Genomic DNA, 72,089 nt, shown 5'->3' with positions numbered 1-72,089 from the left:
AACATTTGAAATCGAGCATTATTTTCACAAAGATAATTTTGAAGTACAACAGATACAGAAATATATCGCTGACAATTTTATATCTTTTACCAAAGTCATTTTTCACCAGTTTTAGATTTTTGTTTTTGTTTTCTTTGTTTTTTTGTTTTTGTTTTTTTTTTGTTTTTTTTTATATTGTAGTTGATTTTTGCACGGAGATTGTCGATATCTCAGTCCGTATTTTTATTTTTAGCAGAATCGACAAGTTCTTAGATATACTCACATTATCAAATGTTGTCATGACGAACAGGTGTCTTGATCTCACCTTAATTAATGAAACGCAGATGTCAATAGATTGGACAAGATATTTTGTTGGTTCAAACTACCTGTACCAGGGTTGGTGTCACCTCAAACTCAGGTAAATAACAAATCTATTAAGACGGAAGTTATTTGATTAAAGTCATGCCCTTAAAACCTAACATGGTCTCCCGTATCATTTTAACAAATTAATAAGTGTCAAGTTGTATAGGTATGTGTTACCTATCTACTTAACGCTGAGTTACCTGTACAGGTAGGTGTGTCCACATACATAAAGTACAGTTCTGGTTACCAATTTTCAATTTAATTTTATTCTGTAAACTTTTGCAATTTTTTGGATACATAAGATTTTTACAAATGACATAGCATACAATCTAAGGTCATGCTTATTTCATAATCATCAACTTGTTGAAGACATATAATTTTACAAATGATATTACAAAATATGCATTCAAGAATAGTCGTGCATCTATCATCATCAACAACAAATACAGCGTTATTAACGTAACAAGAAATCACTACAATATATATTCGTCATAATCTTATAATTAACACACGGACTGGTTAATATAGATAGGAGCTATGATAATCATTATATCAATTATTGAAGGAATTCGCCAATAAAATGGTTTTATATATTTCATTCGGTAATTTCTACATATTAAAATAAAATGATATTTATCTTCTGTGTCTAAATTACAACTCGGACAAAGTCTTTGCTCTCTCGGTATTTTATCATATTTGCCAGTTTCAATGGCGAAACTATGCGCGGAAAGGTGAAGTTTAGATAAACTCAGTATTTTATAGGAGGACACATCGTCAAATAATATTGTAGAACAAAACGATTTGCAATGTGCTGATACAAGGTACATTCAGACGAGGACTCCAGTAAACCTCTCAGATGTTACTGACTAAAAACTCTTTGTTTTATCAAATACAAAATGCTTTTATAACTATAAGCGTCGTGATTTGTCCACACATCCCCCGAAAAAAGGAATACGCAGTGTTCAAAATACAGTTTTTCGAATACATCAGTTTTAACCAGTTTTTCACCATTCTATACTTTCTTATGCATTCTAAGGGATATCGACATAATTCCAAATAAACCATTGCATTACATGTCGAACTCCTAACTCTTAAAATCTTCTTACAAAACAATAGACGAACCTTTTCTATACCAATGCCCTTTGAGAAACCCCAAACTTCACACGCATAATGCAATATACAGCAAATATATGTATCAAATAAATAAAACAAGGTTTTGCAATTTAGACTTAAGTTAGAACAATTTGATAAAAGTACACACATAGCTTTACGTCCCTGGTCAGTGTGGTTGTATCTGATGGAATTTATTGTTGTATTTTAAGTTTCACTCCCAGAGTGGAAATACGTCACCAACTTCCACTTGTTCGCCGTTATAAGTCTGTGATTACTATCATGTATACGACCTCCATTTCTTAAGACAACAGTTTTTTGTTTTCTCTGTATTAACTGTCAGTTTCCATGCTGTAGAATAATTATGAAGACTATCTAGACTCTGCAAACCTTCAAGTTTTCGGAAAACATTACTAAATAATTTTAGCATACATTAAAAGAAATAAACTTAATTCACCAAACTCGTGATCAGTTGCTTTATTTTCAATAAATGAGATTTATGAATCATTAAGAAAAAGTAAAAACAATATAGGTGATAGTATTTCCCCTTGTATTAATCCTTAACAGTTCCCGAAATAGTTAGAACATTTACCTATAATTGAGACACAAGATTTAACTGATGTATATAGTGACTTAATGACAGATAACATTTTCCCTCGAACACCAAACTTTGTCAGCTTGCGCCATAAGCTTGTCGGTTCTATCGACAAAATCAAACGCGTTACGAAAGTCTGCGAGACGACAATGTAAACGCCTGTTTGAAGTCAATGTTTTAGTTATTACAGAGTGTAATACAAAAATAGCATCAATTGTGCTAACTTCAGTTAACGAAAGTTAAATTGTACATCATTTAGAATGTTACACTTCATGCATACATCTAAAATGAGTTTATTTGATAAGGATGTGAAAAGTTTACAAAGACAGCTAATTAAGCTGATACCTCTAAAATAATTAAGGTCATTACGATCGCCTTTCTTTTGCACAGGAATAATTATGGCTGATGACCAATTAGAAAGAAAGTAACAAGATTCAAGGATATTAATAAATAGTGTGGAAAGGGTTAGAAGAAGCAATTTTTTTGCAGGTTTTGAAACATTCATTTAATTGGCCACCAGGTCCAGGTGTTTAACCACAATTCGATTTCCGTATAGCACTACTTATTTCCTGTAATGTAAGCATCTACTCTTCAAATACAGTATTATTGTCACTAAAACAAACGTCCTCATGAAAATCTGGATCAGTATCTTTGTGAACATAAGACAAACTTATAAATGGTTTTCAATATTTCCTGACCCATTCCCAAACGCACCTATCGAATCCAGTCTGGTGGGCGTGTCAAAATTCACTTACTAGAGCGAATATGTGATTTTTAATTCGTAACAGTATGTACAGAAGTATCATCCACCCAGCATTATTATATTGGAATATGAATATCTAATATCGAAAGCAAGTTTCATATTTTACAAAAATATCATGTCTAGCGAGAGAGGAGGAGCACTCTGCATTTACAGTAACTTTAACATGACATCCAGACACAATCATTACAATTAACGTTTTGTGATAATGACAATAGATAATAGATACCATATAATCAACCCTGTACACAGGTCTCTCATTATCTACAGATCCTACATCACATAGTTTGACGGCATTGTTCTAAGATATAATTATTCTTTCCACTCAAGATGGCAGTGATGTCTTATACCCACACAATCAAATCAGTATGTCCCGACCCGTACCCCAGTCCACACATTCATCCTCCCTCCCCATCCTACACAGTCGGCAAAATATCCCTCCCCACCCTGCTCAGTCTTGACTCTGATCATCCCTCCCCTCTCTACTTAGTCCTGACTCTTATCACCCATCCCCACCCTACTTAGTCCTGACTCTTATCACCCATCCCCACCCTACTTAGTCCTGACTTTGATCATCCCTCCCCACCCTACTTAGTCCTGACTCTTATCACCCATCCCCACCCTACTCCTGACCTTATCCCCTACTTAGTCCTGACTCTGATCATCCCTCCCCACCCTGCTCAGTCCTGACTTTGATCATCCCTCCCCACCCTGCTCAGTCCTGACTCTGATCACCCCTCCCCTCTCTACTTAGTCCTGACTCTGATCACCCATCCCCACCCTACTTAGTCCTGACTCTTATCACCCATCCCCACCCTACTTAGTCCTGACTTTGATCATCCCTCCCCACCCTACTTAGTCCTGACTTTGATCATCCCTCCCCACCCTACTTAGTCCTGACTTTGATCATCCCTCCCCACCCTGCTCAGTCCTGACTTTGATCATCCCTCCCCACCCTACTCAGTACTAACTCTCTTTACTCCGTCCCGCCGTTACTACCCACCCCTTACCCTATTCACTTCACCATCTTGACGTCTCTCCCGATATCCCAGCCCTATGTCCCCACTTCCTATCCCTACAATCCCCCAACCATAATCAGCCCCTACCCTCTACCTGATAAACCTTTGTGTCCTTCCCTCCTAAACGCTGTCCCTACCCTTTACCTGATAAACCTTTGTGTCCTTCCCTCCTAAACGCTGTCCCTACCCTCTACCTGATAAACCTTTCTGCCCTTCCCTGCACTGTCCCTACCCTTTACCTGATAAACCTTTCTGCCCTTCCCTGCACTGTCCCTACCCTTTACCTGATAAACCTTTCTGCCCTTCCCTGCACTGTCCCTACCCTTTACCTGATAAACCTTTCTGCCCTTCCCTGCACTGTCCCTACCCTAACCATCCAGGTGTCAGATAACGGTAGCGACTTGTTTACACGTCAGACCAGGTAAATACAAACATTTGTTATCTGTCTAAACAAGTACACCAATCTCAGGTGTGACATTTGGATCACCATTCACACCTGGCAAATGTGTAAATTGGATAAACAGAGGACTAAGGAAATAACCTAATGTTTCTATCGGTTTTACCAAATACTGACTCTACATTGTACAGTCTCGTTTTAACTTTTCATGGACAGCACATCTAAAGTTTGCGAAACAGAAGATTTGTTTGGATACCACTCAGCATCTGCTAAGTAGAAAAGGCAAAACAAACATAAACAAAAACCAAAATAGATAAATAAATGAAAACAAAAACAAAGCAAGGAAAATGATAATGATGATACAGTAAGAACAAAAACAAAATTAAAAAGGAAAACAAAAGTCTTATTTATCAATTAGTTTAATGAAATAATACTGTTTGTAAACGTATAACGTCCCAATACCAAGGGAAATGATTTAACAGGCGTGTCCGAGAATCCCCTGACCTTATCACCGGACAAGCCATGTCTACAGATCACGTGGCTTGGGTAGCTGGTTAACCACAGTCCTTGACCAGGAGTATAAGACGATAAGAATTAATCGTTATTTTCTGTATCATGTAAGGTGTATTGTGGTTTAAATTGTTAATTTTGTTTATAATTTGATAACTCCATCAGTTAACTTAAAATGTACGTAACCAAGTGTAGCGCGGTTGCTTACATTTCTGACAATACGTAAATGATGAATAGCTTTGTTACGGTGATGATCAATAACTATTCTACGGAGGTAAATAATCGATAATTATTTATTGGAGTAACGCCCCTTTATTATCACCTTTCGACAGAGGTGGAACGGACAACAGAGGGCATTCGTTAAACAACACCAAAGGTTATGTAATAAGGTTATAATAAAAGCTGTGAAATGTTTTTATTTTACCTGTGAATGTTAGTAGAAAGAAAATTACATTTACTATATGTAAGGGCCAAAAGTCAGAAAACAGGGAACCGTCCCACGCCCGAGTCCCAGGGTGTGCACAACAACGTCGACACCTTTTGGAACGTATGCTAGGCTAATTAGAAATATAGGAATGATTCGACGCCTACTATTCAACAATGCTCTTTGAAGTTATCAATTTGCTAGTTATTCAAAAACCAGAAAAAAAAGTATAATAATAGTTACAGCTTTAATTAATAAAAGATTTTTTCTGATGGTCAATCAACACTAAACAGTGTTTTTTTTTCATCTAAATAATAATTCAATTAACAAAAAGAGAACATGTGCGCCAAGACGTTAAAGGTGGGACACAAACGAAGGGAGGTAACTCGCATATCCTCGTCATCTAATTGTAATTAATTGGGCCATTTTAGAGCTGATACTGAAATTCTAACAGAAATCCAACTGTTGCTATTGGCAGAATATGATTCAGTTATTCATCTTATCTACATTTTAAAGTTAAACTTCAAATGAGATAAATTGTGTTATAGTCATTTGGAAGTTTTTTACAGGGTAAGATTTCTAAATTGAAGTAGTATAGTCAACTTAAGACTGAAAAGTGAATAAAAGTCCAAATTGAAATTCCAGGAATTTGATAACACGAGTACAGCTTGTTAAAGGTATGGCGTCTATAACACGAGTACAGCCTGTTAAAGGTATGGCGTCTATAACACGAGTACAGCCTGTTAAAGGTATGGCGTCTATAACACGAGTACAGTCTGTTAAACGTATGGCGTCTATAACACGAGTACAGCCTGTTAAAGGTATGGCGCCTATAACATGAGTACAGTCTGTTAAACGTATGGCGTCTATAACACGAGTACAGTGTGTTAAAGGTATGGCGTCTATAACACGAGTACACTCTGTTAAACGTATGGCGTCTATAACACGAGTACAGTGTGTTAAACGTATGGCGTCTATAACACGAGTACAGTCTGTTAAACGTATGGCGTCTATAACACGAGTACAGCCTGTTAAAGGTATGGCGTCTATAACACGAGTACAGTCTGTTAAACGTATGGCGTCTATAACACGAGTACAGTCTGTTAAAGTATGGCGTCTATAACACGAGTACAGCCTGTTAAACGTATGGTGTCTATAACACGAGTACAGTCTGTTAAAGTATGGCGTCTATAACACGAGTACAGCCTGTTAAACGTATGGCGTCTATAACACGAGTACAGTGTGTTAAACGTATGGCGTCTATGACATTTCCTTATTAACCAAGAAACTGCTTTCAATGATATTGATCATTTGATTTTAAACAGTCATGAACAAAAATAATATGTGTTACCTGTAGCAGCATCCATCATTTACACCATTCATTAACCAGAAAATAGAATTTATGAATAAATTAAACGGAGAGGAGAGCGGCCGAACATCAGCTTATCGTCATAAAATGATCCTGAATGTTAAAGTTGAAGTTTAAACTTCACTGGGATATTTAGTGTTCATTGAAGGAAAGAATAAAACTACACATCTAATTGCGACAGATTTATCATTATGCAAAGGTATTATTTTCTTAAATGTAATTAACCTTTTGGCTTTGAAAAAGTTTGATAAAGTGTGATAAAATTTTCATAAACGGCTCCTTATGAAATCATCTAACCCAATAAAGTAACGCTAACAGTCAATTTTTTCCCCCTTAAAAATACTGATATAGAAGGTGCAGTGTTCTTGCAGAGATTTTCACGGAAAACGATAAGAGAACAAGTTGTGTTTATAGTATACTATACTTCCAGTTGCAAAAAAGTTGAAGTGGGACATTAGAACTGTACTCCGTAAAGGATGTGCTTGTTCCATGCACACTTTGTGCAAAACTTTCGTTTTCATTGTTGTAATGATTTTTTTTACTTTTAAATATAGGTCAAAGGTCAGGGTCATGGTAACATTGTCAAAAATGTTGGTACAACCGGATATGCCTTGTCACAAGGAAACCACAGGAAAACACTATCTCTTTCGATGCAGTAGTTATGGGAAAGGTTAGTTGACAACAGCAAACAAACAGACTGCACAAAAACAGTATACCCCCGATCATTTGATCTGGGGACATGAAAAATTTAAAGTTCTGTGTGAAGTTGTGTAAACGATCAAAATCATCACATCGTTACGTCGAAGTTGAACTGAACAACTTCCAGACTTCGAGCCACACAAGTTAACATTAGAACTTGCATGAATTTAAAGGAGTGTTTCATTGTTTGTGAGATGCGTAAACATTACGACGGAATGGAGGAGTTCGAAAAATCCCTTTACTATATAGTCATACTACATCGTTCTTCGACAACTATCTTCGTCTCCATGATCGTCCCTAACTGCCACTTTACATTGCATCAGGAATGCATTAAGATTATTCTAATAAAGCATTGGTCTGAAAAATTCACTTCCACGGTATTCTATACGTTTACAGCCATGATGTACGCGAATCTCGTTATAATCTGAAAAGTGAGTCCAAACGGAGAGAATCGATGGTGGGGTTAGAATTATCTGGCTGTCCTATTGCAAGCGTTACTTGGGCCTTGTCATCTGCTTACTTCTCGATAGTGAAAAATGAAAATGTTTCCTTAAAGATAGATAGGACCTAAATTATTCCTGAAACGGTGGCTGTGCGGCGTGTCTTGACCAGGATTAAAACCGGAAGTCAGCCCCAACTTTTACAGAAGTTTTAGTACCGGGTTGATGAATGCTGTATATTAATTATCCTCCAGGAATAAACCTCAAAATGAAAATTTATATTCATCTTGCTCTTCTATGTCAGGCAAGAGACGGTTGTGTCGGTATTTTTCTTCCTCCAGCGGCGCGAGATGATCGACAAGGGAGATAATATCTCCAGGCCCGCTGATAACATGAATCCTTTCTGTTATCACGCAGGGAAGGATTTTATCATCTTTGATGTATCTATTTCTTTTCCTCCCCGGGAGGGAGAACAGAATGGGGATCGTCTGTCGAGTTGAATGGGGGTGAGGACGGCAGGAACCCCAGTTTAACCGACACAGGTGCCATTTAAGCCGCGCGGAGCCCGCTTGTGGAGGCACGCCGACCAGTAGGAGATTAACACCATACACAGCAGACGGACATTAATATGACTGAAAAATGAATTATGAAAAAGTTTAATTGAAATCTGTCAGGAGGTAAATATGGAGTATTTTAATGAAAGGTCTTGATGGAAACAAGTGAAATTATGTTTGTGTGTGTTGTGCCGTCTATAAGTCATCTGGCAGTATGTGCAGATAATTTGTAAGGCCGAATAATTCTGCCTCTAAAACGTTATGTTTTATTTCTAGGTCGGCAGGAGAAACGTGAAAAATATTTAGCATAAAAATGGTGAAATGGAATGCGAAAGTGGAATTCATGTGGAACATTTGAGTACAGTGTAAATTTGACACATTTTACGACACATTAACACACTCTGAGCTGGTTTTATTCAGGAATTCCTGTGAGATGTGTAAATTGTGTGCTGTGTCGTTCTTGGTGTAGCTATTTTAAAGTGAAATAGTTTATTACATAATCTGGTCGTTGCCTGGTGCTCTTGTTATATATATGTATATGTTACTTGCGTAATGTACCGTGGAATCCATGTCTTTACTATTAGGAAGTCCTCATATGAACAGTGACGTTACGCCAATAACTGAAAATGGCGGTACAAAATGGCTGCCTCCGTTTGACTTTTTTCATTTTTACTTTCAAACCTGTTACAATATAACCTTTTTTCAAATTTCATATGAAAATAATTACTTTAATTCATTTTCATTTTATTTTACATTTATGATAAAACTTGTCTCTAAGTATTAATTTTTACCCATTAAGGATCGCAAGAGTAAACACTTCTAACCTCTAACCTCTAACCTCTAACCTGACTCGTACCATAAAACGTCATACGTTATATATATATAATGTGTTTAACGAAGGTTGCATATGAAATATTAGCATTACCTCTCCCCCCACACACCCCTCCCCACCCCCACCCTCCCATCATATATTGTAATGTATAGATTGTACTATACTATTGTCATCATTGCCTGGAAATGTTTTTTTTCACACATAATGATCGGAAAAAATCCATTTCCCTTACAGAATTAACACGGAACTGCTAAATGGCCCTACAATAAGATAGGTTAATCACAAAAACCTGAGTCAAAATAAGCTGTCAGTTTAGTTTAATATTTCCAGGTAAATTATATAGAATTAGACGTCCACCTGCAGCAGCCAATATTTAATCTTCCAAATTCAAAGCTGTTTACAGATAGGGCAAACAATAGCGCCCCCTATTGAGGGCGTTGATGGCTTAATTTCGGCGCTCATTGTCGTTTCCGTCATTACGCCGGCGAGATCATTTCTGGTATTGTTTGGTCAGAAGTAACATGATTTCACCCAAAGATACGGATACTACTGTGGACAACCACCCATGTGGGAAGGACACCTAAACACGCTATTGAGTGATAAAGAAACTAGAGAGTTAAAAGCCAATATTTAATTAGAGCGCCGTGTGCTAACAACTTTACATTTCATTACCTTTCGTTTGCATCACGCGAACTCTCTATCAAATTATATCAACACCCAGAAAAAATCACAACACTTTCTATGATGTAGTTTCATAGATGGATAGCGTGGCACACGGAAATCCCGATATGTTTCAATTGAACTGAAATCCTTTTTCTTTTAAGAAGGTATTTATGTCAAGCGCGAGTCGAACATTTTGTTGGTAGTACTTACCATGATATTGACAAAAAGTGAAAACATCTCACACTGATAAAAAACATTGATAAACCCTTCTTTTCTATCGATCATTTTTTCTGTATTATCTACAGAAGAACTTTCATGCTGCTCCTCTTGCAATGGCAATGTTCACTCTATCATTATGTCTCACAAGGTAAAAGTGAGGCATCTAAAGAGCCTTCAATGTGTCTCCTCCGTCACCGCTTACTGTCTCTTAAAGTATCTCACAAAACTTACGGCTGCTGACAATGTGTCTACTCTAGAGACTCCGATGTTTAGTCTAGACAACGTGTCTCACAAGGTCTACGTCTGCTGACAATGTGTCTATTCTAGAATCTCCGATCTTTAGTCTAGACAACGTTGCTCACAAGGTCTACGTCTGCTGACAATGTGTCTACTCTAGAATCTCCTATCTTTAGTCTAGATAACGTGTCTCACAAGGTCTATGTCTGCTGACAATGCGTCTACTCTAGAGTCTCCAATGCTTAGTCTAGACAACGTGTCTCACAAGGTCTATGTCTGCTGACAATGCGTCTACTCTAGAGTCTCCAATGCTTAGTCTAGACAACGTGTCTCACAAGGTCTATGTCTGCTGAAAATGTGTCTACTCTAGAATCTCCGATACTTCGTCTTGACAAGGTGTCTCACAAGGTCTACGTCTGCTGTCGATGTGTCTACACTAGAGTCTCCAATGTTTAGTCTAGACAACGTTGCTCACAAGGTCTATGTCTGCTGACAATGTGTCTACTCTAGAGTCTCCAATGTTTAGTCTAGACAACGTTGCTCACAAAGTCTACGTCTGCCGACAATGTGTCTACTCTAGAGTCTCCGATACTTCGTCTAGACCACTGGATTTTTCAGGCGTGCCTCAAGGCATGGTAGTACTGATATCAAATCTAGAGAGTCTACAGTCAATCTCCTGGACTAACATACGTCGGCCATCTGTGTTACACCAGGCATTTGTCTGGGATTACCGGATTTAGTCATTGAAGTGCCTCTAAAAGGGCTTGTAACAACTAATGTATATAATTAAGTCTCCCCGATGTGTTTCGTTAACCTCCAGTATTCATGTGTGACTTAACAATAGGACACGAAACTAGTCAGGCTGACTTGTCTTCTAGACAATCGATGTTTTAAGGATTCTCAAAGGACACAGCAACTAATGTCCACACTGTTTGATGTGTCTCCGGGTCTCCTGGACCACCGCTGTTCTTATATGCCTCACAGGACACGAGACAACTAAGGCATACGTGTCTCCTAGAAAACTGATGTTATCATGGCTCACAAAATATAGAACCCTGAATGTCCACTCTAGAAAGTCTCCGGTTGTCGCCTTTATCACCGGGGTTGTTATGTGCCTCTTGGAGCTTTTAATGTCCACTCCAGAAAGTCTCCGGTTGTCGCCTAGATCACCGGGGTTGTTATGTGCCTCTTGGAGCTTTTAATGTCCACTCCAGAAAGTCTCCGGTTGTCGCCTAGATCACCGGGGTTGATATGTGCCTCTTGGAGCTTTCAATGTCCACTCTAGAAAGTCTCCGGTTGTCGCCTAGATCACCGGGGTTGATATGTGCCTCTTGGATCTTTCAATGTCCACTCTAGAAAGTCTCCGGTTGTCGCCTAGATCACCGGGGTTGTTATGTGCCTCTTTGAGCTTTCAATGTCCACTCTAGAAAGTCTCCGGTTGTCGCCTAGATCACCGGGGTTGTTATGTGCTTCTTTGAGCTTTCAATGTCCACTCTAGAAAGTCTCCGGTTGTCGCCTAGATCACCGGGGTTGTTATGTGCCTCTTGGATCTTTCAATGTCCACTCTAGAAAGTCTCCGGTTGTCGCCTAGATCACCGGGGCTGTTATGTGCCTCTTTACGGAAATTAGCACTCGAAAGTGTGGAGAGAAGCCAATGGGGGAAATATCTTAGAAGATTACCCCAGGTTCGGAAAGTCTTTAAAACATTACCATAGCAGATACGAGAGAGACGTAAATTGATATATCTATTGATTAAATAATGTTTCTTTTCTGGTTTTTCATAATTCGGCATAACTATACACGAGATGTTGTGATTCTCGGCCCCTGTTTATCGCTATACTGTACTGAGTAAAACGAAGGAAAGTAACTCTGGTAGATCAGAACGGATTTTATATGTGTATCATTAAAAACAATTCGATAAATTTGCTCCCATAGTCGATCGAGAACAGTTGGTATTTCATGTTTAAAAATAAAACATGGCCTTGAGTTCCCTGATGCATAATTTTGAGGAAAAACATTGTTCGACCATTTCTGTGAATCTAACTCAAACTGGAAGCAGAAAAGTATTTCAAATTTAGATTATGCGCATGTCCTTAACATACAACATAAAGGTATGTATTGTTTTTTTTCAATAGCCGAAATCCTTTGACCACATTAGACTGGACACGATGAAAATGATTCGGTCCCAATGATATCTACTCATAGCAGTCCAAAGGGGTTTTTTTGTGTGTGTGTGCTTCTTTGTGTTCCTCGTAATGTGTTCAATTGCATCATTGAATTACTTACTATATCTCTTAGTAACAGGACACGTGGCAATTTAGGAAACGGTGTTCTGTACTAGCCTGAAAGATCATACAAAAATTACGGTGACACACATCGCAAATGTCACCTACCACACACGAATCCGAACAGTGGACAAATTAAACTTCCAAAAATGACACACAGATTTCTTCCTCGTTAGCTTGTACAAGACAAAACGTGTGCCATTTGACACTATCACCCAAACCCAATACCGATAGATAGCAGGGTGACATATCTAATACAAATGTGACCCTATTCCCATGATAGGGATATTAATTTAGAATTCCCAGGTGTTAAATTTGAAACCTATGTAAAGGTGTGCAAATTCGCCACGGGGGACATTTACCTGAGAAACGCTAACTATATTAAGATATCAAAATCTCTCAAATGCGACTTAATAGCCGATAACACCAAACCCGGATTCCCGATCAAGCATTAAACATTATCCGGACCCTGGATCACGGCGTTGATTTTGGAATTTAGTTTTGACTTGATATAATTTTTCAATTTTTGTTTATCGATGAGTCAAAATTAAAGTAAACAAAATGGCTTCTTTTAATCCGTTTACCGTGCCTATCGGGAGGGGTGAAGTATTTAAAGATTAGACAGACGAGATACTGGACGGAGTAGGATCAGGGGCGACAACCGAAAGCTTATAACTTTTACATAAAACAAAGAGATGGTACTAATACAATAGTATTTGCATCTGTGTATTGGGGTCAGGGAGACTTAAGAAAATTAAATTATATCTAAGAGTTGTATTATCTAGAGACCAAGAAGAATAACATACGTTCGTAGTTTATCATGCACAGAACTTGGTGTTCTGATCGAGACAAACAAATCTTGAGAATGACAAAAAAAAAAAAAAAAAAAAATGCGTCAAATTGGAAGACATGAAGTAATATTTCATAAATGACTATATTTCTTGAAATAAATGTGGTTTTTATTTGTATGGTGGTACTTTTTCGGTAAATCGTCGCTACAGATCTAAGAACTAAAGACATTTTCGTGTTTATTATACATGTATATTCTAACATGCATTTACCCACAATGATTAACTACTATTTACCGGGCAGTCATAGTCATTACGGGAAAACCCGTTAAAGTTCCTATTGTGGATGTTCTAGTTGTACGAATGACGAATAAAGGGAAGCAACTCTCACAAATATTACACTAACCATGATGACCGTGCTTCAGAAGAATTGGTCAATATCGACTAGGGTTTTTAATTTTAAGTCATTTGTGGACAGATGAATTAATAATTTATCAGCATGACTTAATTCGGGAAATAGCAGTGAAGGAAATGGAGGGGAAGGTCAGGAGATAAGCCCGGGGGGATTTTCATAATGGTATATTTTTGTGTTTAACTTATGGTTACACACTCAAAACATTATTGTCGGTAAAGTTTACAGACCGGTATCATCCGGTGTTGTGGAAACAATTCTCCTTTGTCGATGATGATTAAGGTGTTTCATGTGAATCTGGATGTAGACTGTTTCACCCGATCCTATTGAATGTAGACTGTTTCACCCAATCCTATTGAATGTAAACTGTTTCACCCAATCCTACTGAATGTAGACTGTTTCACCCAATCCTACTGAATGTAGACTGTTTCACCCAATCCTACTGAATGTAGACTGTTTCACCCAATCCTATTGAATGTAAACTGTTTCACCCAATCCTACTGAATGTAGACTGTTTCACCCAATCCTACTGAATGTAGACTGTTTCACCCAATCCTATTCAATGTAGACTGTTTCACCCAGTCCTACTTAATGTAGACTGTTTCACCCAATCCTATTGAATGTAAACTGTTTCACCCAATCCTACTGAATGTAGACTGTTTCACCCAATCCTATTCAATGTAGACTGTTTCACCCAATCCTATTGAATGTAGACTGTTTCACCCAATCCTACTGAATGTAGACTGTTTCACCCAATCCTATTGAATGTAAACTGTTTCACCCAATCCTATTGAATATAGACTGTTTCAAATAAAATTCTATTCAATGTAGACTGTCTCACCCAGTCCTATTGAATGTAGACTGTTTCACCCAATCCTACCGAATATAGACCATTTCACCCAAGCTATTGACTTTATTAAGTTGTTGTGACCCTACACGCTTAGAACCCACTATATCTACATAACGTGATAGTGTATTCTGATCTAGTGATTTCATGTATAGATTTTACAGTGATTGATATAACCAGATGTGCTAGTGGTCATGATAGCTTTACGACTAGTATTAATTCTTTATTTAACACCTTGAACGTAAGATTACGCAGTACAATATAAATCTAATCTGATTTACTCACATCATTAGATTAATCTTTTAAAATAATAACGATTCAGTAATCTCAACAGCTTTTTACAAAATATTTAACTTTGCTGATTATTGTATTTCCATCAAAGTTGATTTGTTGAATCAATTATCATTGTTCTATAGAGCGATCGAATCACAGCTGTGTTGATATCACTTTTGTTGACTCTGAGAAGTATTTTAATTCTATAAACATAAGTTATTCAGAATTTGTTATTCTAAAATCTCGGCAGTGCCTAAGGCCAGGGCGGATTCCATAGACTGAAAAATATAGCAGAAACCCTCTCAGTTTGATATACTTTAAATATGTCATAGCTGTCCAGGATTTACCCTGATGTATGGAAACTAGCTCATGTGACGCCATTGTTAGAGTAGTAAAGAATAACCGGCTGGTCGCAGAAAAAACATCTGGCATTACTGAAGTCCAAGGCATCCAATCTAACCCATCGCCATCACTGTCTGTAACAATATTGTGAACTTTTGTCACAATACATCATATCATAAGATACGGCTATTGTTGACATTGTTGTGACGTTCTCCATAATCATTCATCTCCATTGTATAAGAGTACTGTTTTTCTTGTTTTTGGACTTTTGAGGTCATTTTTTTTTGTTATTTTTTAGTTGATCAATCTATCGGTAAATAAACAAAATCCGGGTCCATTATATTAGACCAGTAGCATGCCAGGATACAATACTAGAAAGTCCATCCAAATGAATACCTAGGATTAACGGTCATTTTCACAGGAGAAATCTGTAAATATTTTTCTTTGTGTGATAACCCGGAAGCCGAAGTTTTATAAATTCACCTACAATATACATACTGCCGTAAAGAAGTTGTGTCACATTCGAAATGAGCATGTATATTATCGTAACTCTTCCAATGACTTCTGTTAACAGAGAGGGTGGTGATAAATATAGGTCCTTTCGGCCTCTTGGTTTGGTTAATCAAACTAGAAGTCCCATTGAAATAGATTACACATCAAACCAAAGTGTTGACTTACTCAAGCAATTTACTGGTTGTATTTGTTGTTGTGGTTTAATGCCTATTGACTTGTGTTTTTTTTTTAGATCTTTGAGACTGCAGTCGGCAGACATTGCTGGTGACTTTTAATACCCGTTCTTTGCTGTAAATATGTATAGAAATTAAATTTCATTACTTGCTAAGTTTTTAGATACACCGCAGGAATCTGCTGATTTCCTGGGTTATCGTAAGTATTGAAAGTGGCAAGGTCATATTGTCACACACAATAAATCACATTGTATTTGTCTACGTTGACCTGTTCCTAACCTAAGTTTTATAACATAACAAGTCTTATTTAATCTTTCCCAAGGCCGAATTTTTTTTTTGGTAAAATGTTGTTAAATGTTGTAACTGTCGCATCTACCTGACGCTGGCCACTAAGAGTATAACAGTGATGGTCAGCGAGGAGATTTTCATATCTATGTTTGTTCTCTTTTGGTCTGTTGATCATATTCTCATTTGAAACTGGTGAATACATACATCCTGTCACAAAAAATCCGTTTCTACCATAGTTTTTTTCTTTTAGTTTTGTTTCCCCCGATCACAGTCGTGTGTCACAGAACCCCGCTACAAGGAAATGTTTAGTATTTCTAGACTCGGCGGAATTCAAAATATGCTAATATATAAATACTTAATTGTGTTCAACTTGTAATACTAATTATCTTACTACTCCATACACCTCAGCGGAAAAAACGTCAAAATATGCTAATATATAAATACTTAATTGTGTTCAACTTGTAATACTAATTATCTTACTACTCCATACACCTCAGCGGAAAAAACGTCCATGTTTTTATCATTGCTTCATTATAGAAAGGCGATTAAGTTTTTGACCTTTCCTGTCCTCTTTTCTGTCCTCATGTTGTTGCTGTTTTTTTTTTTTTTTTTTTTCCGTAATTTTAGCCTAAAGTTGAATGTTTGCCCCGGACATATGTGAATAACAATTTTCAAGCATAATTCAAAATTAGATATTCTTGTCAAATTCTGTTTTAAAACGACATCCACTATAAATAATACTTCAGTTATTCTACCAATGTCGTTAATTTCAGTGTTTCGTAGATTGGTCTATAATAAAATTTTGATAAAATCTTTCAAATTCATTTAAACCAGCAGTATGTTAAAAAAATCAGGAAACTCCAGGAATACTCTGAGCAAGTATTCCGGAAGAGAAAGCGTCGACACCCGCCATGTAAATCTTGGTCAATACAGTGAGCTCACCAACGGAACCATATGAACGCGCTTAAATAAGTCACAACTTCCTGTCGCACGCAAAATAAACCAAGATATCGTAGAATACTCCATGGATTGAGTGAGGGACCATAAAGTTCACCAATATTGTGAACGTAGCCTTGGGAGGCTGTTAAGTTTACTATAGTTCAATCACGACATCAGTTCTCAGCTTCCTTATAACTTGTCCTGAGTAGTAATCAAACCTCCACACCTTCGTAGTGGCTGGTAACTAGAGCAAATGTCAAGAGCCATAGACCAAGGACACAACCACATCATCTTATACCGGTCTGTTCTATGCTTCCTGAGAATCACAAACCGCCACATGTTTGTTGAAACAAATACTTCGGATCCAAGACCAACTGATGCCCCTCAGTGATGTCATGTCAACTATAGCACGTGATCGATCTACTTGTAAGTAGCTGATGGTACGGTCAGTAAATCATGTGACAGTATATATCAGCCTTTCATTTAAGAATCACTCAAAATCCTTCAAAGTAAATATTGCATTTGGACGAAAATATTACGGCCCGACGTATTCCACACAAAAGAACAATACCTGTTGACGATAGGGACGTAGGTATGTGCTTCAAATGTTTTAACTTACCAAGTTTAGTCGTGATGAAGACAGCCAGAAGTAACAAATCAAAGTGATACAGATTGTCCTTGGCTGGGTTGTTCATGTTTATAATTATTGTGATTAGTCTTAAAGGCCCGTCAACACATAAAATGTCACTAGGGCCATCACGGGGTAAAACACACAGCGATCCAAACAGGAAATGATACTAAACAAACTAAAAGGTAAAAGATAAATGCTAAAAAATCTAAAAGGTTAAATTATCACAAAAGATTAAAATTGTAGGTCATAATCTATAATACAGACCAACATCTTTCAGATGATGTAGAATTTTATTAATCTCGACAAAAAGAGTCTTTAGACTTGTGATGTTACGATAAACAACTTCTCGAATAGACAGAATGTGTAAGGTATGTATGGCCCATCCGAATACGGTGGTCGTGAAACATACAACATTCCAAGATCAAGATTGCGGGGACCCATTGCCTATATTAAGAGTCTCTTTTGTGCCAAACGACACGACAAAGAATTAATTAGCGCCACGCGAAAAAGCTTTTTCGCATTTCTCCCCACACTTTTTTTCGCTTTTTCGTGCTGTATGAAATACGCGGAAAAGCGAAAATGGCACTAATCAGCCACCATAGATTTCACTTTTGTCACATGTACTTAAGATTGTCCGTGTACTGGATTCGTTGGATGGGGTGCGGGATCTCCAATCATAGCCCTGTAAGCACAGTTCAGCTGTCCCTGTTGTGATAGAGATGCGGCGATTCCTGTGCTTGCTAGTACATGTACTTGTCCGTTTTTAAACAACTCCGAACGAATTACTGACACCAGATATCCTTTTTCTATACCAGATTGGTGTACCCATTTCGGTTGTTGAGCAAACCAAAGTCCTAGGTGTACTATTCGAAAGGAACTTGTCGTTCCTTTTACCTGTAAAATACATTAAAGCCAAATGCCTTAAGGCACTGAATATTCCCAAGATGGTGTCCCCACTGGTTGGGGAGCTGATCGAAAAAATACTAAGACTTTAAAGAGCTCTTATTTGACAAAGTTACACTACGGGCTCATTGTGTATGGATCTGCTAGACCTTCATATCTCATATTATTAGACACTGTTCATCACCAGGGTCTGACGCTCGCTCTCGGAGTTTTTAAGCCACACCTACAGCAAACCTCTATGTAGAGGCTAACGAACCATCACTATATAGCCGTCGAAATAACTTGGCTTTGTAGTACATCATTCAGCTAAAGTCAACTCCTTCAAATCCTCCTTTTTCGTTTATATTTGATCCAAAATATACAACCTTGTTTTCAAACAAACCACAGACCATTCCAACATTCGGTATTCGGATTTCCGCTCTTTAAAAAAAATATTAATATTAACCACATTCAGTCATTTGGAACAATAGAAATTCCACCCTGACGCTTGAATTCACCTGAGGTCGACTTCTCACATCATGAAATGGTTAAATCAGACAGACAGTTACGTCTTCCGTTCATTACTCTCGAAATTGCAGTTGAAAACATTTCTACATCTATATACTAATGATTCAAAAGATAATAATAAGGTTGCTGCGGCCATGGTTACACAAGATGAAACCTATGGATGCCGGTTACCGAACAACGCTGCAATATTCTCGGCGGAAGCGCGAGTTATCTACCTCGCCCTTGAATATATTCAAACAACTAAAGTGCTGAGAGCTGTTATCTATTCAGACTCTCTTTCTGTTCTACAAAGTCTTAGCAATAGAAATATCGAAAATAGTTTCGTTCGTAATACAGTAAGACACCAAACGTACCAGCATTAACCGGTAAGACACCACACGTACCAACATTAACCAGTAAGACACTTCACGTACCAGCATTAAGCAGAAAGACAATTCACGTACCAGCATTAACCAATAAGACAAAACGCGTACCAGCATTAGCCAGTAAGACACCACACGTACCAGCATTAACCAGTAAGACACCGCACGTACCAGCATTAACCAGTAAGACACTTTACGTACCAGCATTAACCAGTAAGACACCACACGTACCAGCATTAACCAGTAAGACACCACTTGTACCAGCATTAACCAGTAAGACACTTTACGTACCAGCATTAACCAGTAAGACACCACACGTACCAGCATTAACCAGTAAGACACCACTTGTACCAGCATTAACCAGTAAGACACTTTACGCACCAGCATTAACCAGTAAGACACTTCAAGTACCAGCATAAACCAGTAAGACACAACACGTACCAGCATTAGCCAGTAAGACACCACACGTACCAGCATTAACCAGTAAGACACCGCACGTACCAGCATTAACCAGTAAACATGTTTTGATACCAGCATTAACCAGTAAGACACCACACGTACCAGCATTAACCAGTAAGACACCACACGTACCAGCATTAACCAGTAAGACACCACACGTACCAGCATTAACCAGTAAGACACTTTACGTACCAGCATTAACCAGTAAGACACCACACGTACCAGCATTAGCCAGTAAGACACCACACGTACCAGCATTAACCAGTAAGACACTTTACGCACCAGCATTAACCAGTAAGACACCACTTGTACCAGCATTAACCAGTAAGACACTTTACGTACCAGCATTAACCAGTAAGACTCTTTACGTACCAGCATTAACCAGTAAGACGCCACACGTACCAGCATTAACCAGTAAGACACCACACGTACCAGCATTAACCAGTAAGACACCACACGTACCAGCATTAACCAGTAAGACACCACTTGTACCAGCATTAACCAGTAAGACACTTTACGCACCAGCATTAACCAGTAAGACACCACACGTACCAGCATTAACCAGTAAGACACCACTTGTACCAGCATTAACCAGTAAGACACCACACGTACCAGCATTAACCAGTAAGACACCACACGTACCAGCATTAACCAGTAAGACACCACTTGTACCAGCATTAACCAGTAAGACACTTTACGCACCAGCATTAACCAGTAAGACACTTCAAGTACCAGCATAAACCAGTAAGACACCACACGTACCAGCATTAACCAGTAAGACACCACACGTACCAGCATTATCCAGTTAGACACCATAGATAGTTGATGTTTTAACCGAATCAAATGTTTTGATAGCCTTATGTAAAATGACCGTGAAAAGAGTATATTATAAGTGACACGGTACAAATGACAACATATCCGGTACAATTTCTCCGAGTACATTTGACATGTTGGTGTGTAATCAAACTAGATGTGACATGAAGACCAGCGTGAATAATTCTAACCAAACAGGATGCGTGTCTTCTTTCATGGCAATCATGATCCAAGGGAGATAACCGTTTTAACCTTACCATATTGGTCTCGTATAATACATATATGTTATTGTTAATTTATTGAATAACATGATTGTTTAAACTAAGTTATTAATTTCAGTTAAAATTCATGTTTTTTCGGTTCGCATTAATCATTTTTGTTTTCCCGGATGGGAACATAAATGATATATATAGTTAGAAGGGAAACGTAAGCGTGGAAAAGCCAAGGATCTACAAAGCATGACACAAAACGACAGTAAAAGAGCTATAGTCTTAAACTATCTTTGGGTCCTTCCAGACCTCCGGTCGGACACATGGGCCTATGATTTCGCAGCAGTGTTGGTGAAGTTGGGCCTTTCTTGCTTTGTTTCGGGTAGGAAACATCACGAAAATACCAACATATCAACATCATAATCCAGCCTCAAATACCATAAAACTAGGGCAAGACATGGCCAAAAAAATACAAGGAAATTCAAGGAAATACCAACATATCAACATCATAATCAAGCCTCAATACCATAAAACTAGGGCAAGACATGGACAAAAAAATACAAGGAAATTCAGGAAAAAAGGTACAAGGATAATAAGACCAGGTGTTCCGGAAGAGTAGGCGTCTTCTGCTTTATCGACGACATGACCCACGTAAATCTGGGTCAATCCAAGTGAATAATGTCACGTTCACAAATGAGAAGAAAGTATACAAAAACGGAACCTACAGACAAACTAACGAGCATCAAACACGTCCAGCTTCATATCGCACAACGGAACCAACAGGCAAACTAACGAGCATCAAACACGTCAAGCTTCATATCACACAACGGACTCAACAGACAAACAAACGAGCATCAAACACGTCAAGCTTCATATCACACAACGGACCCAACAGACAAACAAACGAGCATCAAACACGTCAAGCTTCATATCACACAACGGACCCAACAGACAAACTAACGAGCATCAAACACGTCCAGCTTCATATCACACAGCGGAACCAACAGACAAACTAACGAGCATCAAACACGCCAAGTTTCATATCGTACAACGGAACCAACAGACAAACTAACGAGCATCAAACACGTCAAGCTTCATATCACACAACGGAACCAACAGACAAACTAACGAGCATCAAACACGTCCAGCTTCATATCGCACAACGGAACCAACAGGCAAACTAACGAGCATCAAACACGTCAAGCTTCATATCACACAACGGAACCAACAGACAAACTAACGAGCATCAAACACGTCAAGCTTCATATCACACAACGGAACCAACAGACAAACTAACGAGCATCAAACACGTCCAGCTTCATATCACACAACGGAACCAACAGACAAACTAAGGAGCATCAAACAAGACTAGCTTTTTTTCACACAACGGAACCAACAGACAAACTAACGAGCATCAAACAAGTCAAGCTTCATATCACACAACGGAACCAACAGACAAACTAACGAGCATCAAACACGTCAAGCTTCATATCGTACAACGGAACCAACAGACAAACTAACGAGCATCAAACATGTCAAGCTTCATATCACACAACGGAACCAACAGACAAACTAACGAGCATCAAACACGTGAAGCTTCATATTGCACATAGAAATAAGATATGTTTAATGAGAACACTATGGCGACCATAAAACTTCCAGGTTAGACGTTATTTAGTATATGTCAAAGCTTTATCACCAGTACCAGTACAAATTATCAGGTTTCTACGTAGTTAGGGTATCACCTTATCCGACAGGAAACAATATTGACACTACCACGTGGAGACCCGGAAATGGAGTAAGAACATCTCTCACACAACATACTTGTCCTTTTATTTATTTTTTTTTCTAAGCTGACATTTTTATTCATTATCACGGAAGTTCATACTGGCTCATTTTAAAGTTTTAGATTTAAATAATGTGGTTTCTTCGGACGGTTATCGAGACTTTTTGAGTTAATGGTGACAAAAGCAGGTGTTTTGTATTTTGTTGTTGATTTTTTGCTTTTTATCTTGTTTTTTTGTTTTGTTTTTGTTTGTTTGTATGTTGATATATATATATATGTTCCTGTTTTACAGACAATATGTTATAAAGGAATTTTGTATTTCGGTTCCCATACGTAAATCAGCAATAACATATATAATGACTTATGAAAGCTTATGGGCCTAGATCACAAAAAAAATGACTAAAATTAGGATATTAATTTTTGATAATTTACCTCAGTAATGAAGGATTTAGGTTCTGTCATCTACCTATAATATAACGCAGTGAAATAGTAGTTAATCCTTCCTGTTTAACGTTCAGCATTGGAACAACCCATGGCATACTATCTCTAAGAGGAGGAATAAAGATTATCTGTCTGTCTGTCTGTCTGTCTGTCTGTCTGTCTGTCTGTCTGTCTGTCTTCCAAAAAGCACACTCAAGCAACACATGCACTCACCTCGCACAATATCGTGAGGCGGTCCTTACATCGTGTCTGTTGATAGGACGTTAAACAATATACACTACACTAAACTAAACTATACTACACTATACTACACTACACAACACTATACTACACTACACTACACTACACTACACTACACTACACTACACTACACTACACCACACTACACTACACTACAATACACTACACTACACCCTCACTACACTACACTACAATACACTACACTACACTACACTACACTACACTACACTACACTACACCCTCACTACACTACACTACAATACACTACACTACATAACACTACACTACACTACACTACACTACACTACAATACACTACACTACACCACACCACACTACACTACACTACACTACACTACACTACACTACACTACAATACACTACACTACACCACACCACAATACACTACACTACACTACAATACACTACACTACACCACACCACAATACACTACACTATACTAAACTACACTACACTACACAACACTATACTACATTACACTACACTACACTACACTACACTATACACTACACTACACTACACTACACTATACTACACTACACAAACTACACTACAAAACACTATACTACATTACACTACACTACAATACACTACACTATATTATACACTACACTACACCACACTACACTACACTACACTACAGTACAGTACAGTACAGTACAGTACACTACACTACACTATACTACACTACACTTCACTACAGTACAGTACACTACACTACACTACACTACACTACACTACACTACACTACACTACACTTCACTACACTACGCTACACTACACTACACTACATAATACACTACACTTCACTACACTACACTACACCACACAATACAATACACCACTATACTACACAATACTACCTTACACTACACTAAACCACATTACACTACACAACACTACCTTACACTACACTACACAAAACACTACACTACATTACACTACACTATACTACACTATACTATACACTAAAATACACTACACTACACTACACAACACTTCCTTACACTACACTACACCACACTACACCACACTACACCACACTACACTACACTATACACTACACTACACTACATCACACTACACTACTAAAATCTACTCAATGTGGATTGATAACCTTGTTACATGTACGTCATATACTTATGACGTCACCCATTGTGATACTGCACGAGCAATATACGATATGGATGATATGGGTGTATCACATGACAGAATAGGTCCGATTTATGAATAAATATTTTCAGAGTGTTACACACACATTAGTAAAGGTAAGCAAAAGTTGCAACTTCTGTTTACTGTCAAGCTCTATAATTTGTGAAACAGTTTAAAGTCATTGATTACAATAGACACTCTGTAGTATGTTTCTAGTATTGAAAATGCTTTATTCAGCTGGTTTTTTTTCTACTTCTAGAACTCTTCTTTAATGTCAGAGCCCCAAGCGCTTTACCAATCACTATAATACACAAATGGGGCAAATTTTCACCATAATTCCAACAAATTAGCAGGATTATTTTAGTTATACATTAATCATTATTAAAATACCAGCAATTTTTTCAGCTTTGAATATGTCGCTCGAGGCTGAACAGGTATTAATTAAGTAAATAGACGCTCTCGCGCCAGATCTATCACCTTTGTAATTTATTATAATTTAAACATGCTAATCAACACGTGCAGTTTAAGATACTATTTTTTTTTTTACTGTTGTATTTATCTGTTTCTTCTACAAACGGTTATAAATGTCAGGGACGTGTTTCTTGTTGTTTTTAGATAAACACATAACTGGTATTTTACATAAAGATCAAAACACGTCACAACACTTTACACAATCGTGATGTTAAAGGGCGCTGTATTACTGTTCGGCGACCTTATTTTTTGGCCAGCAGAGAAGACTCCATTTATTTTCTTATTGTCAGAATTCTGCTGATATTCTGTTTAATTTGTTTTGACATCCACCATTACAAAATACTGATGTGTTACGACGGGGACTTTGGTAACGATGCAAAATCGTGTTTGGTCCTATCTGTTATAAAGTATGACATTGAAAGATCACCATTCTGATATTTGGGATTTATTCTGTGATTTGTACATCGATAATAAACCGTTGTCTTTGTTATCGATAGTTGATCAGTAATAGGGCCATAAAAGACTGAAAAATAGAGTTGACAGACCGCTCGGAGTTGGGAGGCTAAAGGCCCGTCATTCTGGCGATAGAGTTCACAGACCGCCCGGAGTTGGGAGGTTAAAGGTCCGTCAGTCAGGCGATAGAGTTCACAGACCGTCCGGAGTTGGGAGGTTAAAGGTCCGTCAGTCAGGCGATAGAGTTCACAGACCGTCCGGAGTTGGGAGACTAAATGCCCGCCAGTCAGGCGATAGAGTTCACAGACCGTCCAGAGTTGGGAGGCTAAAGGTCCCTCAATCAGGCGATAGAGTTCACAAACCGTCCGGAGTTGGGAGGCTGAATGCCCGCAAGTCAGGCGATAGAGTTGACAGACCGTCCGGAGTTGGGAGGCTAAAGGCCCGTCATTCTGGCGATAGAGTTCACAGACCGTCCGGAGTTGGGAGACTAAAGGCCCGTCATTCTTGCGATAGAGTTCACAGACCGTCCGGAGTTGGGAGGCTAAAGGTCCGTCAGTCAGGCGATAGAGTTCACAGACCGCCCGGAGTTGGGAGGCTAAAGGTCCCTCAATCAGGCGATAGAGTTCACAAACCGTCCGGAGTTGGGAGGCTAAAGGCCCGTCATTCTGGCGATAGAGTTCGGCTAAAAAGAGATGTCTCTTAAACTTGTGTTTTAGGTAAAAAAAACTTATTCTTTTTCTTCTATTTTACCACGGACTTACAAATATCTATTCTGATATTCTAAAAAGAGATGTCTCTTAAACTTGTGTTTTAGGTAAAAAAAACTTATTCTTTTTCTTCTATTTTACCACGGACTTACAAATATCTATTCTGAATTCTAAGTCCGTGATCTAACGTTTGTTAAGGTTCATGCCCCCAACTCCTAAGTCCGTGATCTAACGTTTGTTAAGGTTCATGCCCCCAACTCCTAAGTCCGTGATCTAACGTTTGTTAAGGTTCATGCCCCCAACTCCTAAGTCCGTGATCTAACGTTTGTTAAGGTTCATGCCCCATCTCGAAACATTATTTTGTGGTCTTAGGAATGTAAGTTTTAAACTGCTTTGTAACAATGGGATGGATATATATATATATTATAACAGATAAAAAGCAATATCACAAAGTGGAAAAAGGCTTATAATCAACTACAAACGTCTTGGAATTTATACATATCAGTTTAATTTGAGCTGACATACGTATATTGCAACACATCAAAACAATATAACAATATAATTACCAGTCGCCCCCTCCCCAAACAAAACAAAAACAAAAACAAATATAAAATTTAAAAAAACACAGTAATGAAATTTTATGATCTTTAAGAATGCAGACATATGCACAAAGTTACAAGAAAGAGTTTTAATACTACATGTAAGTATTTTCCGTTTGTGCACCAAATGTGTCATTGGGGCTGACATCTTTATTTTGGCAATTTAGGCAGGCTGACGATAGCCCTTGGTTTTGTCGCAGAAATTGTAATTAAAGAGGTAGCCGGCACCCTTCAAGATATACAAAGTCTTATGTATCCTTCAACTATTTCGTGTCTTTTGTGTCCCGAATGTTTACAGGTTTTGTTGGCAAGAGATATACAAAGTCTTATGTCAACTATTCCGTGTCTTTTGTGTCCCGAGTGTTTACAGGTTTTGTTGGCAAGTTTATGATGTATCGACGTTCAACACTGTACATAATTACACCATGTCGAATAAATATCCATGCGTCTTCGGAAGAAATGATTTTCCAACATTCAAAAAACGAAGAAACATGAGTTGACTTCTTAATAGCATTAACAATTATACTAACAATTAGTAGATTTGTAACTTTTTTCACGAGGAATATTAACAATTGTTAGTGTGTAGTTACTTCCGGTGTGTAGGCGAGTGCTGGCGAGATGAAGATGCCCTTTCCTAGCCGATACTGTAATCCGGACCTTGTTTTACGCCAGTATATGCTTGAATCACAGTGTATGACCTGTTTCAACCTTTCAACAATGGGTATCATTGATCGATTCCCTTAGTTGTTTTTCAGCCTTCTAACGTTCGACATTGAGCGTCCAAAACGCAATAATAAATATTCATTAACTTTTTATATAAGGTTTGCGGGTATGCCAAACAGTAAGTTTTTGATATGACACATATTTTGACTAATTTCGTAAGAATGGTGTATAAAAAGTTAAGTTCGAACAATATCAACACCGGAACCATATGCGACCTCATAACCGACATTGAAGAGCAGTGGGATTCACAATATCATTATACTCTACCATTCAGAGGAAGGGGCTTAACTACAACTCTAAAGATCACAACATTGAATAAGTCTGGTGAGACGAAGCAATGCACATCAATTTGGTCTGGCAGATGGCCGTTCGAAAATGAAAAGGAAAGGTGACAACACCAGGATTAGGCCAGTGAATACATAGGTTTGTCTAAAGAAAACAATTCTCCCTCCAGTCTGTTGTTCGAAAAGAAACGACAGTTGATAAACTCACGCCAGTTCCTTCCACTACACCATAACCATCCTACCATATTGTAAGACAGGATCAACATGGTTTGAAATTCAAAATTACAAAGATTATCCAGAGCAAGTCCTCATACCAAATTATGACAAATTACAGAGACATGTTTCTGATATAACCCTGCAAGCACGAATTTGGGAAAATGCAATTACCCATGTGAAAAATGGTCAGTCTCTAATAACATTGGTGTCTAGTATCACTCCATATGGTCATACATCAATTATATCGGCTAAATGTGAAATATTTGGTCTGGTGTTGTCATTTAAGACGAACACCAAAAAGCTAAGAACAGAAACCAGCAATCAGTCTAACATAGAGGTTATGGATCAGCATATCTAAATGAAACTTTGGGTACCATGTGGTCTGAAGCGTGATGCGTTTGCCAAGATTGAAAATGAAATGAGTGACTGATGATAGAAGAAGAAAATTATCCAAAACAGTGCGTATTCTAGTCGTAAGTGCGGTGAGATGTACATTTAACAAGGGGTCAAAGGAATGTGCTGCTTCAGGAAATAAGGCAAAATCGTCTTCCATACTACCCCATGATATCAGCAACTATATTCATTATGTATATAGAAAGCATCAAAAATGCACTTATTTTTATAAAGTTATGGTGTTGAGACCTATGAAGTGTTAGATGACGATGATGATGAGACCTATAAAGTGTTAGATGACGATGATGATGAGATCTATGAAGTGTTAGATGACGACGATGATGAGATCTTTGTAGTGTTAGATGACGATGATGATGAGACCTATGAAGTGTTAGAGGACGACGATGATGAGATCTATGTAGTGTTAGATGACGACGATGATGAGATCTATGTAGTGTTAGATGACGATGATGATGAGACCTATGAAGTGTTAGATGACGATGAGACCTATGAAGTGTTAGATGACGATGATGATGAGACCTATGTAGTGTTAGATGACGACGATGATGAGACCTATGTAGTGTTAGATGACGATGATGATGAGATCTATGAAGTGTTAGATGACGATGATGATGAGACCTATGTAGTGTTAGATGACGATGATGATGAGATCTATGTAGTGTTAGATGACGATGATGATGAGACCTATGTAGTGTTAGATGACGATGATGATGAGACCTATGAAGTGTTAGATGACGATGATGATGAGATCTATGAAGTGATAGATGATGATGATGTTGAGGTCTTTGTAGTGTTAGATGACGACGACGATGATGAGACCTATGTAGTGTTAGATTACGATAATGATGAGATCTATGTAGTGTTATATGACGATGATGATGACGACGATGATGAGACCTATGAAGTGTTAGATGACGATGATGATGAGACCTACGAAGTAGTTTCAGGTTTAATCATAAAATTGTGTTTTCAGATGTGTATGTTATGTTTTATACCATCAATTTCACAATGAATTTTCTAAAGCAGACATTTCTCTACTGTTTAGATTAGCAAATGAAGTTTTTTTCTAGATTTTGGGGACACTGGGCTTCTATAATTTATGTTGATAATAGTAGTTCCTACCTTTGATGTGAAACTTTTTTATATGTGAATACGGTTTTTGTTACATTTATAAATAACATTGATACAAGTCAATCCTTTCTGTATAGCGTCACGTTCTGTACACAAAATATTTTCATTTCAATTGGTTCTTTTTAAAATTTTGGACCTAAAAAATTCTGTAGAACTTGAAATTAACAGACTTGATTAGTTAGCAGCATTTCTGTGAACACTGTTATAGAGTAGTAACATAATTATTGGAGTGAACTTTTGTTTCTGGTCAATTGTGGTGTGAAATTAAGGAAGTTGTGACTGTTCAAAAATTTGAGTTACGAAGAGGGCCATGAACATTATTGTGTGCTTCAAAACTCAATCTAATATCAAAATCTAATCAAATTAGGACCTGAGTGAAGGTGTGAGTGTGTGTGGCGGTGTGTGTGTTTATCTTAAAATCCTCGCTCCGTTTACTATAGTATCCACAAAACACATACCAAGGTTGATGCCGTCTCCGACATGTAATCTACCTGTCCGCCGCTGTTTAAAGCCCTCGAGTACTTTCATTTTCAAATACTCCAGATAACACCTTTGATCAAAATTAAACGTTTTCGACTAGATAAGGCCCGAGAAGCATCGAATGATTATTTTGAATAGTGGAGTCGGACTTTATTGTTGAATCCAATGGATTTGTATTTAAAACCAGTCGTGTTGCTATTTTAAGACGCGTGTGGAAGTCCATTCATTCATTACAAGTTCTAGGTCAAACTGGTCTACCTTGTTAAGGATTTGGTCTACTTCATACAAATACCCGTGTCTGTGTGTATACAGGGTGTGTTCACTTAACATGGCGGAGTAAGGAGCTCGGCACCCGAACACATACCTTCTAACCTGTGACGGTAGCTAGTTCTGTTCTGGAGTATTTCTGAATACCAACACGTTCCGGACTTGTGTGTGTGTAGTTTCCCTTGAATATTTACCTGTATCGTACCTGTATTTGTTGCCTTAACGAGCAGTTACAGGTTACATACCTGTGCTAACAAGCGGGCACAAGTGTATCAGCTAAAAATCGCGGAGCACCAAAATGTATTTTGTGATATGAAATATTGATCTTGTGCAATGGAGCTAAGCCGAGCGTGAAAATAAAGCTAATATCAACAGAATGGCAAGTAATTCGGCGAAAACGGTGAGTAGCCAGCAGTTTACAAACTCATGAAATATTTATACAATGTGAGGTGTAAATAATCAATTAAGTGTTGTTGAAAGTGAGGGCTGTCTACTTACAGTTAGATATAAGTGATTACGACTGGAATCTGTCTTCCGATCTATGCGTGAGACAACACCTACACCTATTCTATATGCCACCTTTAAACTGATATCACTTAATCATTGGGATTCCGTGTATCTACACATTAAAAAATTCCACATCAATATATAATTTATACCTACATATCTATATGATCCTCAGGCCCGGTGTGTTTCCAACGCTGAGCGGATCAAGCATCATTATCGCAGGGATTTATTCTTAATGTTGTTCTCGTATGCCCTTTATTTGTGACACACGACGTACAGTATGAAAACTTTACATTGATTTTACAATAAGACACGGTACTCGCAGCTGTTTCCATCAACAGTAAAAACCGATCTTGTAATTAATATTGCAAAGATAAAAATAGCCTTTATTTTTCCGTTCTTACTCCGGATAAAACAATTTCGCAAAACGGGCTGCGCACCATAGTTTCATATTCTGTGATGTAAATGTATATCAGTCTGGCGGTACACGTAATCAGTCCGTTCTGTGACAGTTGTCTGTTCTGTACATATTATGTCCTTCTCGTGTTGACTATCATTAAGATGTTATCGCTTCACTGAGCCAATCATTTCAAACAAAATATATTTACACGTGTAATTTACTTCTGCTGTCAGCACGGGATCACTTCAGCTCTCAGATTTTATCAAGATTCACTTTGGTACGTGTTTTTCTTTGACACGCTCTCTCCGATTGTAGTTTTTCACTTCAAAACTGCCCCCACCCACCCCCACCCCATCTTTGATTTTTGAAATGGACAATGGTTCAGATCTAGGACACATGTCGTCACAGAGAATTACGCTTATCAAAATATCTTAAACAGACAAATTTAATAAAAAGAAGTTGAAGGTAAGATGAAATGACTTGACATGTGAACACATAAGTAAGTTTGGATCATTTAAACTATTTCTCGTTGTCAAATTGTCATACTTAAAGTACATTAGGCAGTCTCAATGAAGGGGAAAACACGGTCACAATCGAAGGAGTGAAAAAGACTGTCTCTATGCATAAACATTGTTCTGGAGGCAAATGAATCATTTGATGGAGAAATGTGACTTTGGACATGCAAAAATTGTGAATATTCAACCAGTCTAAAAATATCGAAGTGTCGAGGGAAAAACCAATATAAAACAAAACAATCGTAAAGTGTTCCTGATAACCAGGTGCTGTGGTAGACTTGAACAGAATTCCCGAAATCAGGAATGAAATAAAATGGAAAATTTAAAAAAAAGACATCATGCGCCTCTCATTAATTGTGTTTTCTAATATGTTAGGACATTTATTACTTAAATTCACTGAACAAACATTTATTTCGTAACGAAGGCTGTGAGTATCACATACATCAAGTATAGAAGTTATCTTGATGCGATTTAAATTAATTTCCTTTCCGAATTGACAATATTATTTGTTATTTTGTACCGCACACAGTTGTCTGGTATATTACGTGTGCCGAGTACTATTGGGATGGGAGACAGACACCTAAATGATTTCTGATCCACTACAAAGGGATTGATACTAATTAAATCCACATATATTGTTATGCTTCCTTGAGTAACTTTTATGAGAAAGAAACTGACGCGGTATTACAATTGATAAGCCTCCCTCAGGTGAAAATCGAACAGGTAGGCTTATCAAAAATAGAAATGTACACAAAGAATTAAAAGTACCTTGTGTATAGGCGAAATACCGCATTCCATACATACAATATCATTATTCATATCAGGTTTGTCTACGTCATACCGTAAGGTAAGAACTTGTTTTACCTGTGTACACGTGCAATTCAAATACTGTTTAAAATCGACTCGTGCCTGCTATTCATTTTTATATTATGTATTCAGGAAGTGTTACTGAATTTTTCCAAGTATAGATAACTCGATTTGATACACATATTAATCTAAGGAAATTGATTAAGGATTTTAGTCCCTCGTCCTTGCACATTTTCACAGTCGAGTCGCCAACTCTTAAACTTTGGTCTTAGTTATGAAAACAAACTTATAGACTTAAGAATTAGTTTGTATGTCGTCTGTCACATTATTTCTTAGTATACCTGATCAACATTCTGCTGGTCTTCACCAATCATTCCAAACTCTCACACGTTCCAGTTACCGGACGAATCACTTTAAACCGGACCATTAGAAAGTGACCGTGAAAAATAGTTCAATAGAGAAACTTAAAGGAGATCGCTCTCTTCTGGTCAAGTGCGTAATTTAATAGGTTTAACATGACTTCATGATTTTTGAAAATAAAAAAAAAATTTGGACATTTTTAGCCAAATGTCTCCAGTTAAAGTTCTATTCTATCGAAGTGACATAAAATTCTTGGAACTCAAGGTTATTTTATGTAATCGACTAAAGTGTAGACTATATATAAGCAATGTTTAACGAGTTCTTTAAGACCTAGACCATGTTCGACAACACATTGACAGAGTGGTTTACAGTAAATTCTAGCGGACGACCAGGATGTATGCCATCTCTGCTAAAAACAGTTTGAACCCATGCTTATATTTATGTTTGCGTTATTTTTAGTCACATCCTGGATTGTGTATCAGACCAGGTAAACTGGTAGACAGGTAAAAAATCGAACTGATATCGATAACATTTAAAATTCTTGGCTAGGATAATCTCGTCCTTAATGTTATAAGTTCATATTATGACTGTCTTAATGTCACCTGTGGCATTTTATACGGTCACGTGACACGGGACTACGTAATATAACAATTGCCAGGGCCAGGCAGGAAGAGAACAAGGAAAGGACAGCATTTAACATTTGCCAATAAAACCAAGAGATACTGAATGTACACGAGCACAGTAGTGTTTTAACTCGTGTCAATTACCTTAGTATTTCAATATCACACAGATTAGATCAGCACGTTCAATTTTGAAGAAGTTTTGTTTTTAATCTTTCAACCTGTTTAAGAAGGTGTAACTTGAGAAGTTTGCAATACATGTATTTAAAGTAGATTTACATAATGTATTGCCAGCATTGAAGCAGAAATATTTGTAGTTCCGATTGCGATTTTTATAGTACTGTAAACCGGACAATTTATCATATTGTACCGCACTGTTCTATTTGTAATAAAAGGGAATTTCTATTTTCGTCAGGAATCTTTATTAACCAATCAAAAAATGTATTTCTTCAGTGCCCATCATTTGGAATCGTAAACATGGAGGCATACGGCCGGCAAAATGCTGATTTATGTAATGTATGTTAAATATGAGATAGATGGTTAAAAAATTGAAATGAATTTTGAATTGTGTGTCAGACATGGTGATACAGTCGAGGTATGGACGTGGTGAACGTTGTACAGTGTATGACTGTGCGGGTTAGAGGGTATAGCATGGTGTACGGGTTAGAGGATATGGCATGGTGTACGGGTTAGAGGGTATGGCATGGCGTACGGGTTAGAGGGTATGACATGGCGTACGGGTTAGAGGGTATGGCATGGCGTACGGGTTAGAGGATATGGCATGGCGTACGGGTTAGAGGGTATGACATGGCGTACGGGTTAGAGGGTATGGCATGGCGTACGGGTTAGAGGATATGGCATGGCGTACGGGTTAGAGGGTATGGCATGGCGTACGGGTTAGAGGGTATGGCATGGCGTACGGGTTAGAGGGTATGACATGGTGTACGGGTTAGAGGGTATGACATGGTGAATGTTGTACAGTGTATTAACAACACCGTGTTATACTCTCTAACCCTTACAGCTATATACTGAACATCGTGTACAGCGTCCATACTATATCACTTAAAGATAATATTCTTATGTGTTTGGAACTTTGTAAAATCCTTTGTACCCTTTGCATCCTTACCTCGTATGTCTACCTCTAGTCTGTTCCTCGTTTATAATATATGTTTTTCCTCGTAACCGGTATTGGTATATTGTACCCTGTAAACGGCTGATGCATTCTGTACATACAGATCTCCAAAGTCACTACATCCTCGATTAAAGTTACCTTCTTCGCCAGCGTATCAAATAGACTTCCTGCATGTTAGACTTGATTAACAAGTCCATGATGAAATAATATACCATTGTCATGCCAAACTGAACACCATTAAAACATCGCACATTTGATATCATAAACTACAAACACGACATATTACCACCTATAATGGTGCTGATTTCAGCACACAGTGAATCAGCAAAATTTGATGTTCCTGCACGATAACAATGTATATATATCATAAAACGTGTCTAATTCAATGACTATATATTGCACACTGTAAATGGGTCGTTAAGGCGTGCAGTTTTGGCAACATACACCCGCATCAAAAACACAAACTTTATAAGAAATAAATGAGGTAGATTTTTTTTAACGAGAATATGGCGTCCGCTGTGAAGTTTAAACCAGGACGTTCAAAATACAGTTGCTCTGCCCAGGTAAATCCCTTTTTATATTTGTTTAACATTTTCGACTTGATGTAAGAGAAAGCCCGACGATATAGCGTCAGAACACAGGATAATACAGTTTTTACATAACATGGATTTGATTTGCTCGGTGCTGAATTCCTACACCGTTTGCTGGTAACTATACGACGGGCTGGATCAGTAGTATGTTTACGTTATACGGAGATTTACTACTGTGTCAATAATGGGTACATGTGTTTTCGAAGTAGGCAATTTTTTCCAGACACAACTTCATTCCTTCTCGTGAAGAGCTGTCAAAACTTTTTCAGCATTTCTGATCTTTTAAATGAAACACATCACATTCACTTCCGGATATTTTCAAATATTACTCATTTACCAGAATCGGTTCCAAGCATATTCCTAATGTTTAACAAATTATCCATATACACAATGCTACATTTGATAGCTGAGTGGATTTACTTCGCGATTTCCGGATTATCGAGTTTCCATGGAATATTTAAACGGAAAACCAGGTTTCATGTTATACTTGGCTTACTTATCGGGTTCACTGTCTGTAATGTTGGTGGGTTATCTAGTTTCACTGTATGCTTGTACAGATTATCGTGTTTCATTAAATAAAATGTTGACCGGATTATCGGGTTTTATCGCAATGTTGATTGAATTATGGGGCTTCATTGTATTGGTTTTTCCTGATTATCGGGTTTCACTGTATTCTTTACCGGATTATGGTGTTTCCTCAAATTGTTGGCCCGAAAATGGAGTTTCGTTGTATACCTGTACGGATTATGGTGTTTCCTTGAATTGTTGGCCCGAAAATGGAGTTTCTTTGTACACTTGTACGGATTATGGCGTTTCCTTAAATTGTTGGCCGGATTATCGGGTTTCGCTGAATACTTGTATGGATTATGGCGTTTCCATGAATTGTTGGCCTGATAATGGAGTTTCGTTGTATACTTGTACGGATTATGGTGTTTCCTTGAATTGTTGGCCGGATTATCGGGTTTCGTTGTATACTTGTACGGATTATGGTATTTCCTTGAAATGTTGGCCGGATTATCGGGTTTCGTTATATACCTGTACGGATTATGGCGTTTCCTTGAATTGTTGGCCGAATTATCGGGTTTCGTTATATACCTGTACGGATTATGGCGTTTCCTTGAATTGTTGGGTTTCACTTAATATTTGGCCGCATCATAGTATTTCAAGTGTCTACGTTTTAAACCAGATTATTGAGACTGAATTTTGATATTAACCATATTTTATAAGCATTAATTGTACCAATTGTGATTTATTTCCTAAGTAGAAAAATTATACTTAGTGCATGGAATGTAAACATTTTTAATGTGATTAGGGCATATATCATCGGTAGACGATGTATATGATATATTGCTGTCAATCAATTACCATTCGTTGTCCTTTGTTCTCTGTGATGAATGTCATAACTAACATTAATGAATTTATTAAAAGTGACGTCACGATAAGCGGACTGTGACTTGATTATTAACGTACTGTTACACATTAACTACTTAAAGTGATTTTGTTCTATACTTTTTTATATCAACCAATACATGATGATTTAACTCAGGAACGACAACTCTGGATAGAAATGGCTGGGGTGATGATTTTAATCTGTTAATTGTATCGAGGAAAATATGTTTAAATATATGATAGAGTTTTTAAAGCCTGAATTGATAGATTAACACTGCTGTGTATCTGTAACCATGATAAATGCTAGCCGCAATATACCGCTTGGCTAGAGAGTAAGCCAGTGGTCCCGGGTTCGAATCCTAGCGGGGGCATCAAAATACAAAACCTCTGTCACATTGTTTTCGAGGTTCGTCATTTTATGATTATTAACTAGACTACAGTGTGAAGAAGAAGTGTAAGGGATTTGCTTAGGTTTTCATATTGTTAAATGCCTTATCAATAGCTATATACGTTTATTGACGGACTCCGCGCGTATGCGAGGTGAGTGTAAGTGTTTGAATGTGTCTGTTTTTGGGAGGGTGCAATTTGTAGCGCGAGATTGGTATGATGTTAGAGTATCCAACTTTGCAGTGAAAATTCGACGGATTTGGTTCGATACTTACTCGCGCTTCCCTGGAAGATCTCGGACTGTCATGCATTGTCGTGGTTGTATCCTAGCACAAGACACTTTACCCAAAACGTGATGGATATCAAGAGGCGGTCCTCCCGCACAGTGTTCAGTGAGGTGTAACCACGAAAGTTCTATAAGGCGACCTACTAAATTAATCTGGCTATTCACGGAATAGCCATATAAATAAAAACGTGTACCAATAAAAACGTATCGTCCAGATAAATAAGATATCCCCGTCATTGTATATTTGGTGCATATTAAACCACTTATTACAGAAAAGTATTCGTATCTCCATATAAACTCAAATATCCACCCTGCCAAGAAACCCAGTACAAGGAAATTTTAGGCAAATAGTGATAATTCGTGCGTTTCAAGCTAAGTAAAATTGTAAATTTGTTGACAAACCAGTTTTCCGTGATTCGGTGTCCATTCAATCGAAACAAACAGACGCTAGACAGGGTTTAGTTAATATTTTGCGAACCAAGATCCTAAGATACGCAGATGTATCTGGTGTTGGTCATCTATGCTCTAGGAAATAATAACAATTCCTCGAAACAATCTAACAAAAAGTATGTTGGTTTTGTGTTCTTTCTCGTAAGACGATATTCTGATATCAAAAAATATTTTTTACTGTAAACTTTGCTAAACATCCTGTTCACACCCAAAGTCAAGGCCGACTTCCTTATATGGTGTGCGAAGTCAGTTTCGTGTATTGTGTGCGTGTGTTTTTTTAGCTTTGATAATGGGACGTTCCCAGAATCGGAATATGGGCGTTTATGGCGAACCTGATTGAAGTTGGTGACCGAGTGTCTTCCTCTAGATATCGCCCCAATCGTGACATTACGTAAAAATCCAACAAAGGCAAATAGAGTTAGAATTCGTCGGTGTCATAAGTGCAGCTTTGTAAATTGATTAATGATTGAAAAGTAAACTTTTAAATGTTCCTCGGAAACTGAATATGAAATGTTACCAGGAACCACCGTGAATGTACTGTAGACTAGCATGTAATCATCGGAGACATTCAATACTCCGCAGAATCCACAGTTAGAACATTTTAATATAACGTTATCCACCATTCTGAAATGTTGACCAATTTCTCTCCGGCGAAAGGCTCAGAATATTTTCCAGAAGAAGAACAGTGGGCTAACGCAGGTTTTTAAAAGGGGTTTTGGGAACGATAGTCGGCCCTAACTCTGTTAAATCTATACATATTTAAACTAAATTACAAATAAAAAAGTGAGATTTACTCCCGAAATTTTCTCCCCAAATTCAGACAAAAATGACCCATTCCAAATTAGTAGGATAGGACGGAATGCTTAGAAATTATTGATAGAAATATTTTGAACTGACAACAGAACCATAAGATAGCTTTGTATATTTGGTGTACCTTTTGTGACTCGGAGTTGGCAGTTTAAGGTCAGGTTTTGTGAAAATAATGAACATTCTTATCGCTCGCATGACTCTGTGAAATACAATGGAAGTTAAACCACTTATCAGGTTTTGTTTACACACGTACGTGTATGTAGGTATATACTATACATTGTTCCGGGAAGCTAGTTGTCCTTTACAAAACTATACATACAATTGTAGGGAAAGATGGCTGACCTAATCTACACTTAACACGCAGGTTGTTAACACAATTTTTTAAGTGTTCATTGATTGTAAGCATTACATTTGTGAAGAAACATATTCGAAATTGACGTTATTTTCTGATAGCGGTTTATATCGTTTTCTTAAAAATTACAGATGTGGTTCGCAATATGGTTGTATACAAGTGTGACAGAAGTAGATTGAGACTCAGTAAGTTATATAAAAATATGACACAGATACATAATGTACATTCTACATTTATTGAATAAACGGAGGAAATGAGAACAAAACCGAAGGTTAGGATTTTGTAAAGAGAAAAATGAGGAAACATTGTGTTAAAAAGATATAGATTATACACAGAACGTAACATAAATAGCTGGTAAAGAAAGTACGATGTCAGTTTAAGAAAAAATAATAATAATTAAAGTAAGAAAAAATGGCTGGCACACTCCGATGTAAACGCTGTAAAAGTGCCATTTACATCGAAGAGACACATTGTACATTCCTAGACAAACAGCGTTTAAAGAAAGTTTCAACACGGTGTCGTGTTGTGTATACAACACAGCGCGAGAATCACAACTCGGCTGTCAGTCACTTCTATATAGATGTATCGACAGTAGGATACACTCGCGTCAGTGGGCTGTGTTTTTGTGAAACAGGATTTGATTTAACAAATAAAGCTCACTGTTACAGTGATAGGAATGTAGTTTGTATGGATAAATATTTTTGTAGATGATGACGGCTTGTTCAGCCAAAATAAGTTTAACCACCGTGACATGATTGGGTACAAAATTATGTGGATGATTCATCGGGCGTTCGGATTTCTCGAGATGCATTAATGTTAAGCCCATTAAATATGAAAAAACACGGATGGAGATATCAGGACTTTAATATTTTAAGTCTCGCGACTACGATATGCACGTACGATTTTGTTTGGAGGGCGTATTATGAATTTTCCAGAACTTTATGTGCTAAGACCAGTTTACTTACATAATTTTACATTTTTTCATCTAAATAATTTAAAGATGTTTAGATGTAAAGAATACATGGTAAAATCGCAATTGTGACCAGAATATTTACACTGTGTTTACGTGTAGTAATTTTCTCATTACATTAAAACATTAAAAGTCAGCATAGCTGGTATCCTTTGTTAGAAATTGTGAAATGTACTAGATATTTCACATGAAGTTTCGTTCACGATCTTTTTGCCTTGTAAGCAAAACGGCTAGGTACACAAAACAACCTTATATTAAGCATCAAATGTTGGGAAAATACCTAACATTTCAGTACACTTGTCTTTGTTGATGTCTTGCAACAGTTTGTAGTTTTAAAGCAGCATTTCTTCAAATTTAATACACCATATTGAACATTATACATAAGGATGGATAAAAGCTGACCTAGTACGAAATATATTAACTTATTCGTAAGGAAAATTAAGGGAAAACACCTTAGAACTTATGTTTAACCCTTTTCCCTCGTATTCTAACACACAGAACAGCTGTCATGGTGACCCAAAGCAACAGGCAATCGGTTCAACTTTGCTGTATGCGACACGTCTTCACTCAACAAAGTGAAATGACAGCAATAGGAGAGTTAATAGATAGAAGGATGAGGGGAGGGTCGAGGATGAGGGAGGGTGGAATTATAGCTAGATATCGTTGGTTTGTAGACGCATATTTTTAATATTATACATATGTAACCATGTAGTGTTTAGTAATTTCATGGCCATCATATTGTCTCCAGGCTATAGAGACAACCACCGAGACGAAGTTGTCCTTGCCCGTCTTCAGATGGGTCATACATACCTTACACATTCATATATGTTGAAAGGCGAAGATAATCCTTGGTGCATAGGATGTGATGAGCCATTCACCGTTAAACATTTTTTATTGGACTGCATTGACCTTCTGTCTACTCGAGAACGTTTTTATCGTAACATTACATGTCTAAAATCCCTTTTTGAAACTATTGAGATTTGTAAAATTCTACTTTATCCGAAAGATGTTGTTCTATATAATAGACTATGACGTACCATTTTAATCTTTTGTGTTAACATACCCATTTAAGATTTTTAACATTTGTCTTTTACCTTTTGGTTTGTTTAATGCTATTTCCTTTTGGATATCTGTGTGTTTTACCGTTTGATGGCCCAAATGACTTTTTAAGTGTTGACGGGCCGTTAAGAATGTAATAATAATTATAATAATAATATTGCGGAACGGGTACCGGAAGTTCTCAGACCTGTTGAAGGCTTGTAGTAACAGTGATCATCTATCTTGTTGACCACTCATAGGTCTTCCGAATTCAAATTGCCGACCTGTAAACCCAGTCACTACTGCAATATGTACAGCTTATAACTGACAACAATCCGTTACAATGACAAAGGGTGTACAGTTTACAACGTTCTAAATTATCAAAATTAGTTCTCTGTTTCTAGCTTAAACAATTATCAAATTTCTTCAGAAGTTGCCTGACATATAACCTGTAACACATATTCCGCTTTTCGTTAGAAGACATTTAAATCGGCTTAATATGAACGTACTTACGAGACTGTCTTTTTATGAAGACTAAAAATCAGAATTGCTGTTATGTATTTATTTTCGTTAGAGAAAATTATTTTAGCTAGTGGTCTAATTATCTGATCATTGTACGATTACAAAGAGAATGCTTTGTTGTAACCAAGGCAATGACCTAGCATTCGGACAGACGGTAAGTTTAGAGATATCAAATACAATCGAACTTCGTTGTTCCGAACTTGTGTAACTCGAATACCCCGTTTAATTCGAAGTATTTCGTTTGTCTCGTCCAGTTTTGTCCCTTAACAATCAATCAAACTTAAATCGAATACTGGGATAACTCGATTTTTTCCAGTGGCCTAGCCGAATTTGAAATAACAAGGTTCGACTAATTGTTTAGGGTAGAAAATGGCCACGGACACATAACAATTATTGTAAAATTTAAGAGAAAGAAAAGGCCAGAACGTTCTTAGAATTCATATGACGATTTGAAATAATAAGAAAAGCTAGATTTTTAGGAGCGACACGAATTTTTCGCGGGCAATCACAGAAAGACTTGGAACATTTTGTGATATACGCTCTGTAATGAGATATATTTGTGACTCACGGATTTGCCTGTAGATTGGAATTTTAATAGGAATAGGGGTAGGGCAGGAGAATAGGGGGTAGGGCAGGAGGATAGGGGGTAGGGCAGGAGGATAGGGGCAGGAGGATAGGGGGTCGGGCAGGAGAATATGGGGTAGGGCAGGAGAATAGGGGGTAGGGCAGGAGAATAGGGAGTAGGGCAGGAGGATAAGGGGTAGGGCAGGAGAATAGGGGTAGGGCAGGAGAATATGGGGTAGGGCAGGAGAATAGGGGGTATGACAGGAGGATAGAGGCTAGGGTCAATATTTATCAGATACAATGTATATCGTTATTTTACTTCTATTTTCACCCTCTTTGTAATGTCATTTTCACCCTTAAACATTTCCAGTGGTAGACAATGTAAATTCTCAGTGGATGTACTATGAATAAACATAAAAACACCCGTGTTCCTGTATGAATTAAACAGGAAAATGATGGTATCTCTTTATTAGAGAGTACACGAATGGAAGCTTAAACCGAGGCTGGAGGCATTCACCACACAAGTCAGTTTGATCCAAACTTTACCACATCATAACCTTGCCTGATAACGGCAAGACTAATCTCACACCTAATTTTACAAGTTTCCTCTGGGCACAGGATGGAGAGAGATAACTGAAGACGAATTGTACACATGACTTGTCAAATGTCTCCGGGTGACCTTTGGCCTTATCGGGTTCCACCTTCGGGTCATGTCGGGTTTTATCATACAATTATATCGTAAATTGAGAATTTAAACTGCTATGTTACACTGATTTCCCATCTCATGTCTTACCTGTATTAATAATAATTCAGAACAAATATAGTAGTCTCTGGTCACATCTAATGCAGGTTTAGTTTCTCAAGGTAAATAACACACATCAGAGAACCGCAGATATCCTATTAAGATACATGATATCAAGTAAACACTTCGCCTTGAGAAATTCAACAAACGTACTACTGATGTTAAATAAAGACCTATGTTATACCTTTGTCAGCAGCCTTGTAACTATGTCAACTTAATCCAAACATCCAGTAGAAGGAAATGGCACCAAATATGGACATGCCAATTAGATAGGTATGTTTGGATGATTTTTAGATGACTCGTTGTTGTACAAGGTTTCACATCGCCTAATTGTTTATTTGACTTCATGAAACTGAGTGATATATCTTTTGTGCTGCAATACTGCAGACTGATACGCTTTGTCCAATCATATAACGTTAACTTCTTGTCTGAATTCAGTTTCACCACATGTTAAATATAGGCGGGTTTTATCGCCAGTCTTTCGTTAGTATCCGGTGTTACCCATTAGAACAGCATTCGGAAGACCCGTCGCATGCCGTGCATATCGACGCAACCACGAGATAACTAACAGTACGTTTGTCAGCTACCAGTGAAGCACAAACATTCTCGGTAGTACCTCCTGGAGTAGGTCAACGCGCAAACCGACTGAGCTATCGTCGCCATTTTAAATTAATTAGATAATTCTAGAACTACTCCTAAATGAGGACTGATCGGAGTAAAATTCTTTTAACTCGTAAAAATGTCGATATTTTTTCTCATCATTCTGACAACTCTCATTGATTGGGTTGTCCAGAAAAAGCTACAAAAATACCAGCATGACTGTAATCCAAACTCAGATTCAATAAAACTAGGGAACAAACAAGAAATTTACACAGAGACCCCTTAAAATGTACAAGGAGAATAAGACCAGGTGTTCCGACAGGTTATGTGTCGGATGTTTAATTATAGATTCTGTTTCCTGACTGGAACATTTAGTGTTGTGGTAAAATTAGCAGGTAATGTGGACGTTTATCTCGATTATTAAAGACACTGTCGAACAAAGGAACCTATTAAAACACCTCACTTACCTCGAATTATACTCTTATTCATGATTCTAAATGTTCGGAAGCCATGTGAAGAAAAATATTCAGTTTTTACGGTTTAGCAAAACGAAGGAATAGGCTACCTCTGTCTTCGTTTCATTTGTTTCCCTCTCAATATCGTCCATGGGAAACATGACCTTAATCGTATCTCTTCTATCATTTTTTATATGTAGCCCGAATTAAGACTTAATTATTTAATATTTTGTTTTTATTTTGTAGACGAATGGAACGTCGGATGGTAAACAACGTCATGTCAGTAATATCCAGATCGGAGGCGGTGTCTCTCCCCCGAGGAAGCGATCGTCCCAGTCCATACAACTACCGACCACTTCAGCATGGGGAGGAGATGAACGCCATTTCGATGTGTCTATATCAGAAGAAAACACACAGACTGAAGCTGCTCAGACGAAACAGAAGAATGGAGGGTCTGCATTGGAAGAGCGTGAACTGGACCCCAAATTCGGAACGACGACACTTTCGTCTGCGCAAGTCTCAGACCAACTGGTAAGTTCGCTTCGTCTTAGCGACATAAAGAAAGCATAGTCAGTGGCTTAAGATACATATTATAACTGCACCGCCATTGTCAGAATACATCTACCACATGTTTGCTGTATTCAGCAGTGACGGAAACAGTTGTATTTAAGCACGTGTATGAATTCAACTGACCCAATTTTTTATTTACTTATATCTGTTAAACATATGAATAACTGTTTAGATAAGCGATTATTTCTTGTTGTAACAAACGAATTGATTTACGAATTGGTTAATAATAATAACAATATAAATAAACTTTATTCATTGAGGATATAAAACATGTTTAGCCAACGGCTAATCTTCCACATGGTCCTCTGGTTAGTAAAATAACGTTAGTTAAAATCTACAAAGTTACATACACGAATCAAGTTTAAACTACAAACTACATATTAAACAACAATGGGATTTTAAACTACATCTTAGGAAAATAAATATCACACATTGATTAAAATAATCACAGAATGCATAATTACTCATGCAAAAATATTTCATCAATGAAATGACAGGTGCCTAATATACCTACATGCTAATATAGCAAACAGATAAAAATTGACATAGTTATACAATAATATAGCATAGTCTAAATTTAGGTCAATATGGTGGTAAAAAAGTTGAATAAGAATGGCAAATATATCACAAAGAGATCTGAGACATAGATATAAGATGTTGAATAAGTTTTCTTTTAAAAGTGGAAAAACAATGGACATTCTTAATATCATTGGGTAAAATATTCCATTCTTTAATACTGCCAGTAAGAAATGTTTAGAATAAAACAAAGTTCTATGTTTTGGCACTTGGAAATTGTTTTTAGAAGCATATCTAGTATTCCTTCTGTGACCATTCCGCACTAGTGATACATTGTTTGACAAATATTCTAGAACAGTCTGGTGATAACATTTAAATAACATACACAGCATTCTAAATTTGTAATACATATTAATTGGCATCCATCTAAGTTGCTGAAACATTACTCTGGAGGGTGTGTCAAAAGGTACATTAAAAATAATACGGGCTGCCTGCTTCTGAGCTTTGAGAAGTTTCCCCATTAATTTTTTGTTGCAACCTGACCACACAGTACTACAATATAAAAAGTGTGGAAAAACACAAGAATTTAAAAAACATAAGTTTACTTTCAGTAGGTAGATGTGGACTAATAATGCTTCGTAATAAACCAAGTTTCTATCTAATCCTAGATACAACAGATGTGATATGACTTGACCACGTTAGTCCATCATCAACGTTTACACTAAGTAGTTTATCATTACAAACCTGTTCTGAAGGTTCATCACACATATGTATCTCCATGGAAATTTTCGCACGAAGATAATATTTTTACGCGCGTCATCAGGCACAATTCAGGATAACGTTAACGTCAAGTACACAAACATTGAATAGATTTAACAAACTGTTGGTATGTTGATGGTTTGAATATTCAATAAGTGTTGCCGGATAAATTAAATACATGGTTACTGTCTTAAATTATAAGCTACATTTCGGCTTGGGACAAAATCATAAGGGGCTTGCAAAAGGCTCGCCACTGTTGTCGTCAGTCATCCTCGCCAAAATACAGCTTACATTTATTCAATGTTTTCTCAATGTATAAGCTGTATTTTGTGTAAGGAAAGAAATGAGCCGAGAGTTGCGTTGAATTATGACTGGCGACTTTCAACAAAATATGGTTCCAAATTTCAATGAATATAATAGCAGTTTTGTAAAAAAAAAATCTAGTGTATTACAACAATCAAAATTGCTTAATCAAACATACACACGCGCGCGCGCACAAATACACGCACACAGCATATTTCACCTGACGAAACTATAAGAAAATCTGAGTAGTTTGTATATTTGGGTATGTTACTCCGAAATACCTGTCAATAAATGAACATATGGTATAAATACATCAGCTATCACAAAAACGCGACAATGCTCTTATTACATGTTGTGTTAAACCTACTTGCCAGGAAAGAAAAAGAAATTATTATAGAAACACCTTTTGTTTCGGCTGCATCTTGTACAAGTCAGTTATAATGGACACTACTTGCATGATTTGTGATTTTCTTTACCTCTTGTTCGACACGAAAGCATCTAGATAAAACCTCCAATGTACTCCTACTGTTATATTCTTCTTTTTTCTTCGTTTTAACTTTTACACTAAAGAACTTGTTTACAAAATGCATAATTTCAGGTACAGAAACGGTTGTGTGAAATAACCCCAGGCAGTACCCAGTTACGAAACCTTGACTCCGCTGTTTGTCCTTACTGTTTATAACGTGGCTTTTGTTCTACCTGATACATGAGATCAGGACCTAGCCAATCGGACGTCAAAGTCGTCATCAAAATAGTGTATCAGTAATATATATCATTAGGAAATAAACAGACCCGTCTAGCTATGAAAAAAATATCATTTATTAACATCATTGACGCATCGGCTACATTGTTAGATATTTTTTATCATAACCCTGTTTGACACAATTTTATCATTTCTCGGGTGTGGTCGACGAAGCAAAAGACGCAGACTCTTCAGAGACATCTTTTGTTGAAAACAATTTTCTTCTATGTTCATAATTGACCAAGTTATGTCGATGGTAATTTGAGAATGCAATTCTATTACCTGGTGGATGTTTTTTTCTGTTTTTAAAATGGTGCAAAATAATCATAAATGCGTTTTTATGATGACTATTTCTTGTATTTTAGCTAAAAGTTCTAAAAGACTCCACTGTTGTCGGAGAAGAAGCGAGTAACGGCAAGGACACCGATGACCGTCGATCGTCAGGACGCCATTCTACAGCTAGTGACCACTCGACAGAACAGTCGGACGAACCCTCTAGGTCTCACGAGTCCGGAGATGTATTTGTTCCTAGTAGTTGGACGTCTTTTGCCCAGAGTCTTTTTACAGTGAAGGGGTCAAGCAGTTACTGTTGTGCAGCCCTTCCCCAGCCTCTTCTTCCCAAGTACGAGAAAGCAGATCACTTGGTAAGTATCAAAATCAAAGTTAAAAATGATATAAAATATTCATTTGAATAATTATCCGATCGAATGAGATTATTGTAAGTTGTGTATTTTTATTTTGACGAAAAGTCGGAATTCGAAGTCAGCACTGACGAGTGATACTATTTTCAGTTTCTGAATATGAACTCAATTTGATAGCTGAATGTGATAATACATGCTGTATGATGCAGTGTTATTTTTTGGCTATGCTGTAGCTAACTATTAGTAAAAGGTGTTTATTACGTTTGTGTTCTTTGTGTAATCTTTGGGCAAGGTCGTAGACACTGTTGGTGGACTTTAAATCCCCGAGGTTTGCCGTAACCTGCATGCCACGTTTTAATTCATTAAAATAGAGGCACGGTTAAGAATGTATACATATACTTGATATTGTTCTAAAATTTCAAATCTATGAAAATTACAAAGTTTATCTAATTATGAGCCTGCTCGCACCTCCCCGTCTAAATTTTTACTTTTCTTTCGATCACTTAAAATTTTCCTCAGTCATCTCATAGACTTCAAAATTTTTTGCACACCATTACTGACGAGTCCCAGAAGGTTGAAACAGTTGGCTGTATGTTGCCATTTAATTTATTATTTGGCTCTAATGTATCTAACTTCAAATTATCAAATGTGCTATTCACGTGCCTGTTATTTGTACAATCTGATAGTTGAAGTACAATAAAAAGAAATTGTAAAGTGAGACCTGGACTATAATCGGCCAATCTTTAGAACGAATTAAATCACAAATCATACCATGATGGGGAAGCTATTTTAAAAGTTCATTTTGACGAATAAATAACAAATAACAGACAATCCACAAGAAAACATATACTCTTGTAAAGCACGTGTTCAGAGATGCCCTCTTATTAATGAAAAGAGGATCAACCATCTGTTTCATGGGATAGACAGCTGGAGTGAAATGGCTAATTTCCGAAAAGAAAAAACTTCCAAAATTTGTTCGGTTTTCTTTGTCACTCTGCTTATTTCAATGGAAGAAAATAAACATTGATAATGAATGAAAAATGAATGAATGTAATTGAATTGAAATAAAAATTCAGGAGAATAATGTTTGTATTGTGTTAGTGTGAATTTAGAGGAAACAACATCACTCTGAAACAGAAGTATACGTTTTCAAAACTTGTTCACACTCAAATTGATGGTTTGGCTGTCAGCCTAAATTTAACTGGGCATGTCTAGAATCATGCGTTAGATAAATCGCTGAGATACCTTCATGGTGGCTTCGTTGATGCTGATCTGACACCAAACTAGTCACCTATCTTAATGTCACCTACCTTTTAAGATAAGCAGGTGTGATTGACATATTTTTCAGGTGAGAAAAGCTTTTGATTTGTTTATTCTCTGTTAAGGCCTCACTAGCTTCCTGGGTGACGATCCTGAGAATCATGGGAGATTTACCAGACTTAGACATCATAGACAAGATAGATGTCGCTGGGGTAAGTCATGTGACCTTTGGAATCTGTCGCTGTAGCTTTTACTTGGATTGAAAAAGTTTAGATATCAAACTCCCGGTTGCGTATTAAACAGGAACAAATGTAACTGCATTGTCATAAATATGTACATCCACCTGATAGAATACAGTAATAGTGATATACATTGTTCATCTGTCCCCACTTGTATAAAACATCTCAACTTGAGATTTCCTCAAGTCGAGATTTTCCTCTGCTGATATCTCCTCAAAAACGGCTTGTATAAAATTTTCTCAAGGAACAAGAGGAAGTCCTCGGCTAGGATGTCCTGAAATTCCTTGAGGAATTTTCATACAAAATATTTTCAAGGAGATATTAGCTGAGGAAAATCTGGGCTTGAGGAAATCTGAAATTGAGATATTTTATACAAGTGGGGCCTGAGCTACAAAGAGAAAGTATGCAAATGAAATAAGATGTAATATAAGAAAGTAAGTTCGAAAATAGATTGTAACGCGAGTCACGACATTTCAGTATCTATTTGGAAAATACGTATATAGTTATTTTTTTCCAACATATAAAATCAAAGCATGGTTATAAATTCTGCTTTGAAATCACGACAACTTTTCTATAAACTGGAGATTTAAAACCATGAATTAATGAGAAAAGGTCATTTTTCTCTTCAGCAATCAACACAACCTAGTGTCCAAGTTCGACAATTCTATCATAGGAAATACACAAAGAAAGATGTTGAGGATGCCCACAGGAAATATACAGAACTGGTATGGAATTTCAATCAAGCATATCACAACATGCCAGGCAGTTGAAGTAAAACAAAACAAATCGAGATAAATTTTGTCTATGTGTATGATGTCGGTCGGTATCTTTCTTAATGCCTGTAAATCAACACATTCAAGATTAGGTTTAATATTCTGAAATAGAACTAAGAAAGGAGAACGTTGGATTAAGTTTAGGTGAAGTGTATTACGAAGGCATTGAGGAACGTCTATCAAATCTATGTTGCTTTCCTCCCGTAAGAACATGTTAGATGCTTCTCTTTTGATAGTTAGATATCCTGATCCTGTCAGCACGTAGTGCTGTTTAGCGCAATACCAAATACAGATATCCAATACACGGTAAATTTACATCATCTTTGCTGATCAACTTCTCTGTTACAGTTTAAGAATCCTGGGTTTACAGAAGCCAAAGGCCTGCCCTTTCTTAGCGACAAATCAGTTTCAATGCTTGAGAAAGTCCAATTCATTTGTGCACTGGGCATTTACCAGCCCGACCTCAGGTAGGGCACATAGTTGATAGCAACATTGGATTTTGTTTTCACTGTCACAGAAACACTTTGTCATCTGTAACATTTATTGTCATGTTCGGAAAAAAGGGTTTTATAACAACAAGTGCTTATATAATACATTACATATCCTATATTTTTTTTATCTTTGCTCGGTAATTCCATTGACCAGAGAAAGTGACCAAAACCCGAACAATTTCCTAACAGGTTTTTAATGTAACTGACCATTGCGGTTTATGACTAAGGTATAATGATAGTTTTTTTTGTTGTTGTAGAGATGAGTTGTACTGCCAAGTTTGTAAGCAGCTTACGAACAACCCGTCCCGCAACAGCACAGTAAGGGGTTGGGTTCTTCTGTATCTCATGGCAGGAAGCTTCTCCCCAACAGAAAGGGTATGTTTTCTCCTTTCCTACCAACCATTTTGTAACATCGATACAACCGATACTGTTAGTTTGAATATAGAATCGGATGACTTCTTTGACTTTGAAAATTTGACTTTGAAAATGTTACTTTTTAAGATTTCACACAATGTACATAAACCTACACAAAGATGAGTGGAAAATATGCACAACGGTTGCAACTGAGAACAACTTCGGACAATTCATTTACGGATTGATTGTTTTGCAGTTTTCACCATGCTTCCTCCAGTTCCTTCAAGAAAGCATGCCGGAGTATGCAAATCGTGTCGAGAGGATACTGCGCCGGACATTCATCACAGGGACCAGGGCCTTCCCTCCTAGCTGGCTCGAGTTTCAGGTGAGGTTTGTCGAGCGCCAGTGAGGTCACTGTTTGTAATCACAAATCCTATTCATATCAAGTACTTTGCGTAGATTTTGATTTTTTTGTAAATTTATGTCGCTGGGGGTCGGAAGGCCGTTGGGTAATAAAGATTAAGTCATTTAGAAAAAAAAATCGTATGTAACTGATGAAAGCACTTATTATACTGTAGGCCGCGAAGAATGGCAAACCAATTCTACTGCCTGTAGCACTGATGAATGGAAACAGAATGCTAGTGGAGGCGGATTCGGTGACAACAGTTCAGGAATTGAGTCGACAAATCGGAAACAGAATCAGTCTTCAGCATCTAGAGGGATTTTCTCTCTACATAACACTTATGCAGAGGGTAAGAGATTCTTCTGATATGCCATCTTACATTTGGCTTTATAATATAGTCATAGATATTTTCAGACTAGCCAAACAATTATCAATACTTTGTTTTTCAAAGGGCAGTAACTTCCGTATCATCACGATGACACATGGATTCAGAATCTTCTGCGGTGAAGCTAAATGATAACGATATCATAGTCATGGAAGAAATGTAAAAGTGAATATCGTTGGTGTCTAGGTACATTGTATGACAATAATAACACGTGATTGTGTTGTTATTCTTCTTTACAGATCTCCAGTTTGGGTCACGTTTGTTATTCTTCTTTACAGATCTCCTGTTTGGGTCACGTTTGTTATTCTTCTTTACAGATCTCCTGTTTGGGTCACGGTTTGTTATTCTTCTTTACAGATCTCCTGTTTGGGTCACGTTTGTTATTCTTCTTTACAGATCTCCTGTTTGGGTCACGGTTTGTTATTCTTCTTTACAGATCTCCTGTTTGGGTCACGTTTGTTATTCTTCTTTACAGATCTCCTGTTTGGGTCACGTTTGTTATTCTTCTTTACAGATCTCCTGTTTGGGTCACGGTTTGTTATTCTTCTTTACAGATCTCCTGTTTGGGTCACGTTTGTTATTCTTCTTTACAGATCTCCTGTTTGGGTCACGTTTGTTATTCTTCTTTACAGATCTCCTGTTTGGGTCACGTTTGTTATTCTTCTTTACAGATCTCCTGTTTGGGTCACGTTTGTTATTCTTCTTTACAGATCTCCTGTTTGGGTCACGTTTGTTATTCTTCTTTACAGATCTCCTGTTTGGGTCACGTTTGTTATTCTTCTTTACAGATCTCCTGTTTGGGTCACGTTTGTTATTCTTCTTTACAGATCTCCTGTTTGGGTCACGGTTTGTTATTCTTCTTTACAGATCTCCTGTTTGGGTCACGGTTTGCATCGCGTTATGGACGCGGTGTCTGAGTGTGAACAACATACTCGTCAGATGGGGATGAAGGAAAGTACATCCACATGGAGACTTTATTTCCGGAAAGAATACTTCACCCCGTGGCACGAGCATATTGATGACCCTATTGGTATTGACCTCGTCTATCAACAAGTGATGAGGGGTGTGTCTGTTGGCGAATATAACTGTGACAAGGTATGCTAGCGTGTACAACTACTGTTGTGAAATTGTTATTTAATTTAGTTTAAAATAATTCAGAAATGAATTAGCGCTCTAACTGGAGTTTGTTTTCCCTCGTGTTTCAATAGTTTCTACATGATTTCAATAGGATATTCATTTGTATATGGAATATACTTATTACTAATTAAAGAATTATTCAAAGTCGCCTAGCGCGCTTTATGAGTTTGAACTTGTATTTTTTCTGTTTTTTTTTTTTTTTTTTTTAAGTTAATCTCTCCTGATCACTTAATGGTACTGCCAGAGAAAATTAACCATTAGCTACAAATGACATTTTGGGAAAAAAAATCTTTAAAAATATATATGCTGACTTATGCGAAATTCAAAGCACTTACAATTGTATTCCGATATCACAGAAATGTTACATTTGATATGGAAAATCTGTTATTTATCCATGTAGAATTTCTAGCTTACGATTTCGGATACTAGTCTTATTTCATGATTGCAATTAAGTTATGAAAGGACATTAGAGAAGCTAAGCATTTAAAATCTTTCTCTGTTGCTGTAATGGTATCCCCGAAGCAAAGTAGTATTTATACATGTTGTTCTGTAATATACATGTAATAAAAGTATTAGTCGATTTCCTTGAATCTATAGATTAGTTTTTTAAAAGCAAGTAAATGTGAATGAAAAGGTAATGCGTAAAATTAGTTCACGATTAACACAGATTTAAGTAATATTACACACCTGTTCAATATTGCAGGAAGAAGTTTTGGTCATGATGGCAGCTCAACGATATTTTGTAGAGCATGGAAGTGACTTGAATCCGGAGAAAATTGAGACTTTTCTCGCGAGTTGGCTTCCAGAAGAACACAAACGCGAAAAAGACCATGATTCTTGGGTTGTGAAAGTGACAAAAGTGCTTGAAACAGACATTTTGAAAAGCAAAATAAATGCCGACACCTTAAAGGCAGATGTTGTGACATTCGCCAAAAATAAATGGTTTTCCATGTTTTCCCGCTTCTATGATGCCAGTAAAATTCAAGGCCCTGATACGTCGTGGTCACAAGTGATTCTTGGCCTAAATTTCAAAGGCGTTCAGGTGATGGATGAGAAAGAGAATATCAAAATGCAGATTCCATTCATGGAGGTTGCAGCAGTATCTCGTAGCAGGTAAATCGAGCATGGATATTATTTGACCGCCTTAACTATAAAAAGCCGTTACCGTAATTGATCTGTGACATATTACATAGTCCTGAATATTTAAACACTCGCCTAGTATTGTCCTCTGCGTTTCCGGTGTTTGAAAAGGTGAGCGCTTTTAACAATTATACAACAAATACGATATATATATAAGTTGCCTTAGTTTACATCGTACAAAGTTTACATGGATTTTTTTTGTATAATGTGAAATGTTAAGGTGTCCTGATGGGGGCCTTATATTTCAGAACGGTAAACTAGGAAGTCGGATTTAGTTTCGCACAGAGGCTTACAAGAACACATCAAAAGCTCGCAAAAACACCCGCAATTAACATATACACTCACTTTGCATACGACATGAAGCAGGTTTGTTGCTGTTGATAAAACGTTATATCAAATTAAACCATCGCCGTATTATAACTATAACGTCGGCATTGATTTTCAGGCATACTGCAACGATTTCTACAGTAAAATCCGAGGAATATGTTATATTTTCACTTCATTCTGAGGATCTCTATCGTATGTTGTCTGTGTTCCTTGATGGGTTGAAGCGTAAATCAAAATACGGACTTGTGGTCCAGGACTGTTCACAATACGGTAAGTTGACCAGTCATGACCGCTGACCAAGACAACTATCTAATTAACTGCATAATAAACTCATAAACACGTAGCACGAGTATGCCAGCTATTTTTGGTTGTGTTTCAGGTACATTTTTTATCCTAACAAGTTGTTATGTTTGTATGGAGTCTACAGTGACTCGTTTTTAGGTAATTTGAATAACAGCACAGTTTTGAATCTTCGATTATGTCATTGCTTAGGATAGTACAAGTGTATGGCAGGGAACATGTCATCTTCGATACTCCAGGTGTTACAATCACTTTCGCTCTCTGAACCCCTGGAACCATCCTCGATACTCCAGGGGTTACAATCACTTTCGCTCTCTGAACCCCTTGGACAAGCCATGGCTAAATTGAAGTAATTTGATTGGATTCAGGAGAGGAAAAACCAATAAATAAGAGGCTGATAAGCTCCTTTTAAAGATTGTAAAGGAAAAACACCTTTAAAGCCATTACAATATATCGATATGCAACCTCGAGATTCGTTTGATGTACAGCAAAGGATCGTTTTAGTCTTCTCGTCTTGTCCATATTGTGTCGCACATGGAATCTTGGCGAGACATTTTTCTATGATGCACTGGAATATCGGGAATGGGAACATGTTAGATATATGATATTTGTGATGTTTATATCTAGATTCAATGTTAGGTATGTGTCTCCTGATTCCTGAAAACATAAAATAATTCACCTATGTCAAAGATGAAATAATCCTTGAAGCTTTAAACTCTAAATTTGAATGCGTGATATAAAGATTATCTTACATATAATATCGATATATGTCAGGTAATTGCTAAACACAATATTTTGTTTATAAACTTCCGAGTCAAAATTATCAACTTTTGATTAAAGATGGTGCAATAGGGCTCGGTGTACAAAAAGGTGACCTCATCAAACTCGATCATCAGTACGATCGCTTAAGAAATGCAGATGTTTTCAAGGGAACTTGTCAACGCACGGGAAAAGCCGAAACGATGCCTCGGGACCTTCTATACATACTTCCTGTCATTGATCAACCTACAAAAGACATGATGGTATGATGATCAGGTTTCATTTTCCTTTTTTTTGTTCAAAAGCTTTTTACAAGTAACCAGTGGTTAGTGAAATGTTAAAACACGATTCAAATAAAATTGGAAACATTTTTTATCATTTCATGGCTGTAGTTTTTAGAGACAGGAAGCACCAATATATATTTTTAATTGTTAATTTTGGCTTTAACCCTCTTGTTTTTTCAATAGAAACAATTTGAATGTTTCACGAACCATTGATAAACTCTTACTAATATAACAGATGCCAATTATAAGCAATATGAATTCAAAACAAATTACAGCAGAGTTTCGGTAGCAGTTGTCGATGAAGCAGAAGACGCTTAATCTTCCGGAAAACTTGGTCTTATTTAAAAAAAAAAAGTTTTTATAACGTTTGACTATCAGCAAACTCTACTACAACCTCGTGTTTTTCTTTTGCCTTTCGTAAGATCGAATGGATGTCAGACAGCTGTGCATAAAAATGGGCCAGTTTTCTAAACTATTATTTCTCAACAAATTTGTGTTTTAAAGATTCATTATGAGGAATGAAGCCTCATCTCATTCAGATGCAACTGCATGGATATAGAATTTTTACTTTTGGACCTTTTAGTTCTTGAGACAGACTTCTGTGTAAGGATATTGTGAATAATCATTGTAATTTGACGGATAAAATTAATGTTCCTACATGAATTTCGAATTTATGAAATTTTTATAATGAAACGCATCTTAAACTTTTACAGACCATGTGGTGAGGTTAAATTTAACGTGTTTCATAAATCACATACGAAATGGAACGAATACTAGATATTTCTATCTTTTGAATAATGTCAAGTACCATTGCAAATATCCGTGAAAAGAGCATTTGATAAGACTGATATTAGATTTAGATATTTGTAATGATATTACTTCATGTTTCTGTGGTGACGTCACAATGTATTTATCATCATAAACATACGTAGCGACGTCGCAATTTAAACAATGTGAACATGTCAGCCATTCACGGTTGTACTTGGTGGTAACATACGTATTTGCATAACACAGTGTATATTATTCGTTTTAATAAACTGATTAGATGTCCTTAGGTGATAAACCTCATAACTGATAACGTCATGTTCTGTAGGGAATGGTGACTGTACAACTGAGAAAGGAATTTAATCCATTTATTACGCTGGTGAACACTGAAAACAGGAAGGAGGAGCACAACTTACTCAATTTTTCAAAACACCACTTCCGGTAAGGCAGGAGCATTCAGGTATCAAATGTACCATTGCTTCCTTTGAATAAAAAACAAACTTCATCATACTTATCTGAATTGAAGTTTCAAAATTCCTTAATCAATTGTTCTCGGAATTCTAAGAGAAATGATTATCAAAGCAATATTTGAAGTGATGACTGAATCTGTTGCAATACTTAAGCGAAAATGTGGCAGTAGATCAGTGATGACTATAGGTAGTTACGCTGTCTGAAGTAAGTCGAACGTAAAAAAATGAACTAAATTGAATTACTATATTTCAATGGTTATAATCATTCTTTACCATGTTTGTTACACACACTACAAGTTGCATATTGAATTACAAGAAGATACATATACAAATAAGTATATTGTAAATGCTTTAATCTGTTTTATTTCACGAATTCGCAATTTCAGACGGTGAAAAAATACATTGAAATACTTTAATTTTATATTGGAGCCATGCTTCCATTAAAAAGTGAAACCAGTAGCAAGTATACAATAAAAAAACGCAAAGAATGAAAAAGATATTCACCGTTATCGTCAGACACGTGATCAATGTTATGATTTTCAGCAGTGTTTATTTCTTACTTTGCACAGATCATCAAACGAAAACAGGATGTCAAAAATTTTATCTAAAGCGTCGTTCAAAAAAGACAAATCCCCTCAACTGTGGCAATTCAGCAAGGAACCGCTGAAGAAACCTCTGCTCAAGAAGACGTGTTACAGGGAGGAACTGAGACAGACAAGCTGCAAATGCTTTCTGGATATCCTTTTATATAGTAAAACATAGCACGGATAATACCATTATCTGTCTCTTAGATCGAAATAGACATTGAACATTCAACTGAAGGAATTTACATGATATATAGCTTAGCTATCAATTTCATCAAAGCATTAGTACCTTCTAAGAACATCTACGTAGAATCAATCTGTGTTAGTGAACAACACTCCATTGAAGACCTGTACGATACATTATACTTACTTTGCGGAGGAACGGTGTGTCCGGTACAAAGACTCCTAACGGCCAGACATTATCGAACATTTTTATACTTAAAAATTGCTAAATTACTAACTGTCATAGGTACCGCGTTACAGTTTTAACAACTTCTGTTATGGACAAGAGCGTTTTGGGCTTTTGTACAGAATTAAACACTTGTCAAAAGACATATAATGAGCATTACATTTGAACAAAATTTAGAATGAAATGACGTTATATAATAAACCAATCTGTACCATTCTGCTGTCTCGTCCTTTTTGGACTCGTTAGTGATGCTAAGGGCCAAAGTGTTTGGAAGGTAGGACACGACAGAGTAAAAAAATAGGTGATCCAAAGAGATTTTACTATTTAGATGGACAGGTGAACTAACCCCATTATCACATTTTGTAATATATATCTGTAAGTATCTGATGATAGGAGTAGGACAGGTGTACATTCCGTACCTCTATTCAATTGAATTTAAAAAAATGTGGCATGGATTTTACGGCAATCGTCGGTGAATAAAGTCCACCAGCTGTGTCTACCATCTGCCATATCATGATTGTACACAAGACACACCAATACGTGTCTTAAACAAAAGTTTAATGCGGTACACTTTTATAACAAAAGTAGAAAAAGATGTACCAGACATTTTGGACTGTGCTATAGATTTAAACACTGCGAATTAAAAAGGTGTTGTGATTTGTTGTAAATTTTTTACTACAATGGCAGTCAAATGTGTGCAGTGTATAAATGTCAAACTATAAAATCACAGGGATAGATATACAGTGAATCCTCGCCTAACGACCACCTCAAAATTACCACCACACCGCTATTACGGGCACTTTTTTCAGTCCCGTTTTTTTCCACTATATATCTTTGTATTGGTCGCTTCAGTATTACGACCACTTCTTACAGTCCCAACGATCACTAATTAACAATAAGTGACCTCACAATTACGACCAAGTTCTGACCAGTGATTACCTGGTGGGCAGTGTACCACGAGCATGTGTGTCGTTCTCGAACATTGCTGTATGTACCAATAGATATGTACTTAATTATGCTTAACATACGGCATATTTTACTAAAATTCTGCAGATTCCTTAATTCTGTATACCGATCCAGCAGTTCATGGGAGATGCACCTAACAAGGACCACATATCGGACTTTGAGCTCGCAAATGACTGCATTCTCGAACCTTCTATGAGAAGTGTAAGTGTTACAGATAAACAATACAACACAGATGTTATTGACGATGAGCACAATTTTTTGTCTGTGTTGTTTTCAAGTTTGAAGTTTCGGATGACATTTGTATGTATCGTGTCTTGATTTCTCTATAGAATATAACTACAATTACACGTTCTGGCATCATTTTGCAAATATTTTGGTTTGATTTCAGAGGCACATGAGGGAAGAGGCGTACTGCCAACTTATAAAACAACTCACACATAATCCCGATAAGTATGTATAAACTGTAAATGTACTAATGTCTAATTGTTGCCTTCCAACATACATGATGAGTCTTTTGATCAACTTGATCGCCTATTCTTCTGAAATTAGTAAATACAAAATGTTTAATTGCAAAGCATTTGTCTTATTTCCTCTCTCTCTCCCCCTCTCTCTCTCTCTCTCTCTCTCTCTCTCTCTCTCTCTCTCTCTCTCTCTCTCTACGACGAACAAAAGTTCTACTTGTATGACACATATGTTATATTTAGACTTAAGAGTGGAAATATGTACCAACTGTTTTGAATGCAGGTCTAGTGAAGAAAGAGGATGGCAGTTGCTCGTTCAAATGTCTTCCACCGTGATCCCTGGGAGTGATCTGGTTGAGGAATGTGAGCTCTTCATGAAAGGAAGTTCTCATAGAATGGCCGCACCATGCCTTGATCGGTTTCAGACAACGAAACGGTAAAAACCTATAGATATTGTCAAACTTTGAAGATATTACGTATTTCTTAAGTAAACGTGAAAATCTCTTTAAAAGTATCCATAGTGAGAATTGATATCTTTGTAGTGAAGAGCACAGACGTAATACCTAATCAAACAGTATTTGTCATTATGGAATCTTCTAAATTAGTCAATATTTCTGTTTCAGTGACGGATTTAGACAATACCCACCTCACCAAAAAGAGTATGAACTACTCAGGTCACAAGAGAGAACAATCAAATTTGATGTCGTCTTGCCGTTTAATGAACGACAGGTTTGTAACAAATATGATGTACTACCGACTAATATTGAATTTTCAAGGGGCCGAGGTAACCCAGTCGGCAGAATATTGACCCGTGTAAGATTCGGGGTGTATGGTGCAATGCTACATACATTTTTAGGAGCATAGGGACGTGTTGACGTGGTCGTTACTTTACGCAAGGAACTTTACCCCAAGTAATCTCGATAGCATGCAAATGGCTTCCCGTATGGCGTTCAATGAGATAACAGCCAGCTACTACAAGTGGATCCCGCCTCAAAATTATACTAGCTGTTTACAGGGCGATAACAGGGCGGTAACTCAGGAAAATCATTATTGAATTTCTGTTTTGTGAACAATGAATCGTTTGTTCCCGACTAAATCGGCAACATTTTATCGTGATTATTTCGTTTTGTTTAGAACTAAAGCACGAATCATTGAAGACATTTTAAAAAAGTGGAACCTTATTAAATAAAGACGCCTATTTTCTTTTTCTATTCTCAGACAGTAGAAGTGGAGAACACCAGTCGAGTATTTAACATCAAACAACAGCTCCTGACGAAGTTCGACCTACTCGACTCGGCGATGGAATACGGCTTATTCTTCGCTCTTCGAGATAGAGGTCCACAATATTCATCTACCAATTCCAAAACGAGTGTGTGTCCTTTCACTTGCCATATCGCTAAGATTAGTGGATTTCCTTATTGTTCGGAATAAGTGGGATGGGAAATCCTGGGTTACAAAACCCTGGGTTAGATATCAGCTGGCGATGATGCTAGAGATCGGTGCATGTATTGTAGATGTTCATTTAGTAGATGCTATTTAATGATTTTTTTATCTAAACATATTTAATGTGAATGATTAATGTAAAGGCAGTGTTCTATATATATTATCTGGACGAAATTTACAAGTTATATCAGAAGACTTTTAGTGCAACCTTAGAATATTGAACCAGGAAATAGTAAATGTTTACTAGATGCTCTAATTATGTGCTCACCTGTTATAAGTTCAGATCTATTTTCAGCCTCGGATCCCAAACATGGGTCGGAATTCAAAATAACAGGCAGGTCTTTAGAACGCCTGTAGTTGCAAACAATGCATTCATTCCTTTCTCTTTCATGGAATCCACTGATCATAGTTGATGCTATATGTTCAATATATATTCACTGAAATCAAGGTGTTCCAAGTGGCGTCGAATAAGGTCATAATAATTCAAAAATGTAATTTACTTAAAATGCGACGAAAAGAAAAACAAAAATTAATAGTTACAAGCTTATTGTATGGCGTAACATGGAATATCTTGGTTGTTGCCAGTTTCATCCATGCCTTATGAAACTTAAGATAATTCAGACGAACGAGAAATTGTGTATAGGTAAATGATTAATTTCTAGGTGAATGTTTACTGGTGGTGCTGTAGATGATTGATTTGTCCGCTCTTACGAGTACATTGTGATATTCGACACGTCATCCAGCTATTATTAAACATGTTTTACAAAAGAGTTTAAGAAAGCGAAGTACTGGAAACGTACAATTGTTTTTGTTTAAAGAAAATAAAAATTTCCTTACTGTCATGAATAAATATCTGAAGTAGTATATCACTCGGTTTGTCAATTTAATGCATAATATTTTATGTAAGTAGGCAGGGTTGAAACTGGTTAACTTGGCAAAGTGTGGTATCATGGTTAATCTGTTATAAGGATACGTCGTTGATCACATAAACGTCAACTGTAAAATAGTGTAGCTGATTGTTTCATATATACTCGCACTTTTCAGCTTTAGTTAATATCTATTAACATGTCTCTCTGATAACCTTCCTCTACATCACTGACTGAAGAAGAAGTACCTTTCACTCTGATGTATTCTGCTCAGCTGTATAAATGGTATACTCTCATTATGTGACATTGTCATACTTGTTCAACAAAGTGCATAGCGGTGCACCAGCGTTTTATTGAAAGCCAGCATTTTGAGAGCGATGCTTCTCCATTATAATATACTCTTCTTGGAACCATAGTATATAATGTTATTGTTATGTTATATTAATTTGCATAAAGTACATTTTAAAGGCGATTTATGGAATACATTAACTTAGCTAATCTTTATCATATAGTGGGAAATGGGTACTAATGATAGAGTTAAAGTGTTGCTCACTCTATGGATTTATACATATATACTTTTATATTTTTACTAACATATAATTGTGAGGTTAAAATATTCAGAAAAAATCCAGGTGAAAGAAACATTAATCCTATAAATAGGAAATATGATGTCAGGAAAATAGGAAGAACGCTTAAATATTCATATTCAAAATATTTAAAACACTACTTTTTATTCCATGCCTTGATTTTATCATTTCCTACCAGGCAAAGGTCTCATTTACTCATATATTGTTGGTATGTATCGTCCTTGATATCATATTTGCGTTTTGGGTTCATATGCACTTTGGGTGATGTCACGTGACAGGATATGGAGCAACATTGATAGCAGTATCGAATTATGTATTGTGCAACCTCTAAACAACATTAATTTGATACCAAAATTATATTATCAGAAAGAGCATTGTCTAAATCATACTGTTTTAATGTATAAGAACGATAAATCGCGAGATGTGTCAAAGCTAGAGCATTATTTTTTCATGCAAAAATGAGGAGTTATGTTAATTAATCTTTTAAGTTACAATAAGATTCAGATTAGATTTATTTGTTATATTTATTCTATGGCACATTTACTTCCATTTTCATGTAGGCTAAAAGGTTGCAGCACTCTTCAATAATGAACATCGATGTTGATGCTATTCGAAATGAATTAAAACCCTTTTGTGGTACTTGATCACGCCTCTATAATAACAAAGTTGGTTTCAGTTCAGAAATGGTTTTAAAAAAACATTCAAATACTGTAAGAGTCATAAACCTTAAGTTCATAATGTTACTTTGGCGATATCGCGTATTAGCGTTCAAGCATTTATTATCGTGTTGATTGTTAAAAATACATTATGAATTAATGTTTGATCCAAAACCAAACTCTGGGGCCAAGGAACCACTAGATGCAGATAAGGAATGTGTGTCACTTCAATCAGTTAAAATGAAGTTACTTTTAACTAACATACATAATATACATTTGTTATTTTAACAAATACACTATACATATTTCATTCATTCATGTCAGAATTTCCATCGATCAAATATTGACATAAGGTGTGCAGATGCACTTATACTTGAAAATACAGCAAGGTGTTCTGCGAACATTTATAATACAGGTTAAAAATATTTTACAGGTTTTGGCTTTCTTTGAAAGTATGCTTCCTATTCTTTAGCCGTTGAACAGAACCTTTTTATGTAGTAGTACTAATAGTTTGGGCCATACGCTGCCTTTTTCTATAACTGCACTCATTGCATAGTTCTGAACAAATCTGTTGCTCCTTCACAGGAATTTGCTGATTATGCTGAGAGAAGTAAAACAAAAGAAAATCTCCCTTCGCAATGTTTTTATAATTGTACTTTCTCCTCTCTGTGTTTTTTCCTGTATAATAATCTTCACGTGCACAACACACAAGGTATAACTTTCGTTTTGTTTATAAGTTATTATGTTCCACCTCTATAGGTTTTTTCCGAATATTTTTAATATCTTTATAAATGATAATAAATGACAGATGTCTCCAGAGCTATAATGTTTATTGAAATCTTGATAATACTGCTGAAATATTTCTGTCTATATAGAATGAACATACCAATAAACATCTAAGGATGCAAGGATGCATGAACATACTTATAAAAAGACATTTATTCGAAATATGCATGTACATATAAGTTTACTTTTGTATTGAGCTTAACCATATTTTTAACATTATACAATTCATTTTTGAGAACAATTCTTTAACTCCCATTATCTGATATTTTGAATTAATCTGAATTATCATTCGAACTTTATATACTTTTAGTGTTAAGTGCCAATGATGGCGACTATTTTATGGATGCTCTGTGCCACGTGGAACGATTCTGGACAAAGCTTTCACACTCGGGGAGAGCTAGTCGTAAGTTGAAATAAAATAAGTTACTGTAAACTCTACAAGATGCTTTAGCGATAACCTCATGAATTGCGCTAATTTTCGATAATGCACTAGAATTATTCGTGCTAAATTAAGCACATTTAACGTATTAAAGATTGTAAAATAAACACCTTACATTAATATTCTATTAGATACAGTTAAGTATAATAATGAATTGAAGTGCATCGCTCTTGCGTCCTTCTTGGACTCGTACTTGATGTGAGTGCCTAAGTAGTTGATGTTTAATACATCTGATACTTCAGCATTTGTAAGATTGCGATTAATTTCAGACACATTGCCTGAAAATTGATTTGTGTAATATATCGATGCCACTGATAATCATACCAGTCATATCATGCACTTGTCTCTTGATTTATATCTACAGAATCAGAAGCGGGACCTCCACCAGCGCCACATGTGTTTTTTATGAAGAAAATATGGGTAAATGCCGAACCTGGTCAAAACAGACATGCAGACTCAATATTCCATTTTCCGCAGGTAGATACATTTGATATGTTGCACTTCCTAATGATTGGTCCAACAAGAGTTGAGAGTTGTTCATTGTTGATCAGTTCTCAGTCGTCCAAGCATATTCCAATACCAACGTGATCAATTTCGTTCATTTTTCGAAACTTATATTTAATACAAACAAGTTTGCTTGAGTCGACATATTTTTCAAAACTTTCTTGAGAACGTGACATTAATTACTTGGATTTTGTTTTTATTGAATTTGAGTCTTGATTATGATTATGTCGACATGTAGGTATATTCCTGTGTTTGTTTCTGACAGGAATTGCCAAATTACCTTCGCGGTTTCCACAAATTCTCCAATGTCGACCTAGCCAAGATGGCCGCCTTCATTTACCGGGGTCAGTTTGGGGATGATATGGCAGGGATGATCAATTTCCAGTAAGTCGAGACTTATCATGAAAAGTAGTTTCTTTGCAGTAATTTTATCATGAACAACTGCTGATTGTTGAGTCAATATTACTGTTTAGACAAAATGTTAAAGTCATGTTTGTGGTGTAAACATATATTTCCAAACGCCGAGAGAACAGTAAACGCTTATAGAAATCCATTTAAAATTCAGATCTAAAGGTCAAGGGTCATATTAAGCAAACGTACGAAGATCATGTCTGTAATACATGCACAACCGAGAATCTAAAACACCAAAACATTGATAATCTAAACAGCTATGGAAATGCAGAAGAAATATTAGGATATTTTCGTATGTATAGCTTCATGCTGAAGGTGTCGAGAGATCTGTTTATGCTTCCCGAAGGGAGAGCATATAGTCGGCGCACCATCCGTCCTTAAATTTGTTCGTCCGTTCGTCATAATTTTGTGCGGAGCACATCAACATGAAACTTTATAGGTAGATAGATCTCAAGAATGAAAAGTGCAGTATACAAGAACCATAACTCTCTTTTGCATAATTTAGGAGTTATTGAAACTTTATATTGCATTGGTACTAAGAGAATGTGCAGTATACCAAATACAGGGTATGTAACTGTGTGCTTAATTACAGAATTATTGCTTTTTGATTACATTTTGTGTCCAACAGAGCCGTTTTATTAGAGCATTCCTGTTTTACTGATACTCTTGTTATAGTTTTGTTTTTTGTTTTGTTTTTTTATCATTATTATTTGTATGATCTGCTGACATCAAAGTATCGTTGTCTGCATGTTGAGACTGCCATTTCATGTTCTAAATTCAACGTTTATAAGACCCAATTAAGATCCACATTGACATAAGAACTTAACGCCTTATAACCTAAAGATCAATTGTTTAATATGTTATTTTCATAGCGAAAACATTAATGCTCTGATCCCTCGGACCCATGCCAAAACCAAATCAGTCGAGGAGTGGCGAAAGGTCAGTACAATATTCACAGATACTTCATTACATAATACTCAATGTTATCAAGAATATGTAAAAATAATAAGAACAATAGGACCTTAGTTATAGGTACATCTTGCCAGGAACAATGCTTGATCGCATCCGAATAACGTGCATTTTACTATATATAAAACTATTTTATCTTCTTTTTTTCTGGTGATGATAATGGTTTCTTTTGTGGTGTCTTATATGTAAAGATGTTGTAACTGGTCAGAGTTAATCACTTGAGTACTTATCTGAACAGGCCGTACAGACCAATCTACAGCTGACCAAGGCACTTTCTCCAGACAAGGCCAAGGTAGAATTCCTGAAAACCATTTGGACATGGCCAACGTATGGGAGTGTCTTCTTTGAAGTCAAGGTCAGTTATTCTACGTATTCTACTGAGATTGCGGATTGATAACCTAACTCCAAGACCAGGGATACATTAAATAGTTTTAATATATGACATCACGTTAAGTTCATTAGACTCAATAGTGTACAACTAAACGATTGTACAAAAGACGGCATGTTCAATACAAATATATACATAATTAAATAAAGTGGAGCCCAATAGTGAATTAAACATACAACTGTGTCATCCTTCTAGAACTTGTTCATGATGCTAGGAGCTTAGATTTTGAAATCGCGAAGAAGGTAACTGGGAAAATACAAAGTGTGATCCAAAACAATGACAAATTCTTTATTTGGAGGCGCACAAATAATCCAATAAATTTCATAACAGCCATACAGTTGATGCTATAAAAAGTATATTCTGAACCGTGCTACTTTCCGAATTAATTAAAATGAAGCATGCATGTGACGATAAATCTAGGATGATAATAGTCCACCAGCACTATTTATCAACTGTTATCTCGAAGATTGTACATAATATATAAGTGAGAAAATATTTGAAAATGCATTGAACAGTAAAGTATGCATGTTTCATCTTACGTATATTTTGGAAAAGAGCATATGTATTTACCTTTATTTGGTTTAGACGAGAAAATATTACTACTTTTACACCAATATATATTGATATATAATGATAATATACTTGACCTTTACTTAATTTCCTTCAGATGTCATTGTATATCCCAAATATATTTCACCAAAACTTCTGACAATTGGGACGAGTCATTCTTTTGATATTTTGAAATTCTTTTGCAGCAAAGGATGATGAAAAATATGCCAAAGTATTTATTGCTTGCTGTCAATCCAAATGGCGTGTTATTACTAGATCCGGATTCCAAGGTGGGTTTTGTTTTATGGTGCCTTTATCCCATTTAGTCGGTAATAATCTTTGACATAATCGGCGACGTGTGAGAAAAGCCAGAGAAACTGTTTTGCTATGGGATTTCAATTATTGTTTCTCGTGCTTCTTAACTGTAATTTTCGGAATGAACTAGCTCTAAAACATTGAAATAACTATCAATGATATGGCTATTTTATGTTAAAATATGCTGTTACATGTATCTATTTTGTATTCTCACTTTCAAACGCTTCTCCATAAATGCATTAAATTGTGATCATGTGATTATGTTTACGTTTCTCTGAAAAAAATGACATCAATTTATCTCTGGTTCAGCATCACAGTTGTCTAAAATCCGACGCCACGATGCATCGTTAACAATGTTATTTTAATAACAAATTGTGAATTCTAATATATGTATTTGTACGAATATATCCCTTAAAGAAATCAATAATGATTCTGTTACCTATTCCATGTATCTAGTGTTCCAGCATTTTATACCACAGTTCACGAAATCAGGTATTCGCGAATCTATATGTAGAGATAAGTTCGCGAAATCTAAATGATATACTGTATGTATTACTCGTGACTCCTTTGTGTGTTACATTCAAAACAATGGCAGTTTACTCGGATGTGTTTTCTTTTCCCTGCATTGTAGGATATTTTGGCTAGTTATGATTACGGCAAAATTCCAAACTGGGCCTACGACGAATATTCCTTTACGCTTGTGGTTGGTGAATCGTCAAATGCTACAAAAATCTTCTTTGAGACAAGTGTGGTAAGTAACCTGTATATTTTGTACACACTAAATTAGTTTCTTGACTTTTGATATCCTTTGTGATTGAATCTAGATTTATGCATATTTTTAGCATTGGCTTGTACAGTGGAGAGATACTTATTTTTGTCTGACGATGGTGGCCGTGTAGATCTCGTACACTACGTACGTCAGTGTTAGTAAGCTCCACACTGGTCATTTGTCTGATGAAGGTGGCCGTGTAGATCTCGCACACTACGTACGTCAGTGTTAGTAAGCTCCACACTGGTCATTTGTTTGATGAAGGTGACAAATGTACTCATCGAAACGTTATCTGTGGATTATCTATAATTTCAGGGACACAACATTGACGACATTGTAATGTCATATGTAGCATGGACAATGAATACGCACATCAGGAAACGTCCCAAATACGCTGGTGTGACCGTCGGTGAATCAAGCTGCTAATAGGGCCTTGTTAACATTGAAGGCACTGCTGTAAAGATCAAAGATAGTACATTCTAATTTAGATTCAGCACCAGCAAAAAGATCTCATTCATAATACATTCCAGTTGGAGGTGAAAAAGACTAGCGGAAACGGTTGATATGAAACTAATGTTCAAGTTTGTTTGGAGAAGATATATAATAAGCTGAACAAAGTGTTGAAATTCTAATATTCCATAGTTCGAGGTTTCAACAAAAACAGGATAAAAATACCTTCACTGACGTCTTGAAAATGGTTTTCTGTTTTAATATTATTTTGGAGAGTTTTTTCACTTCCGAAAAATATAGAGTTATCAAGCTATTGTTAATTTTCATTTCATATACTTCAATTTTTGTATTTCTTCTTGTTAATTGAAAGAAAAAAAGTTTTCGCATATACTATGCTACGAAATAGTTTATATCATTGGACCATGTTAAGTTAAATGTCTCATTGCACATAATTTAATGCAAGATTTCACCAAACTGTAAAGAATTTACAATTTATATCATTGAAATCTATATATTCAATTATATTGATAAGTATTATAAATTCGATAGAATACACAATGAGCTCAGTTTTAGTGGTGTGCATAATACATGTAATATCAGAATTTATTACACGGGGAACAACTGGGTTTTTTTTATCAATATATGGTATTTATAAGATTTACTTTTATAAACAAGACAAATATTTGTTTCGATAAAACAAATATTTTCAACATTTTGATACAACAATATAGAACCTTGTTGTTTAGGAAAAATGAGCCATATTTGTTAAATTCAGTTGTGCCCTTATGCGGACAAAGTGAATTGACTTATACTTGTAAATGTCAGGGGATCGTTATAATGAGGTGATGTTGATCATATTTGTATTTGTGTTCATTTTACAAACATATTTGCAATCAATAAATAGACATATATCCATTGTTTTGTTCCAAATGATGTTACCATATGTGTTGATTTTAAATATGTAACATAGTTATTGTCTTTCAAAATCCATATCATATTTTAGTTTATATTATAGTGGCATTTTGTTGTTTTATAAGGTTCTGGCTGTTTCAAATGTGCCTTGTCCAAGAGACGATATCTTTAGTTTTCCAACCTTTTAAACAATTTTTACATTGTCAACAGGAATGTACATTGGAAAATGAGAACTTGTTGTTTTGACTAAGAGAGACGATGTCTTTAGTTTTCCAAACTTTTAAACGATTATTACATTATCAACAGGAGTGCACATTGAAATATAACTTCTAAATAAATGTTACAACCAAGTAATAAACTATGTTTTCAATCTGAGATAATTTAAATAACGAAAACTGCTGAACATTTCGGTTAACCTTCGGTAAAGCTAGTAGTGCCTCGGCTGCTAGCCCCTGTGGTTTATTGGATGTGGTACATTGTGGACAGGAACGTAAACAAATCCACAACTTGATATCAAATCCCAGTTATATCTATTAACGATGAGATATGTAACATGTGATGTTAATACTTTAGAGAAAATCTACTTTTGATAGTTTATTAGATATTGTACAATATACACTTGGCGAGAGTTTTAAAGTCACACTTCATCGCCAGTCATGCGTTGTATAACGTTTGTACAAATGTGCCCTAATATCAAGGGGCGTCTCCATAACAAATACTTGGAAATAGATGTGTGGTGTCAAATTTTAAGCCCGTGTTATATTGCCACTGCTACCACGGGTTTCTGTCTAGATCTAAAAGAAGTTATTAGATGTAGTCTAAGTACTTGTTTCTGTTAAATTTTTATTTGGTTCTCTTAGATCATCCGGTGATGTTCTATCTAATGATATTAGTAGATTCAACTTACCGTCCTCATAATGGTTTGTATCTCATAAATATTCAGCGAAAATCAAAATAGAATCTTTTGGACGCAGCCATTGGATTTACAAACTGTAGAGTAACAAACAGGCTGTGTTGTAGTTGTTACTAACATTTATACATTAATAAACCAATTATAATCATATGGAGAACGTTTTACTTTGAAATAAATATATATCGAATCTTGTCACATCTTCGTGTTACTGTATCAAAACGGTTACTTAAAAACGTTTGATAAGAGAAATGATCCTTTACAAAAATGTATGGTTATACAGAGTCAGTCTTTACAGAAATGTACGCTTATACAGAGTCCGCCTTTACAGAAATGTATGGTTATACCGAGTCAGCCTTCACAGAAACGTATGGTTATACAGAGTCAGCCTTTACAGAAATGTATGGTTATACAGCATCAGCCTTTACAGAAATGCATGGTTATACAGAGTCCGCCTTTACAGAAATGTATGGTTATACAGAGTCAGCCTTTATTGAAATGTATGGTTATACAGAGCCAGCCTTTAGAGAAATGTATGGCTATACAGAGTCAGCCTTTACAGACAGGGTTGGCTACACACAGATGGCCTTTACAGACATGTTTGTCTATACACAGTTGGCCTTTACAGACAGGGTTGGCTATACACAGTTGGCCTTTACAAACATATTTGGCTATACACAGTTGTCCTTTACGGACAGGGTTTGTTATACACAGTTGGTCTTTATAGACAGGGTTGGTTATCACAGTTGGCCTTTACAGACAGGGTTGGCTATACACAGTTGGCCTTTACAAACATGTTTGGCTATACACGGTTGTCCTTTACGGACAGGGTTTGTTACACACAGTTGGTCTTTGCAGACAGGGTTGGTTATACACAGTTGGTCTTTACAGACAGGTTTGGCTATATACAGTTGGCCTTTGCAGAAATGTATGGTTATACAGAATCAGCCTTTACCGGATTGTATGGTTATACAGAGTCAGTCTTTACAGAAATGTATGGCTATACAGAGTCAGCCTTTACAGAAATGTATAGTTATACAGAGTCAGCCTTTACAGAAATGTATGGCTATATAGAGTCAGCCTTTACCGGATTGTATGGTTATACAGAGTCAGCCTTAACAGAAATGTATAGTTATACAGAGTCCGCCTTTACAGAAACGTATGGTTATACAGAGTCAGCCTTTACAGAAATGTATGGCTATACAGAGCCAGCCTTTACAGAAATGTACGGTTATACAGGGTCAGTCTTTACAGCAATGTATGGCTCTACAGAGCCAGCCTTTACAGAAATGTACGGTTATACAGAGTCAGCCTTTACAGAAATGTATGGCTATACAGAGTCAGCCTTTACAGAAATGTATGGCTATACAGAGTCAGCCTTTACCGGATTGTATGGTTATACAGAGTCAGCCTTTACAGAAATGTATAGTTATACAGAGTCCGCCTTTACAGAAACGTATGGTTATACAGGGTCAGTCTTTACAGCAATGTATGGCTCTACAGAGCCAGCCTTTACAGAAATGTACGGTTATACAGAGTCAGCCTTTACAGAAATGTATGGCTATACAGAGTCAGCCTTTACAGAAATGTATGGCTATACAGAGTCAGCCTTTACAGAAATGTATGGCTATACAGAGTCAGTCTTTACAGAAATGTATGGCTATACAGAGTCAGTCTTTACAGAAATGTATAGTTATACAGAGTCAGTCTTTACAGACAGGTTTGGTTATACAGAGTCAGCCTTTACAGAAATGTATGGTTATACAGAGTCAGCCTTTACAGAAATGTATGGTTATACAGAGTCAGCCTTTACAGAAATGTATGGTTATACAGAGTCAGCCTTTACAGAAATGTATGGTTATACAGAGTCAGTCTTTACAGAAATGTATAGTTATACAGAGTCAGTCTTTACAGACAGGTTTGGTTATACAGAGTCAGCCTTTACCGGATTGTATGGTTATACAGAGTCAGCCTTTACCGGATTGTATGGTTATACAGTGTCAGCCTTTACCGGATTGTATGGTTATACAGAGTCAGCCTTTACAGACAGGTTTGGTTATACAGAGTCAGCCTTTACCGGATTGTATGGTTATACAGTGTCAGCCTTTACCGGATTGTATGGTTATACAGAGTCAGCCTTTACAGACAGGTTTGGTTATACAGAGTCAGCCTTTACAGAAATGTATGGTTATACAGAGTCAGTCTTTACAGAAATGTATGGTTATACAGAGTCAGCCTTTACA

At 36.6% G+C, this 72,089-nt stretch overlaps 1 protein-coding gene across 1 annotated transcript; it reads left to right on the top strand.

Moving 5' to 3' along the window:
* The first annotated feature begins 30,624 nt into the window (after positions 1–30,624).
* LOC132553838 (myosin-VIIa-like) lies at positions 30,625–68,000 on the top strand. Its single transcript, XM_060218119.1, has 29 exons — positions 30,625–30,698; positions 44,101–44,385; positions 47,110–47,388; positions 48,771–48,857; positions 49,514–49,609; positions 50,006–50,124; positions 50,406–50,523; positions 50,759–50,887; positions 51,081–51,254; positions 52,158–52,385; positions 53,131–53,540; positions 54,013–54,164; positions 55,035–55,216; positions 56,331–56,443; positions 57,042–57,208; positions 58,538–58,632; positions 58,820–58,881; positions 59,176–59,328; positions 59,516–59,621; positions 60,111–60,261; positions 60,631–60,669; positions 63,541–63,633; positions 64,034–64,146; positions 64,439–64,557; positions 65,457–65,523; positions 65,792–65,908; positions 66,697–66,780; positions 67,437–67,556; positions 67,890–68,000. The coding sequence occupies exons 1-29, from the start codon at positions 30,675–30,677 to the stop codon at positions 67,998–68,000; spliced, it is 3,993 nt and encodes a 1,330-aa protein (XP_060074102.1). The 5' UTR covers positions 30,625–30,674.
* Positions 68,001–72,089: the final 4,089 nt, after the last annotated feature.

This window comes from Ylistrum balloti, unplaced genomic scaffold (genome assembly GCF_031769215.1).
Source record: "Ylistrum balloti isolate Yb309-2 unplaced genomic scaffold, AGI_CSIRO_Ybal_v1 Utg370358, whole genome shotgun sequence".
NCBI lineage: Eukaryota > Metazoa > Mollusca > Bivalvia > Pectinida > Pectinidae > Ylistrum > Ylistrum balloti.
This window is presented reverse-complemented; position numbering and strand designations above follow the sequence as displayed.

Bases quoted from the DNA above. Each gene is read 5' to 3' on its own strand.
- LOC132553838 (XM_060218119.1), top strand. From the start codon at position 30,675: ATGGCAAGTAATTCGGCGAAAACG. The intron at 48,858-49,513 runs GTAAGTCATGTG...TTTTCTCTTCAG, and splicing joins ACAAGATAGATGTCGCTGGG to CAATCAACACAACCTAGTGT. The intron at 58,882-59,175 runs GTATGTATAAAC...TTTTGAATGCAG, and splicing joins CTCACACATAATCCCGATAA to GTCTAGTGAAGAAAGAGGAT.